Genomic DNA, 70,442 nt, shown 5'->3' on the forward strand with positions numbered 1-70,442 from the left:
GCCTTCTCCTCTGCAGGCTGAATACCCCCAGCTCCTTCAGCCTGGCCTCGTAGCAGAGGTGCTCCAGCCTGTATCAGGTGTTACCAGACTGTGTGTCCTTTAGTTAAGCTTACAAAGATGCAGACTTAACATTTCTAGAAAGCAAAAAATCAGTGACATTCCTAGGGAGATGGAAGAAGCACTTTGCCCTCTTTGTATGGAGACAATGGATGGGGGAGGATTCTCTTTTTAAAGAGCTTAATGCTTAATACATTTTTGTTTGATGAAACCACTTCTTCCATTTTTCACCCACTAGGTTTCATAAAAAGCAGTGCAGGTTTTATATTCCAAGCAGTAAGCTGTAACTTGAACATTAACCTTGATGTACACCTTGTCAGAAGATGTCTCTGAGGTCTCTAGGTCTGCTTGCAGAAGTGAAGATCCCTGTTCTGCTGGGGAATTGCAGAGAGGAAGGAACACACAGAGACAAAAGTCACATGGAACTGAAGAACTTGAGAGAATGGAGACTTGAGTTAAACCTAAAAGCTGTTCCCAGCAGTAAGACCCTCAACCCAACACCCCCAATGGGCTTGGTCTGTCAGCATGCAGCATGCCTTCTGAGGAGGTCAGATCTACCACACTGCCAAGTCCCACCTTCAGCAGCCTTCAGTGTAGTTGTGCTGCAGCAGCCCAAAGCTTCCTTCGGGACACAGACAGTGTTGGCCCCTGGAGCATCCTTGAGGTGGCAGAGCAGAACTGTGGGGGTGTAGCTGGGAGCTGCTGGTGACAAACTTTGGAACTTTATGCACTATCAAGAGCTAGTGACGAGCTGGAGGCAAATATCAATTCTCCTTTCCCCCCTCATTTAGAGGTAATGAAGTCTATCCTCAAGCTAACACTACAAGAGACAGGGTCAAATCGCTTCAGGGCAGGACACCTTACATTTCTTACTAGTCCCAAACAAACAAATAAATATAATTATTAATAGTAGCTATTATTGTTATTATTATTATTATCATCATCATCACCAACAGCAAGGACAATAAAAACAGATTTGGTGTCAAACACCTTGCAGTGTTTCTACATCTTCCTGCACAATTGGCCAAAGAAAACCATGTTTTTCCCCAAGCAGTTCTGTGATTCCTTTCTCAGCTGAAAACCAAGATACTCAATATTGACAGCACATAAGATTTGGCTCCTCTAGGACCAACCATTTGCCTTCTTGAAGAGCAGTCATTGACTTACAGACCCCATTGAGCGATTTCCATGAGTGATTATGGTTTAACCACTGTGCCACTGGTTCCTTCTGCCTCAGATGCCCTCTCACTTCCTGCTTTTTGTGTTTGCTAGCTGTAAGAATGAGAGGGTTTGGGATCCTTTAGAAGCTTTCTTAGCATTTCTGTTCTGATCTCAGGCCTCAACAACTGGATCCCCACAAGCCCCTGAGCAACAAGTCCTTCGCTAGCTGCTGTAAGACACCCAGCTGTGATTGCTGTGTTGCAGAGGTTCACAAGGCCCTTCCTCCTTTGCACCAGCAATTCCTCTTTCTGTTCAGGGATGTTCAGTGGAGCTCTTCTCTTTGTAAGCACCACAGTGCTCTGTAGCTTGCCCCGATAAAAAGTCGTGGCTAACGCTGGGACTCAGCTTCCCAAGGTGTTCTTCGCCTCTGCCGTACTCGACTGGCTCAGAATGGCAGAAACCCCCATGGCTTAGACACACAGACACCCCTCCAGCTAGCCAAAGATGCTGTTTCTGCAAGGCCTAATTGCATTGCTTTTCGTTTGAAAATGAACTTCAGTCATCTTCTGCATTTCCATGACAATGAAATTATTCAGCTGACCTTACTGCTGTACCTGCTTGGTAAACAAAATCAAAATCTTTTGGCTGTCAGTCACTAGAAATGGAAACCACTTATGCCTGAGCCCAGGCTCACAGTGCCTGCTCCTGAGTTGTGAGGTGCTTTGGGAAAAGGAGATGACTTTGAATGAATTCAAATTAATTCTCTCCACAGCCTCTTTAGGGAGGGGGGGGAAGAATGTTTGCCATGCATTTGTGAGCATTCCCAGGTCTTTGTCTTGCTGGGCCAGATTTGCATTAAGCTGGGTTCGGTGTCTGAAGGAGACTCAAGGGCACCTACACACTGTTTATTCTGTTGTGGGGGGTTTTATGCAAAGTTTTCTTGCTCACTTTCCCCTTAAAACTGATTCACAGCTGAGGGTTTAGTTTTTTCCCTAAACACAGAAATCTTCTGTGTCCTCTTCAGCAGCCTGTAACACGGTGCAAGGCTGAGCAGCATTGTGCCTTCACACTCTGGAGCTGCAATAAAGATGTCCCAGGGAGCTCTGGTAAGGCTTCTGTCTAGAAATTTCGATTAAAAAGCTGCCTCACACTGCTTCTCAAAGCTCTCCTCTGAACACTGCTCTCGAAACTTAGAGGAGTGAGCTGCCTATAGTGTGGTCGATGGTAGGCTGAACATGAGCCTGCAGTGTGCCCAGGCAGCCAAGAGGGCCAATGGCATCCTGGCCTGCATCAGGAACAGTGTGGCCAGCAGGAGCAGGGAGGTCATTCTGCCCCTGTACACTGCACTGGTTAGGCCACACCTTGAGTCCTGTGTCCAGTTCTGGGCCCCTCAGTTTAGGAAGGAGGTTGACTTGCTGGAACGAGTCCAGAGAAGGGCAACAAAGTTGGTGAGGGGTTTGGAACACAGCCCTGTGAGGAGAGGCTGAGGGAGCTGGGGTTGCTTAGCCTGCAGAAGAGGAGACTCAGGGGTGACCTTATTGCTGTCTACAGCTACCTGAAGGGAGGTTGTAGACAGGCAGAGGTTGGTGTCTTCTCCCAGGCAACCTGCACCAGAACAAGAGGACACAGTCTCAGGCTGCACCAGGAGAGGTTTAGGCTGGATGTTAGGAAGAAGTTCTACACAGAGAGAGTGATTGCCCATTGGAATGGGCTGCCCAGGGAGGTGGTGGAGTCACCATCATTGGAGGTGTTCAGGAGGAGACTTGATGGGGTGCTTGGTGCCATGGGTTAGTTGATTAGGTGGTGTTGGATTGGTTGATGGGTTGGACACGATGATCTTGAAGGTCTCTTCCAACCTGGTCTATTCTATTCTATTCTATTCTAATCTAATCTAATCTAATCTAATCTAATCTACTTTTCTGAAGCTGTTTTCTTTGCAGTTCATCTCCTTACTGAGCTCACAGGAGCTGGTAGAGTCCTGAAGGGTACTGATGTAGCAGACAAAGTTGTTCCATGAGCAGTGCTGATTGCAGATGCTCACTGCAGTCCTGGGGAGTGCTAAAGAACTGGTTATGATGTGAGCTGGAGCTTCTCCACATTGAATCCCACCAAACTCATCACACCTCACATTGCTCATGGAGTTAGTTGTTAGTGGGGGTTTTGTGCAGGCTTCCATTCATGCATGTGAGAAAGAACATGTTACAGGGAACTCTGGCCTGGTCCCTGCCTGCAGAAACTAAAAGTAAAATAAATTACCATTTGGCAAAAAACACAATAATATTAAGGGATTGCTGAGGGGATGGAGAGCAGAGGCACAAACAGTTTTGCTGTCTTTTCCTCTCCTGTCCCTTCTGCTTGCAAGTTCTCTCTCTCTCCCATGCCCTTGCCAGGGGATCTCTGTTTTGACTCCTGTGTGAGGTAATGGGAAGGAGGGAGGGAGTGGGGGAGGAGGTGAATGGTCCCCTGGGTCCATCCAGGGAGGGTCTGATGAGTTTCTGTGTTGTTTGTTGTGCATCTGTTGTGCAGCTGTTGTACCTGTTGTACATATCCATTGCATTGCATCTCTCTAGATGGCAGTTTGCTTGTAGATAGAGCTCCATTGGCTCCCAACCCAAACTGAGCTGGTCTGGCAATTTTATTTTGGGGGTAGTTTCTCCAAATTAGTTGGGAGGTAATTTCAACCACTCCACAGAACAGGAGGTACAATCTAGAGAAGGTAAAGGGGAAAGGGGAACAACCCAAAGCTTCCTTTGCTGTTGTTGAGCAGTGCCAGGGTAGTTTATTAGCTCAGTGCTGATCAAGCCAGAGAGAACATGCAACAACTTCTGCTGAAGGGCTGAGGCACTCTTCTCAAAAGAAGGACTCCTGGTCCCCAGCCTCTGTCTCAGCACAGGGTGTTTTATTCACTGTGTAAAACAGAGGACTAGCCCTGAAAGCACCCAGTCTCCTCTCCAGATAAACACAGGAACAGGAAAAGTGCAGTTGTGTTTCCCGTGAGCTCTCTCGAAGGACTGGGATGGCTCTAACGGAGTTTCTAAAGCAGTCTGCAGAGGAGCTGTGCTTCCACTTTGGAAAGCTTGGGTGGGCTTTGTTTGGTTTGGGGGGTTTGTATTGTTTTGGTTTGGTTTTGTTTAGCTGAACACTGGAACAAATGTTCTGTGATTTCAGTGTCAAAGAGGAAGGTTTGGGGGGCAGAAGTAACATCCATGAGATCTGCTTGTTTTATCACAGGGTTCCTAGGAGTCCTCTAAGACCTGTGCTGGACCAGTTTTCTGCTTGCATGCATCTATCTTATCAGTTTGCCATCATGCCCTGAAGTTCTTGGGAATAAATTCCTCACCAGTATAAACCAGCTTAGGGCAATAGAGTTGCAGCAGGAACAGCTTTGGTCTCTTGCCAATAACCTGTTCACTTGTGTCAAGCAGAATCTGAGCCTCTTACCAACTGTTAACTGACCCAATTACTTCACTTCTGCCCAGGCAGGATATTTGGGTTGTCTCAGGAAAGACAAATTAGTACTCAATGCATGCAGGATCTCTAATGCCAGTCACAGAACCACAGGATGATATGGCTTGGAAGGGACCTCTGGAGATCATCCAGGCCAAGCCCTGTGGTCAGTAACGATTCACCAAGAGCAGGTTGCACAGGATGGTGTCCAGGTAGGTTTTGAATGACTTCAGAGAGGAAGACTCCACAACCTCTCTGGGCAGCCAGCTCCAGGGCTGTACCACCCTCAAAGCAAAGTTGTTCCTCCTCATGGTTAGATGGAAGTTCCTGTGTTCAAGTTTGTGCCTGTTGCCTCATGTCCTGTCCCTGGGCACCACTCAAGAAAAGCCTGGTCCCATCCTCCTGACACCTACCCTTTAAGTATTGATCAGCATTCATAAGACCTCCCCTAATAATCTGATGATTATGTTCCTGAGTGAACTGGTGCTCTGCCAGAGGTTTCTTCTTCTTGGATCAGGGCAATCCCAAGCACCAATACAGGCTGGGCAGGGACTGGCTGAAAGCAGCCCTGGAGAAAAGGCCTTGGGAGTGCTGGGGGAGGAGAAGCTCAGCAGGAGCCAGCAGGGAGCACTTGCAGCCCAGAGAGCCAAGCAGAGCCTGGGCTGCAGCAAGAGAAGTGTGGCCAGCAGGGCCAGGGAGGGGATTCTGCCCCTCTGCTCCACTCTGCTGAGACCACAGCTGCAGCTCTGGGGCCAGTTCTGGAGCCTCTGTGCCGGGAAGGATCTGAAGGGGCTGGAAGGTGTCCAAAGAAGGACCACAAGGAGGAGTAGAGGGCTGGAGCTGCTCTGCTCTGGAGACAGCCTGAGAGAGTTGGGGTTGTGCAGGCTGCAGAGGAGAAGGCTCCCAGGAGACCTTCTGGTGGCCTTCCAGGATCTGCAGGGGGCTCCAAGAAAGCTGGGGAGGGACTTTTGAGGGTGTCAGGGAGGGATAGGGCTGGGGGGGATGGAGCAAAACTAGAAGTGGGGAGATTGAGATTGGCTGTGAGAAAGAAGTTGTTGCCCATGAGGGTGGTGAGAGCCTGGCACAGGCTGCCCAGGGAGGTGGTGGCAGCCTCCTGCCTGGAGGTGTTTGCAGCCAGGCTGGAGGTGGCTGTGAGCAACCTGCTGCAGTGTGAGGTGTCCCTGGCCATGGCAGGGGGTTGGAACTGGCTGATCCTTGAGGTCTCTTCCAACCCTGACAATTCTCTGATTCTATGATACAGGGATTAAGGGCTCCAAACTCTAACTAAAAATAAATATTTTTTACCAAAGCAGTGAAAAAAAAAAAATCCATGAAAATGTAGGGGGAAAAACCCCAAACACAAACTTTATTTTTCCCAAGGTGGTCCCTTGGCTGCAAGCTCAACTGCCTGCAGGAATACAGCCAGGGAGCTAACTAGGACCAGCTAACTACTTTTTCAAGTTCTCTGTGATTTAGTTGGAAATGGAGCTGCTCAAAATGAAGAAATCAAGGTCTCTTTTTAAATGACTCAGTTTGTAACAGTGCCTCATTTCCTGCCTTGTGTTGCTGTGCCGTTCTTTGCAGTCCAGCCTCTACTCCTGGGCTTGCCACCTGTCAGAAATGAAGCAGCTCTTAATTCCTGCAAACCAAAGCAGGACACAGCAGAGCCCACGCTGTTCCAGCTCTTGATTTAATAGAGTTCTTGGTTGTATTTACGGTCTCTCACTGTCCCCAGCTGAAGAGCCTTCCCCGTTTCTCCTCCTATGAGTTCAATATCACCGCTTGAGCTGAGAGCCCAGTTGTTGATATCCTTTGTACACTAATGACAATACACTCGACTGGGAAAGCTGCTGCTTGACCCTCTGGGAGACCTTGCTGTGCTGTGCCCTGCTTTTAGGCTCTCAAGCCGCACAGGAAATGTTGACTGGGTGATTGATGATTTGCGTTTGTGGCGCTGTGAATGCAGGAGAGCACTTAAGGAAATGGTTGTATTGATGGCAGGGTGATTGCAGACGTGCTTCACTGAAACACATGGCCCCGTGCTTTGCTGGGCTGAGCACCTTCCTGGAACGGGTAAATGAAGATGTAAAGCTTGGAGAACAAACACCCATCAAATAAATCCCCCAGGTCACCCAGACCATTGATACCTCCGTAATCCACGTGGAACCACTGCTTCCCAGCAGGCACTCACAAGCCTAGCAACGCGGAGAGAGGTTAGCCTCGCACTGCCGGGGGTCCTTGCGCACGCCCGGCCGGGGGTGATGGTACCGCGCAGTAAAGGGGGCGAGAGCTGCGGTTCAGCCCCAGAGGCGCGGAGAGTGGCGGCACGGACCCGTGCAGAGGTGGCTGGTTGCAGGAGGGCTCCGGCGCCCGCTGAGACACCAGCTCACTGCTGAATTCTAAACACAACCAGTTTATCACCAAAGAAAGGCAACACAGCGCTGGGCGCCGAGCACCGTAACAACACGAGCTGACCTTATACACACGTCAAACATACATGTTCATACATATTCATACCTTTCCCCAGTCCCTTCCCTACCCTCCTCCATCGGGGCTGGGACAAAACCTGCGCTTTTGACCTGGCCAGTCTTCAGCCACGTCGGCGCCTCACCTTTCTCTCCCAACACGCAAGGATCCCCACACAGTAAAGACCAGGGCCAACCAATCAGCCCAAAGATCGAACCTCACAGTCCCCAGCAATTCCCCTTGTGAAAGCCAGATATCAAAACCAATTTCTCGCAGCTCCGTGGGTAGGATTGATCTTCCTTCTCATGAGTGCCGACTAAGGGCAAAGGAGCGATTCCCTTGGTGCTCCCAGCAGACACAGCTCAATCCTGACTTCACAGGCTGAGGTGAGGAAGCTGCAGAAATCTGTGGCTCAACAAATACAAGTGGCACTTCTCAGCCCTTTCTATAACTTGTAAATACCTTAATGGTATGAACGGAAGGCTTTCCTTTGGGAAATAAAGATGAAATGTCAAGCTTCTGTCAGCCTGCTGTGAGACAAAACCCCACATACATACAAAGGCTTCTTATTAAGGTTATGATTGAAGCCTCTTCCCTACAAGCTCTTCCCCAGGTCCATCTTCCATCTTTTTCTTCTGCTTCTGGTGTATTTTGTTACTATCCTGTAGTGCTGTTTAAATGAATGCTAAATAGAATACTTCTAGATTCATTCCTAGAAAATTCTGATGGCCACAAATTCAATTATCTCCTGCAACTATTTGCATAGCTCTTTCCCTTAGCTGGGGACGTTTAATGACTTCTTGTCGTGCTTACAGCAGAAGTGATAGACAAGGAATGTGAAGGTTCAGTTAGCAAAGATATGGAAGAGAAACTGTTTAGTTAAGCACCATGAATAAGCTGGCTGGCATTTATGGCTGCTCCTCTCTCATTTCCAGAGTCTGATACATCCTATCGAAGCAAAGTATTATTAATTAACCAGCGATTCCTTGGCTGCAATAAGCACAGCCACTCTGTTTAGTCCAAAGAGTCCCTGCAATCTGCCCTGCAATCACATCCCTGCCATTGGCAGAGGGCTTAGCAAACAGCGATGAGCTGATAACAGCCAAGGATAAAGCACTGGGGTTGATGGTGAGCTTCACAACCAGGAGCAGCAGATGAAGGAATCAGAGAGGCTCTAAGGTATGTCATCCTTTCTATTGCATCCATGCTTCTGCTCACCTTTACTCCACTGCTGAGAGCCCATCACACAGCAGAACTTACCTTTAGAAGTAATAAAGCCTTATTTCCAAGTTCTAGGCCTTGGAGGAGGCTATCAGAAAGCTGAAGCTGAAATGCAACATTTCAGTTGAAGGTGGCAGGGAGAGGGTGGGGAGGGCTTGATAAGAACTTTAATAAAATTGTAGTTTTCAGGGCAATGACTTTTTAGGGTCCCTAGTCAACTTATTTAAGCAATATTAAAGGAACCTTAAGAAAGGAGCTGATGGAGTGGATGCAGAGTAGGCAACAAAGATGATCAGAGGGCTGGAGAACCTCCCCTATGGGGACAGGCTGAGAGAGTTGGGGCTGTTCAGCCTGGAGAGGAGAAGGCTCCAGGGAAACCTCAGAGCAGCCTTCCAGCGCCTGAAGAGGCTACAGGAGAGCTGGGGAGGGACTTTTTGCAAGGGCTTCTGGTGACAGGATGAGAAGGAATGGTTTGAAGCTGGAGGAGGGGAGATTTAGACTGGAGATTAGGAAGAAATTCTTGACAGTGAGGGTGGTGAGACACTGGAACAGGTTGCCCAGGGCAGTTGTGGATGTCCCCTCCCTGGAGATGTTCAAGGCCAGGTTGGATGAGGCCCTGAACAGCCTGGTCTGCTGGAAGCTGTCCCTGCCTGTGTCAGGGGAATTGGGTCTACATGGTCTTTAAGGTCCCTTCCAATGCAAGCCATCCTATGACGCTGTGAATCATTGCCTCATCACAAAGAACAGGCCCTAAGAATGGACAATATTCCCTGGAGGAGTAAAGATCAGTGTCATATTAAAATGGCTACAGATGTTGTTGTGAATGGAGAAGATAGGGCTAGAACCAAGTTATTTACAAAAGGCTCTTTATTAACCATACTGTGAAGCACTTAGTTAGCCAAGCAGCCCCTTTCCTCTTCTGGGGGCTCTTAATGGGACAGTACTGCTCTTACTCGTCATTCATTGTCATGGCTGTGGCACTTGCATGAACGGAGGTGCAGGTAAGGTGATGGGTTATACTTGGAAGAAATGAGAGGCAAGAATATAAAACAGATTTAAAATGCTATTACAGACACACACAAAGTTGGTTTGAAAGCATTTCTGATCCTTTTGGGTCATCACCAAAAGCTGTAGAACAGTTTTGCCAAACCACTACAACGCAGAGGTGCTCCCACAATTTCTTGCTTTAACTGAAGTGAGCAAATTTCTCTGTATTTAAGGCTGCTTTGTAAGGTTCAATGTTCCTAAGCAAAGCCAGCATGTGTTAGCTGCTGCCAGTGCCTATTGATCCGGGTGCTGGAGATTAGCTCTAATTAGTTTTATTGCTGGTGTGCAGTTCAGCATTGATGGCAACGTGTTGTCCCCTGCTCGTGGCTGGGCAGCTGGCTCTGCCCCAGCACAGCCCCTTGGCACAGCCTGCCTTGTGCCACTCTGACTCCCAGCACACCAAGGCTGGGGAAAAAATGACTTTTACCAAGCATTTGAAGGCACTGACTCCACTGACACAAGCTCCCTCATTGTGGTTGTGGTCTTAAAAGCTAGCAGCATAGCATGGGCTGGTACACAGGATGGGTTCTGACTGGAGCACCTCTGCTGTGAGGACAGGCTGAGGAGCCTGGGGTTGTTCTGTCAGCTTGGAGAAGACTCCAGGGGCACCTCAGAGCTGTTTTCCAATATCTGGAGGGATTCTGCAGGAAGGCTGCAGAGAGACTTTTGCTGAGGGGGTCTGGAGCCAGGCCAAGGGGGAATGGTTGGAAGCTGAGGCAGAGCAGGGTCAGAGTGGAGCTGAGGCAGAAGTTGTTGCTTGGGAGGGTGGTGAGAGTGTGGCCCAGGCTGGCCAGGGAGGCTGTGGCTGCCTCCTTGCTGGGGGTGTTGAAGGCCAGGCTGGCTGAGGCCTTGAGCAGCTGAGTGGAGCTGAGAGGTGTCCCTGGGCATGGTGGGGAGCTTGGAGCTGATGAGCTCTGAGCTCCCTTCCAACCTGAGCCATTCTGGGATTTACAAACAAGTAATTTGCTGTCACCTCTGTCTTGCCTTTACACATCACATGACCACACTATCAGAGCTTATTAGATGCTTTTGTCAAGAATGTTTGTATCAAATGAACATCTTCCTTTATATTGGTTAAGTGGACTGAAGTTTGTGATGGTGCTGAGATCTTCCATACCAGATGTTAGCATCTGCTCACTCACAGAAGCCAATGGGAGTTTGGGACAGATGATCCTCAAGGTCACTTCAATCCTTGTGTCCTGTGATTGTCTGACTCTGTGATAAACCAGGATACAGCTGGTGTTTGTTCTGAAGAAGGAAAGAAAACTTAAAAAGATACAAATGAAAAAGAAGGGGGAAAAGGAGATTTTGGGTTGGTTTTGCTTTCTTATTTTCTTTTGTCCCTCCAGAGCTTCAGTACCATGAGAAAATCCATCACTAATCTCAGGAGAAAGTTCTTTTTTATCTGTAAATATGGTTTGCAAGGAACAAAATACATTCCTCAGCAACTGCCTGCTGGTGCAATAATGCAACAACCTGCACCATGTGAATCTCCCTAAGCAGGAAATTTCATGCACAGTCATTGAGGAGTCATTATTTAAACCCTGGGTCCGGGGAACATGGCCTGAAGCCTGAATAAGTTACAGATTTTGGTGACTGAATTAGCAATGTAATTTGTGGAGTTTTCACAGCAGTTACTTGTGTTTTCCTTTGACCAATGGTGTTTCTCCTGGTCTAGATGGCCAAAAGAAAGTTCAGTGGGCTAGAAATCACCCTGATCGCCATCCTCTGCCTGGTGACGGTCATAGCCTGCATCCTCATCGGCTTCTTGGCATCAGGACAATCCGGAGTCAAACCTAGAGGTAAGGACTCCCCAGCACTGCTGTGGGACCAGAGCAAAAACCCTGAGTGGGAACTGCTCACCTCTGCTTGCTTGGAAGTATTCCGAGTGCCACAGAGCTAGCTGTTGGCACCACCTGTCTGATTCAGACTTGTCAGGAGCATGGATGTTCAGGTGAGAAGTGCCCTAAGAAAGCAAACCCAGTGCCGTAAAGCCCTGCCCCTCCACGTGACTGTGGTGTTCTTATCAGTACCCAAATGAATCGTGCCCAAGCCTTCCTGCAGATAAGATGAGTGCAGTTACCAATGATGAGCGTAGCAAACAGCATGACTCAGAGTTTATTGTTGTGAAAAAGACTTTTATCACAGAAGCCTTTCTCCCAAGGCTGGACTTTCAATAGGCACAGAGCTGGCACGATGGCAATGGGTTTGAGTACGAAGAACACACAACTGAAAAAAAAGAAGGAAATGATCAGAGATCAGAGAGACTGTGTAGGAGCAGCCCCCTGGTGTGGAACCTTAACAGCATGCACTGATCCTGCTCCTGCACTGGCATGTTGCAAACCACTTGTCTAGCAGCGGTGCTGTGCATGGCACCCTGCTTTGAACACAGTTCTACTCTGTGTGAGTAATTCCTTTTACACCTGAGCACTGAAGCAACGAGCTGGGAGCTTGGCAGTACAACAAAGATAGTCAATAAGACACAACAAACATTTTGGTGTTTTACTAGAAGTGCCCAAGCAGGAAATATTTGCATCAGCCTCAAGATGAGCAGGAGCCTGCCTGAGCGAAAAGGGACAGTGCCTGCGTTGCAGGTAATGCAAACAGGCAAGCTTCTGTGTGTCTCTGTGCTGGTTTGAGCCTTAACTGGAGTTTAAAAGCTCTAATGAGAACAGATTAAGATTCCTCCCCCGCCTAACCCCTTGCCCTTTCCCTAGTAAGAAAAGGGGGGGAAAAAGTCAAAATAGGAGTAGGGAAAAGGGGAGGAGGTGACTTTATGAAAGAAGTTGTCTGGAATCAGTTTGTAAGTAGGAGAAATAAATTTTTTAACAAAATATATATACAGCAATACCAGGGAGGGTTCACAAGGGTGAGGGATAAGGGTAAATAGGAAAATACACAAACCCAAGCCGGGATGGCCTTGCTCTTCCCTGGATGTAAGTGGATTCAGTCCTTTAGAAAGTGTGGACGCAGCCTGGAGAGCCGGGCCCAAGCACATGGTCAGTGCAGCAAGCAGCAGCAGCAAGCAGCAGCAAGCAGCAGCAAGCAGCAGCAGCAAGCAGCAGCAGCAGCAAGCAGCAGCAAGCAGCAGCAGCAAGCAGCAGCAGCAGCAAGCAGCAGCAAGCAGCAGCAGCAAGCAGCAGCAGCAGCAAGCAGCAGCTGCTGTTCTTTCGAGCAGAGCAGGTGAAGCAGGAGAAGAGGGCAAGAACAGTAAATGTCCTCCTTTTGATAGGCTTGCTGGACAGGAAGGGGGAGTGCAATAGACCACTTTTGACCCAGGGGACCCCTCCTCCTGGGCGGGTGAAAACAAGTCTTCCTCAGCCCACCTAGATCAAGTTTCTTTTGTCCTCCTGCCCCCATCCAGGATGGGTGTAACCTAGCACAGTCTCTCAGCACGGGACAGGGTTGCTCCATGTCACAGCTCTCATTCTAAACATACAGTGTTCCAGAATACCTGTAATGGAAGTTATCCATTGCTGGGAGAAACTGAAACCCACCACCAGGCAGCCTTTTGTCAGCTGAAGTTGCCAAGAGGTCGCCTCAAATTTGGCGTGACAAACATAATATCTAATGGAGCATTCTAGTGGAGCTGCAATTCCAGCTCCTGTGGGAGAGCAGAATTTCAGGGGGAGCAGCAGCACAATACCACTGCAGAGAAATGAAAGTCCTTCCAATTTGCATTTGAGATGCATTTTCATAAGAGGCACTGCACAGTGAGTTGCAGGGCTTACTGAAAACCAGATCAATACCTTCAGAAATAAAACTATCAGTGTCACCCATCTCTTCATAAGCTTTCAAGGGAAGCTCTCCTACCTTGATCTCAAATAGCTGTCTGCGGTTTTTCAAAGGTGAAATCAGCTTAAAGTTCACACTCATGGTTAGAGTTTCCTGATGGTGAGAAGCAGGCAGCAGAAGCAGCTACTGAGGTAAGAGGTAGCCAAGTTATTCCTACTGCTTGGAAACCCTGCTGATCACCTGTTCATTTCCTCCCCTAACAGTGTTTACACCACGATGCCCAGCAGTTGCAGTAGCACAGAGGATTGACTGCATCCCAGATCAAATAGCTACAAAGGTCTGGAAATATTCTAGAACTAATTAGCTCACAGAGCCTCTTGCTTCATTACAGAAAATGAACTGCTCTCTGCTAAATCTGTTGTGATCTTAACCTCTTTTCATCTCTGATTGCCTGAACACTTTCCAGGGAAGCAAACCCATATGTAACTCATTTCAACCCACTGACAGGCAGGGAGCTGGGGCTGTGCAGCCTGCAGAGGAGAAGGCTCCAGGGGGACCTCAGGACCTGAAGGCATCCTGCAGGAAGGCTGCAGAGAGACTTTTGCTGAAGGGGTCCAGAGACAGGCCAAGGGGGAATGGTTTGAAGCTGAGGCAGAGCAGCAGTGCCTATAGAGCAGGGTTAGAGTGGAGCTGAGGCAGAAGTTGTTGCTTGGGAGGGTGGTGAGAGTGTGGCCCAGGCTGCCCAGGGAGGCTGTGGCTGCCTCCTTGCTGGGGGTGTTGAAGGCCAGGCTGGCTGAGGCCTTGAGCAGCTGAGTGGAGCTGAGAGGTGTCCCTGTCCATGGCAGGGAGCTTGGAGCAGATGAGCTCTGGGGTTCCTTTCAAACTGAACCATCCTAGGATTGTATGATTCCAGCCATTGTAGCACTTTGCTGTCAAAGGTTAAAGATCACTGCCAAGGTACTCTCCAGAAGGTTTGTCCTGGGATAGGTGGAAACAACATTAGTCAGACATCCAGCAGCTAAAAAAAACACACTCTTGACTTTTATCAACTTTGAGCAGTTTTTTTTTGTCTAACAGTCAAGTAGCAGGGTGTAAGGTAGGTCAGCAATAGCAGGTGGGCAAGACCTTTGTAAGAGACATGGACACAGTTTCCCTTCAGAGCCAATCTGAATCTCAGAATCTGCCTTTATTGGTTGTGATGTCTATTATCTGGGAGAGTTTAGAAATCACTTTTTGACTTAAGAAGCTGTGAGTTAAAATTCACAGTGAAAAGGGTCACAGAATCACAGAAGGTTAGGGGTTTGAAGGGACCTCCAGAGATCATCCAGTCCAACCCCCCTGCCAGAGCATCATCTCCCAGGGCTGGAGAACACATCCAGATGTGGGCTGGAAAATCTCTGGAGAAAGAGACTCCACAACCTCTCTGGGCAGCCTGCTCCAGGGCTCTCCCACCCTCACCACACAGAAGTGTCTCCTCATGTTCAGGTGGCACCTCCTGGGTTCCAGCTTGCTCCTGGTGTTTCTTGTCCTGTCACTGGGCACCACCCAAAAGAGCCTGGCCCCTTCACCCTGACCCCCAGCCCACAGATACTGGTAGATATTGATCAGCCCTCTCAGCCTTCTCCTCTCCAGCTGCAGGTCTCTCAGTATTTCTTCACAGCAAAGATGTTCAAGTCCCTTAATCATCCTCATAGCTCTTTGTTGGACTCTCTCCAGCAGGTCCCTGTAAATCATCTTCATTTTTCAGTGCTCTCACATGCAGAACATTTGTGTATTTGTTGGTCTCAGAAGGCTGTTGTTGTTTATTGTCACTGTTAGTTGTCATCTCTACGATGGATGCTCTCAATTTCCAAGGGAAGCTGAGGGCTGCCTGCCATCTTTCTGTGGTTTAGGGGGGCAGGTTAGGAGGGAAAATAATTAATATATTCTGATGTGTGGTGTTTATGTCATCCACAGAGGTACCAAAAATTATTAGCTGTCTGCCTCAGTCTCTGAGGAAATTCCCAGTCCAATTCCAGAACTAACAGCCGGTAAAGCTTCTGTCCTGCCACAGGGTTGGTTCTGATATGCAGTTCAACAAAGTGCTGCTGGTTAGCAGGTTAGGGGAGGCTCACATTGCAGCCTGCTCTTTCACTTCCTTCACCCCTCCAGGAGCAAGCACACCATGGTAGGAGCAGGCATGCAAATGACTTTAATTGCTGCCTTTGAAGCAGTCACCCCACATTACTGTGCACTCATCATGCGGTTTTGCTCTGGCTGCAACTGTAAGCCCTGCTGCAAGTCTGTCTTTGATTTTAGCATCACTGATGGCAGAATGAATTCAGTCAGATTATTTGGATTAAAGTAGGGTGTGGTGGGTTGAGGCTACGCCTTTAAAATTTAGTTACAGATTTTGAGACTCACTGGGGAAATGCCTGCTACCAGATTGGCTGTACCAACACCATTCCTTCTCTTTTCTGGTCTCTTCTCTGCTTGCTTGCTCGGGAGAGATCAACCTGCTTGTGGGCTGGCCTGGGCTGAGCTGTTCAGTTGAGTCTAACTCACTGCTTTCTCTCTGCTCCTTTTCTCTCCTGGGACAGGGGGTAGGGGGATTGGGGGTAGGGGCAGCGGCACAGCTTCCCTGGCCTCTGCCCAGGGGGGTTGTGTGGTTTGCTCGTTGCAAATACCTGCATAAGGTTGTGACTCCTGGGTGTTTTGTACACATTCACTGCCTTCCACCGGGGAGTGTAGCTCTTGCTTGTAAATGCAGCTTCATTTGCTCCTGACTGAGCTGCTCTGGCAAAGGTAATGCTGGGGGGAAGCTTCAACCCATAGGGCCAGATGCAAGGTTGAATATGCCCTGGAACTGGATATGAAAGAAATGATTCCTGGATCTGTTCTGCCCTTAGTGGAGACAAGAGATAAATGTCTCCTCACCCTGTGGGCTGATGGCAGCTGCTGGGTGCACAGCCGACACAAGCCAGAGCCCCAGCCAAGCGTGTCCATTCACTCCTGTCTGGATTTTCTCCTGGGAGGATTTTGGTCCTCCTTCCTTAGGTTATTGTAGCACAGCACCAGCAGAGCTGTCACACTACAGGTAGCTGCTTCCAATAACAGAACTCTTCCGTAGTGGCTCAGAACTGCCAGCAGTCGGGAAAATGACGATTTGCCTAAGCTTGTATAGCAGGTTAGTGTCTGTCTGGATTTCTGCCTTCACTGAAGATGTCCTGGGTGAAGCCAGAAAATGAGTGGGATTGCAGAGGATGGAAGTCTGGGAAGCAAATAGACAGTTATTAACTGCTCTCAGGGGTGAGACAGGCAGACGTGCTGAAGGGAAGCAGATAGTTATTAACTAGTCCCTGCTGGGGGAAGCTGCCACAAATTCTGATTAGACAAGGAGAAGGCATCAGTGAGAAAGGAACTACCATGAGCAGAGCTTGAGTAGTCCTTTGCTGTAGTGATACCTCTGAAGGCTCGAGGGAAGGCTGTGTTGCTGTCTTTGTTTTGCTTCACGTGGTTTGGTTTTTAAACCAAATATCCTGCTGGCAGGTATTTGTTTGCATGGTTTAGCTCAGCAGCACCTACAGAAAGCTGCTGTGTTTGTCCTGGGTGCTCAGGAGCCATCCCAGGCCATATCCCAGTGTAAACTCTTTCCTCATAGCCAGAGTTACTTCTAAGTGAGTTTGGACTTTCTCTGTGGCTTTATTGGTCGTTGGTATCTACGATGCTGAGTTTATAGCTCAGAGGCTATGATCATCTTGCACCTTTATTTATCCTAAGTGATAGCTTTTACAACAGCTTCTCTGGTGGCTGTGCATGAACTCTGCTCCTTTCCCTGTGTCAGGCATAAATGACCTTGCACTTTAGTATTGAATTCCTTATGCAGCAGGCCCAACAGGCCACCAAAACACACTAGAAAAAGATCTAGCTAAAAGGATGTCAGTGGACTGTGAAATACCTGCTAAACACAGTCAACAAGTGTTCATGAGAAGTTGCTGGGGAAAAAGAAAAGCAAGTTTATGAAGCTGGGGAAGCAGCTGCCTGAGCTGCCAGGCTGTGGGAACATCTGCTGCTCAAGCTCTGCTGCCTTGCAGGGGATACTCACTGGCCTAGGAAGGGATAAGAGGAAGGAGATTCTGTTCTCAGGTGTTTGGGATATTCCCCTTTGGGTAAAGGAAGGGAGTAAGGGAGCAAAGCTGTGGCCTGGACAATCTTGGATGGACTTGGTGCTTCTGATTTACTCTGCATTAGCTTGTACAGTGGGAAATAAGGAGGTGGGAAGGTGGAAAGTGAGCATGGGATTTTCCACAGATTTGGGGATCCATGTGGGAGGGAATAAGTCACTGTCTCTCCCTTCCAACCATGTTTTTTCTTGGATCCTGCTAAAGTGACAGCAGACTTCTTTGGATGTGGCAGAGGCCACACTCATCTGTGTGGTGAAGCTGGGTTTTACCTGGGGTGGTTCTGCAGAGATTTCAGCGCTCTGTGCATTCACTGCCAAATAAAGGCACTAAGACTTCCCAAGCCAGTGGCTCTGTGAGTTCCCTTTGTGCTTTGTTTCAGCACTCCCATGATTTCTGGGATGTATCTGGCTTTACCTTTGCCCTGGAAAAGCATTTGCTCTGCAACGACCAAGTTGGGCTCTATTAGCCCCCCAAAAATGTCTCTAGGGACAGCAGCAAGAGAGATTTAGGTCAATGTCCACCTGTGTGAATAAGTATGGCACAAACCAAACCCATCTGAGCACAGTCAGGTGAAGGCAGACACCACTTCTGCCAGTGTTCAGGTGGAGAGAAAGATCTTGAAGGTCTGCCCATTGGATTTGGACACCTGAGATCACCTCTGGATGCTGCCCTTTGCCCTAAGTGAAACTTGCATTAGTGCTGCCCTTTGCACTAAGCTGGAGTTGTAATGTGAGAACATGTGTGGAAACTTAGTGGTGTGGTACCCAAAGCTTATCTGCAGAGATAAAGCTCAGGCAGCACGTGTGGAAGTTATCTCTAAGAGCCAAGCAAAGGTACTGTAGCTTATGAGCCTACTCCAAGGCTAGTGTGAAGGCTGGTGCCACTCCTCTGGGATGTGCTTCAAACCACAGGGTTAAAAAGTTACTGCATCCCAACTCGAGGGCCTGCAGAAGCAATCTGAAGATGCCTGATACTGGGAAACAACATTAAAGTGTACTCAAGGTGATCAATGATGCATGCACAGATGTTTAACCAGATGTTGACCAGCTGTTAAGCCAGCTATAACTTTCAGTCCCTCTGCAGTGTGTGGCTTTTGGTCAGACTACACCTCACCTGTCACAGGTCCATTGCTCAAATAATTCTGTTTAAATGTGCATTTTGCTGTGGATCTTGTGGGTTTAGGAGAGATTTGCTATCTAATGAGCAAACTTCTGGTCTGAATGCAGAAAATACCTTTTCTACTTCATGTGCATGAGGAGGAACCTCTTTACCAAAGTAAAGGGTGATAGAGCCCTGGAGCAGGCTGCACAGAGAGCTGGTGCAATCCCCATTTCTGGAGTCATCCTAAACCCACCTGGATGCTGTCCTGTGCAACCTGCTCTGGCAGGGGGGCTGGACTGGGTGATCTCCAGAGGTCCCTTCCACTCTCCATCATTCTGTGATTCTGTGTCTCTGTATCCTGTGCCACTGAATTTGCTCAGCAGCTCTGGGCCTGCCTGCAGAGGCTATGAAGAGTTCTGATGGTGGGGGTCACTCTGTGTGCATTTGCATTGCTGCAGCAGAGAGGATTTGTGTAACCCCAGCTCATTTGTGCTGCTCCTGTCATTGACTCAGAGAACCTGCACCCAGCGTGGCTGCTGCTGGAGCCCCCAGAGCGATGTCAACGTGCCCTGGTGTTATTTCCCATCCAACTCTGGGTACAAAGTGGATGGGGAAGAGAGATCCACTGAGGCAGGTAAGCTGCAGGCTGAGCTCCACAGCTGCTGCAGGTGCTGGTGTCTGAACACAGTAACCACCTGTGGTTTCTCCAAAGGGTTTGAGAACACACTAACAAGGCTGCCATCACCTTCCCTCTTTGGAAAGGACATTGAGACCGTCCTCCTGACAGCTGAGTACCAGACAGCCAACCGCTTCCACTTCAAGGTCAGGCCTTTAGCCCATGTCTCCTAAGGCCCCCTTCTGTGGGGGATTTGGGGCTGGCTGGTGCAGTGCAATGAGCTCAGGAGGGATGGATTAAACCCCATTGTGACTCCCACTGAAGTGCTGGACTCCTCTTTGCTTTGTCCTCCCTGCTGTTGCAATGCCCCGGGTTGATGAGCTGAGCCTTTAGAGCAGAGTGTGATTGCTGCCTGAACAAATGGCTGAGACCTCAGCTTTTCAATCTGCACTTTACCCTCACCATAGGAACGTCTGGGGGCTTAGGGGGAAAGTTTATTTAGTTGGTTTTTATTTATGGCCTGGACATATATGTTTAGTCTGAACAAGAGGAGGGTGAGGTGAGACATCTCTGCAGCTACCTGAAAGGAGGTTGGAGCTAGGTGGGCATTAGTCCATAGTATCAAGAACAAGAGGACATGGCCTGAAATTGTGCCAGGGAAGGTTTAGGTTGGAGGTCAGGAAAAATGTCTTTCCTGTGAGAGCAATGAGGTATTGGAACAGGCTGCCCAGGGAGGTGGTGGAGTCACCATCCCTGGGGGTGCTCAAAAGTGCATAGACCTGGCACTTGGGGACATGGTTTAGTGGCTATGGTGGTGCTGGGTCAATGGTTGGACTCTCAGAGGTCGTTCCCAACAGAAATGGTTCTCTGGTCTCTCAGTAATTTGGACAGACCTTCCAGGGGCTTTGTGTTTTCCATGCCATGAATGGGAGATACTGATGTGTTTGGGCTTGAGCAAGGTTTCTTCTGTGAGACATTCCTCGTGGGCTCCTGCTGGAGCAGGGAAACACAGGGCTGAGACTTATGAGGGAAATGGCTGGAAAGGAGTGATACAAGTTGGAAGTGAAGAACAATGGAGGCAGAAGAGGAGACTGGGATGGGGTAGGATTATGCTAAGTCAGAAGTGTGTGTTAATGCTGGAAAATCTAAAATGTCCATCTAGACTCTGATCTAAAATTCTGAAATGTTTGGGTCAAACACAAGGATTTAGAAGTTGACCACTTCTGCTGTTTAAACCCATGCAGATCACTGATCCTAACGCACAAAGATTTGAGGTCCCTCACGAACATGTGAAATCTTTCACTGGATCCAAGGCCTCCAATTTAAACTACAGAGTAGAGGTGAAGCCAAATCCCTTTGGCATCGTGGTGACCAGAGCAAGCAACAACAGAGTGCTGTAAGTAACCTTGGTGCTCTTCCTGAACGACAGGGATGTCACTGCTGGGCCACACAAGCAGAGAGAGCAGCTCTGCTACTAGGACAGGTGGAGGGAGCTGGGGGTGCTCAGCCTGGAGAAGAGAAGGCTCCAGGAAGACCTAATAGAAATCTGACAGTACCTGAAGGGCCTACAAGAGGGATGGAGAGAGGCTGTTTGCAAAGGCCTGCAGGGACAGGACCAGGGGCAATGGCTTCAAACTAGAGCAGAGTAGATTGAGATTGGATGTGAGGAACAAGTTCTGCAGCAGTAGGTTGGTGGAATGCTGGAACAGGTTGCCCAGGGAGGTGGTTGAGATCCCATCCCTGGAGATATTCAAGATGAGGCTAGACAGGGCTCTGGGCAACCTGATTTAGTTGGGGATGTCCCTGCTGACTGAGGGGGGGTTGGACTGGATGAGCTTTGGAGCTCCCTTCTGACCCAGCCCTTCTGTGATTCTGTGATTCTATGATTATGCTTTCAAATAGAAGGGGAACATTCATTCCTCATGGCATCTTTTATTTGTCAGAGACTGCTAAAGCCCTGAATCACCAAAACCAGGTTGCCCTTTAGACCCACGATGCATGAGAACAGCTGGTGGAAGCCACTGATAATCTTCTTAGGTCTTGATGCAAGTCTAATGTTTGATGGACTTGTACCTTGAATGCTTTCATCCCTCTCAGGTTCTCAAAATAATAAATAAAGCAGACCTCTAAAACTAATGGCATGGCTTGAAGGCCCACTAGGAGGAGGGAGTGTCAGGATGAACACACTTATTAAGTCAGTGCAAAGATGATTGCCCATCAGTGTGCTGGGCCAGCTGGATTGTCAGCACTTCAACAGGACTCCATTAGTGATTATTTTTGTGCTTTTAGTAGCTTTTTCTTGCTCAGAATCCTCTAGAATGATTGATTTGCAATTCTGCAGAGCACAAAGGGTGGGCTTGGTTTTCAGAGGTGCATGACTGATTCCAGAGGTATATGGAGGGGGAATAGCAAAGCCACTCCAGCAGAAGCCTGTTGGAAGAGCTTGGCTCTCTTTTCCTTAGGCTCCTGTTGAATTTGGTAGGAGTGGTTTCATTTTCTGTCTCTAAAGACAGAAAATGCAGTGCCTGTGGACTCTGAGTGTCATACAGAAAGCTGTGGTTGTCATGGGGTAAGGGCAGCCCCTCAGGGACAGATCCTGTCTGCCTTGGTTTATAGCAGATGAGTGTGCTGTCTTCACTTGAGCCCCACAAAAGGCTTAGAGATCTGATTTCAGGTTCACCTTTTGCAAGAAGGGCTGCATAGTTCCATTGGAAATGCAGACTCTCCTCCCCAGAAAAACTCAGTTTGGGTACAGTTTGTGAGCAGATGGGCAAGAGAGTCTCCTTGGAATCATTAAAACTGGACAGAAATAAAACAGTCAAGAATTTACCTTTGAAGCCACCCTCAAGTGTTAGTATTTTTAGCTTTAAGAAAAGAAGGAAAAGTAACTGAGCATATTAAAATTGTAGCAAGGTCAAACCCCTCTGGTTGTGTTGCTGCTTGTGCAGCATCAGCAGTCACCAATGCCCTGTGTCTTTGTTTGCCACCCTGGCACTTGGATCTGCACCCTTCTCTGCTCAGTTTATTGGAGAGCTGTCACAAAGCCACTGTCTGCCTCTCCCTGTGGGGACTGGTCCAGCAGGGCTCAAGAGTGAGTCCTGTTCAGTTTCCCTGGCAAGCAGAAGCTGCAATGGCTTTGCAGGCTGATGGAGTTGGGTTATTTTTGCCTTGCTGTCCACCCACAGAAGTTTCCCATCTGCCCCATTCCTGTGAGTGGCCACAGAGAGTGGATTCAGGATTCAGCACAACAGATGCAGGGTGGGAAGCTTTGGTGGAAGAGGGGACTGCAAATGTAGCCCTGACAATAGAAGGGTTTTTGTAGGACACATGGATGCTGCTCATCTCATCCTCAGTGCAAGGGCTGCTGTGTCCCAGCCCTGCAGCCTCCCACCTTCAGCTCTCTGGGTGGAGCCCTGACCCTGCTGCCCAGCTCCAGCCAGAGGGGGTAAGAGCAGTCATTGCAAACATCCTTGGTCACATTCCTGCTTTTCCTTTTCACATGGTTTCATCAGGTTTGACACTACCATAGGGCCTCTGCAGTACTCTGACCAGTTCCTACAGCTGTCGATCAAACTGCCAAGCAGCAACATCTATGGCGTGGGGGAGCACGTCCACAAGCAGTACCGGCACGACGTCAACTGGAAGACCTGGCCCATGTTCAGCAGGGACATTGGCCCCTCTGGAGTAAGGACTGCCTTTGCTACACTTCCTTGTTGCAGAGGACTTCTCTAATCCCAGCCTGTGATGCAGCAGGCACATTAATAATCTCCACTGAAAGTTCCCCCAGGGGCTCGTCAGGCACTGCATGTGCCTGCTGAAAGCTGATGAACCTCCCCTGAGGAGTCACTTTGAGCAAATATTTTGATTTTTGTGTGGCTGTGCAGTTGAGAAACTGTTGCTAAACATTAATAGCTGAGAGCCTCCAGCTTCTCCTGCTCACACCACCACCAAGCTGCCCTGCTGCCCTGCTGCATGCAGCACTTGGTGCAGAAGACACTACGCTTCTGCAGCTCGCATCCTTCTGGTTCAGCAAGTGATGGAGAAGTCCTCCTGAGCAGCTGTCTCCCTGCAGACTTAACCCTGTCTGGCAGTGGTTATTTGTTTCTACAGCTTGTGTCACTCCCTCTTTATGAAACAGTTTCTGTGGCACCCAATTTTGGTAATTGTGAGACTGCTTGTCCCTATGACCTCAGCCTCCCCAAAGCAGCAATGCATTGCTTTGCCTGTGAGACGTCACATCAGTGTTTGGCTGCAACAGGAGCTCTGCTAACAGAAATCAGAGGGTGAGACCATTCCATGCCATTAATGAATCATTTGGCATTTGTATTCCTTACCTTGGGCCACCTTCTCACTATCTTCTCTAGTTTAAAGATAATGCTTGCCTGAATAGCTCTGTTGAGTGTAGACTCATTCGATTAAACTAGTCAAGACTAAAGCAGAACCAAACTAAGCTAGTTTCAAGTTGCTCAGGTTCTGTTTCTGGTTAATTTGTGCTGAGTTCTGGTTAATTTGTTCCGAGTTTTTCTTTTGCCAGGGGAGAAGCACAATGATTACAGCAATTATCAACATCTTCAAGGCTTTTGTTGCTAACAAAAACGGAATAAAAGCATTAGGAAGGACACAAAAAAGCAGCAAGGCACTCTGCTGTTCCCACAGATTAGACATTGCAATGATCCCCTTGCAGGATTCATAGACATGTAGATCAGATGTAAGATCTAAGCGATGCTGAGAGGTGATGAAAGCACCCTTCAGGCTCTGCCGTTCACTTGGTGTGCTTCAGGAACAGCGCTGCAGTAAATGCAGTCTTGCCTGGAGATCCATCACATCTGCTTGATTCTGTGACCTGTAACTTTGCAGTTAGTGGAAAAGGTTCTCATCAAGAAGTAGAATGCCAGGAAAGGGAAACCAGCGGGGGAAGTTGTCAGGATTTCTGGTTTTGTGGTTTGCTCTACTTTGTGAACTTTGAAGGTCCACCTGTGATGTGTTTTGAAGTATCCCAGGGCAGTTCCTCTTATCAGAGTTTACTACTGCTTTTTGTTTTGTATCGTTCAAGGCAATGCATAATTTATATGGAGTTCAAACTTTCTTCCTGTGTTTGGAAGACAGCACTGGAGCCTCCTTTGGTGTTTTCCTAATGAACAGCAATGCCATGGGTAAGAAAAGCTTTCTCTCTAGCTCTGGGCATTGCAGTTAAATCTTTCTAAATGATGTGTTGGCCTGGGGTTAAAAATACAGTGTTTTGCATGCACAACACAAGCAGTAAGCAGCACACAGGGAACACAGATTGCCCAGGGAGGTGGTTGAGGCCCCTTCCCTGGAGATATCCAAGGTGAGGTTGGAAGGGCTCTGGGCAACCTGATCTAGTTGGGATGTCCCTGCTGACTGCAGGGGGTTGGACTGGATGAGCTTTGGAGCTCCCTTCCAGCCTGGACTTTTCTATGATTCTATAATATGAAGGTTGTGCTGGCAGCCTGATGGTCAGAACCTCATCCAAAGCCTGTGCAGATGTGCAGGACACAGTCTCACAGCATCACAGTATCACTAAGGTTGGAAGAGACCTCGAGGATCATCGACCCCAACTTGTCACCACAGACCTCATGACTAGACCATGGCACTGGGACCAAAGCCTCAATTTGCAGTGAATAACACCTGCAAGTAAATGCCCTTTAGTCTCTTTAGATGAGCATGCAGATGAGTCTGCTGTACAGAGCTCCTCACAGCTCTGGAGGCTGGGAAGCTGTGCTGAAAGGTGAAGATGAAAGGTTGAGCCACTGGGTTTGCTCCTGTTGCCTTCTCTGTAGAGCGTAAAGGAATGGAAATAGGGCCATGCCAAAGAGTTACCTGAATGCATTTCCCTTTCATTGCAAGTGCAGCTAATGGCTTTGAGTTCCTTGGCTGTTTGTACTGTGTGGATGGTTCCAAAATTAATTTTCTAATAATCAATTCTGTTTGGCAGAGTTTGTGGTGCAGCCTGCTCCAGCAGTGACCTACAGAACCATTGGTGGGATCCTTGACTTCTACATCTTCTTGGGGAACACGCCAGAGGAAGTGGTGCAGGAGTACCTACAGGTGCCTTTACCTAGAGGAGTTATGCACTGATCAAAAAGAATGTGCTTGGGTTTTTTGTGGTAGGCTGTTCTTTCCACCTTTACCTATGGCTGTGTGTCTGCACCACCTTATCTATGAACTGCAGATATTTAATATATTTGACTATCTATAACTGTTAGTGCATCCTGGACCTGACTGCTGCCATAACTGACAACTAGCTGCAGTTAAGATGAGCTGTAGCTGTGCTTAGCTGACCTCTTACAGGCAGCTGAAACTTTAGCTCTACTTTTGCTGGAGATTCTGGAGCAGCAGCCATGCAGCAGCTGCTAAATTCACCAGTCTCTGTGTCTTCATTGATTTACACAGTGGTCAGTGGAGCTAGAGAAGGAATGACTTAAGCTTTCTTGGTGGGGGTCCCTCTTGCTCTAAGGACAAACTCCTGTGATGTGCTGTTAGGATAGAGTACAAAATATGCTTGCAGGTATGTCATGGGTTTGTGTTCAAGAGGCATCATAGGTGTCTTTTGCTCTCCCTCAGATCTGCTCAGGTTTCAGCAGCACTTTAAAAATTGGGCATTGCCCAGAAATATTTACATATCTTAGCTTTACAAAAGCCTAGAAAGCTATTGCCTTTGGGTATATTTATTTATCTTAGATTTAAAAGAAGCTGAGAAAACCATTGCCTTTGGGAGTGGGCTGCTCCTTCCACACACTCAAGCTTCCTCTGCACTATTGATTTGAGAGTGTGGGCAGGGAGATGGGGGCTGAGGTGACACATGCAGTGTCCACTGATGGTGTGTGGTGCTTCTGCTCTCCACCTGCAGTTCGTGGGGCTGCCATATTTCCCTTCCTACTGGAACCTGGGTTTCCAGCTCAGCCGCTGGAACTACGGCTCCCTGGATGAGGTGAAGACAGTCGTGGAGAGGAACAGGGCGACTGGGCTCCCCTATGTAAGTATGGACCTTGAGGGGGGCAGCATCCTGTCAGAGGAGAAATGACCCAGAGACTCTGACCGTGGTGTTCTGCATCTGCTTCCTCTGACGCCAGTTTAAATGAGTAGATTTTAATATGCAGGCTTGTGGCAGCATAGGGGGTTGTGCATTTTGATGGCAGACCCATGATCAGAATGTGAGCTGTGGGGGGCTCGGTGACAGGAGGTTTTCATTGGACTGTAAACCTTTTCTCGGTTGCACTTTCCAGATCCACTTCCTCTGTTACCTAATCCATGACATTATGCTTTTAATTGTCCTGTAGACAATTATGGAACCATATATTAGTCTTAATTAACAGCAGTTTCAGATTACATTAGCCTGGTGGCTTAAATGGAATAAAAATGCCCGAATATTAAGTTAAGATTCGAGGAAGGGATGTTTGGATTCAGCTCTTGAAGTCACACAACTGCAATGAAACAAGCACAGGGCCAGGGGCTATCTGAGAGGATGCCAATGTGCACACTCATTGAGATGCTGCTGCTGCGAAATGAGGCTCTTTGGAGGCACAAAAGATGTGTCAGTACCATTAATTAGGGCTGAAAGTATGAGATGAGATGCACTTGCTTTGCGAGTGCTCCTGACAGCACACTCTCTGCCAGGCTGCACGGAGATCCCAGCAGCGCATTCACCGTGGGACGGAGGGGAGCTGGCAGAAGGTGTGCTGGGCTGAGATCCAAAGCCTTTCCCTGGCACTCCTCGTCACAGGGCTGGACTCCCTTCTCTTTCAGGATACTCAGGTCACTGATATCGACTACATGGAGGGAAAGAAAGACTTCACCTATGACAAAGTGAAGTTCCGCGATCTCCCCAGCTTTGCATCGTACCTGCATGCCGCCGGGCAGAAGTACATCATCATCCTGGTCAGCACAGCTCTTTCTTCCCCTTGTAACTGTTTCTCACTACGCTTTGCTTATTCTGTGCAACTGTTGCATACACTGCCCAGCCTTCTAGCAGGCATTGATGGAGTGTATGTGAGCTGCTCTTGTTTGCTCATTGGCATTTCTTATGTTTTAGGACCCTGCTATCAGCACACAAAATCTGGTGGATGGTAGTCCCTATGGAAGCTACGTCAGGGGAGAGAGCAAGAAAGTCTGGGTTAATGAATCAGATGGAGAAACCACACTAGTTGGGGAGGTAATCTTTGGGTTATGAGCCTGAACTTGCTCTGGTGGCACTCTGAGGGCAGGGGGCTCCTCCTGAACTCCCATTCTCTAAGCTGCTTCCTTCAGTAAAATTAGCTGCCGGTGAGAACTCAGGTTTGAAGGTCTCACCTAGGATATGATCCTTCTCTGGCTTGTCCTGTAGACAATTATGGAAACATGTATTACTCTTAATTAGCAGCCAAGGACAATTAATTAACAGCCAAAGGTCTCTACCTTCCTTGATTATTTATTTTTTACAATTTTTTTCCATTGAATAAAAAAGGCAGGCCAGGGTGGTTTGATGAGCCAAGAGGAAATTCACCACCCCCTTCCCAGTTATTTTCCCAGTAGTGACTTAAGAGCAAGCTCCCACATTATCTTTTTAACTTAGATTTCCAACATCTATTGACACAGTTTTGTGATGTGGGGGCAGATTCAGGCTGGAGGTGAGGAGGAAGTTCTTCCCCATGAGAGTGGTGAAGCCCTGGAATGGGTTGTCCAGGGAGGTGGTTGGGGCCCTGTCCCTGGAGGTGTTTAAGCCCAGGCTGGATGAGGCTCTGGCCAGGCTGATCTAGTGTGGGGTGTCCCTGCCCATGGCAGTGGGGTCGGAACTAGATGATCCTTGTGGTTCCTTCCAACCCTGACTGATACTATGGTACTATGTTTGTTGCTGCTTGTGTGGTACAAAGGGAACTGAAAACTCCACACTGAAGAAACTTGTGCTCTTTCTGCCTCCCTTCTGCGTCCAAGCTTTGTCACCAGCAGTTTGCTGTTCACAAGCCTTCATCGTATTAACACTGCCTTTGGTGGCTGACTGCGAGGGTCCTAGTGGACAGCAGGCTGAGTGTGAGTCAGCAGATTGCCACCACTGCAGCAAAGGCACACCAGACCCTGGGCTTCACCCACAGGCCATTGCTTAGCAGAGGCAGAGTTGGGATCATCCCACTCGGCTCAGCCCTTGTCAGGCTTCAGCTGGAGTACTGTGTCCAGCTCTGGTCCCTGCAATTCAGAAGAGATGCAGACAGATGGGAGAGGATCCAAAGGAGGGCCACAAAGATGATGAAGGGCCTGGAGAAGCTGCTCTCCTAGGCAGGGCTGAAGAAGTTCAGTATTTCTGGAGAAGAAAAGCCTGAGGGGAGAGGTCACTGTGATATCCCAGTCCCTATAGGGAAGCTAAAAAGAGGACAGAGGCTCTCTCTTCACAAGGAGTCCTGTGGCGAATTCAAAGGGCTATGGATACAAGTTGCACTGGAAATGTCTTAAGATTAGAACAATCATTGGAACAAGCTCCCAGGGCCATGGTAGAGCCCCCATCAGTGGAGATTTTCAAGATGCGATTAGACAGAGCCTAGATGACCTCATCTAGATTCCATTCCCCATGGAAGGTGGGACCAGAGGATCCTCCAACCTGGGCTATTCTCTGATTCTATGAATCTGTTCTATCTTTTGGTATCATTAAAGCTTAGATGGTTATTTGCCTTGTACACTGCAGGTGTGGCCAGGGGAAGCTGTGTTCCCAGACTTCAGCAACCCAGACTGCGAGAGCTGGTGGGTGGAAGAGTGCAAACTGTTTTACGATGTCGTGCCGTACGATGGGATCTGGATTGTAAGCCACTCACAACTTTCATTGCTATTGTTCCTTACAGAACCAGTCAAGGACAGGTGTTGATTGGATGTGCAAGGGATGGCTGCTGACCCGCTGGGATCAGCACAGGTTGTGTGTTTTGACAGTGTGCCTTTGCCGGTTCTGTTTTTCTCTCCACACCTGCTCCATCCCAAAGACCCTGCATTGAGAGCTACATGGGGCTGGCCATAAGCACAGCCAGTGTGCCTCTGAGCACCTCTTGCAATTGCTCTCTGTGTGGGGGTGAGATGGAAGTGAGATACAGATGCTCATCTGCACATAGAAGTCTGTCCATCACTGAGACCTATGCTAATTGCTGCAGGAATGAGCTGTGGCAGTGTCTGCACTACAGTGTTCTTGCTCAGTTGTATGATAGTGATTGTAAGGCATTACTCCTTAAAGGCTGAGAGGACAGAACACAAAGCTTTGTCAGGAAAGTGTGCTTTAGGAAACCTCATGACATTCAGCATCTTACCTTTGCAGGACATGAACGAAGTGTCCAATTTCTTTCAAGGCTCAAACAAAGGCTGTGCAGAGAATGAAAAGAACTATCCTCCTTACACTCCCAGTAAGTCCATCTGTGTTAACCAGACAGCAAAACAGTCAGAGAGATGGTGAATCACTGTGCCATTGGCTGCAAGGGTGCAAAGCTTAGTTAGTGTGGTTCTCACGGGTGGGGGATTGAAGGTTGCTATTGACAGAAGATATCAGTGCACTCTGCCCCCCACCCGAGGCCTGCTTTGTGTAACTGCCCTTTTGCTCTAATTCTTGCTGAATATTGCCATTGCCTTAATTATGTCTGACAAAATAAGTAGCTTCTTCCACTCTCAGTAGATTTTGAGTTGCATGCAGAGTTGAAATGGTGGTCACAGTTTGTGTTAAGGGGAAGGTTCAGGTAACCATTGCCAGTGTGGTGTCAGATTCTGAACCCAACATTCCCAGTGTGGTTCTCAGTTGTTCCTGTGAAGCTCAAGAGCAGAAAAGGTAACAGAGCAATGATGAACCAAAAGTAGCCACAAGAGGCATTTTGGGTTTTGTAGTAGCAATCACAGCATCACACAATGGTAGGGGGTGGAAGGGACTCCTAGAAATCAAGCCCAACTCCCTGCCAGAGCAGGGCACCCAGAGCAGGACACACAGGAGCACAGCCAGCTGGGGTTGGAAAGGCTCCAGAGCAGACTCCACAACCTCTCTGGGCAGCCTGCTCCAGGCTCCAGCACCCTCACAGGGACAAAGGTTTCCATTCTCTTCTCCTGGCACCTCCTCTGCTCCAGCTTGGCCCCAGTGCCCCTTGTGCTGTCCTTGGCCATCCCTGAGCAGAGCCTGGCTCCATCCTGGCCTTAGTGCAAGGATTAAAGAGGAAAAAAGGCTTGAGTGCCCTGAATGTGCATGAAGTGATTGGAAATACCCCTGATCAAAATGTCCTTTAAAAGCACTATTTGCATTCCTTTACTGTAGATATTCTGGACAGACTCCTGTATTCCAAGACACTTTGTATGGATGCAGTGCAGAAGTGGGGGCAACAGTATGATGTCCACAGTCTTTATGGCCATTCCATGGCCATGTCAACAAAGAAGTAAGTAATGTATCCTGAAATCTTTACAGCAAGCTCTCAGGACAGCACATGCCCTGAATTTTCCAAAACAGCAAATCACAGAATCACAGAGTAGTCTGGGCTGGAAGGGACCTCTAGTCCAAGCCCCTCTGCAGTCAGCAGGGACATCCTCTACTAGATCAGGGTGCTCAGAGCCTTGTTGAGCCTCACTTTGAATATCTCTAGGGCTGAGGCCCCAGCCAGCTGCCTGGGAAACCTGTTCCAGTATTCCAGCAGCCTGAAGGTGCAGAACTTGTTCCTCACATCCAATCTAAATCTGCTGTGCTCCTGTTTGAAGCCTTTGCCTTGGGTCCTGTCCCTGCAGGCCTTTGTAAACAGCCTCTTTCACATGTAAGAACCCAGTTCCTGGCCAATGCCGCAGTTCATTTAAGCCAGTGCAGTAAAGGCAAAATCCACTAACTGTAAGGTTACCTCCACGCCGATTGTCAGAGCTGCATGGGAAGGTTTGCATGAAATGATTTGAGCTTCACTAAAATACACTTGGGCACCTGGAGAAGAATCCACATCCCTGGGCAGAAGAATCAGTGCAAACTAGGCAGTGTAAATCTGCCTCCTGTGAAACTGTTGATGTCTGAGTTGTCTGCATTCCTTCCCATCATTCCAGTCTCATTTCCTTTGCAGAGCCATTGAAGCTGTGTTTCCTGGGAAAAGAAGCTTCCTTCTTTCGAGGTCTACTTTTGTTGGATCAGGAAATTACACAGGACACTGGCTGGGAGACAATGCAGCAACCTGGGATCACTTAAGATGGACCATACCTGGAATGCTGGAATTTAACCTCTTCGGATTCCCTTATGTATGGCATTCAAAACACCTGGATAAACAGCAACTCCAGCTCTGGGATAACAGCTCAGCTAATCAAATGCCCTCTAGATAACCATCCTACAGTTTCAGCTCCAAATTAATTCTGCTTAGCAATTTAGTTTGAACATTTCTTTCCAGTTACTGGGTTTTGGGTTAGGTCACCAGTTTGGAGAGCCATGGCTGTGGGTGTAGCCTGAGAGATAATTGTGGCTAACAAATTATCTTATCTACACCTCCACCTGGGTTGGGGCAATCGCAAGCACAGATATGGTCTGGGTGACAAGTAGTTCCAGACCACTGCTAAGGAGAAGGCCTTGAGGGGGTCACTTGGTGAAAAACTCCCCAGGAGCCAGCACTGGTCCCTGGCAGCCCAGAGCCAGCTGTGTGCTGAGCTGCAGCCAGAGCAGGGAGAGCAGCAGCACAGGGAGGGGATTCTGCCCCTCTGCTCTGCTCAGACCCCACCTGCAGCACTGTCTCCAGCTCTGGGGCCCCCAGCACAAGAGGGACCTGGAGCTGCTGGAGAGGGTCCAGAGGAGGCCATAAGGATGATCAGACCCTGGAGAACCTTCCCTGTGAGGACAGGCTTGGAGAGTTGGGGCTGTTCAGCCTGGAGAGGAGAAGGCTCCAGGGAGACCTCAGAGCAGCCTTCCAGTACCTGAAGGGCTCCAGGAGAGCTGGGGAGGGACTTTGGACAAGGGCTGGGAATGCCAGGACAAGGGACAATGGCTTTGAGCTGGGAGAAGGGAGATTGAGACTGGAGATGAGGAAGAAATTCTTTTGAGTGAGGGTGGGGAGAGCCTGGCACAAGTTGCCCAGGGAGGCTGTGGAGGTGCCTTCCCTGGAGGTGTTCAAGGCCAGGCTGGATGAGGCCTTGAGCAAGCTGGGCTGGTGGGAGGTGTTCCTGGGCATGGCAGGGGGTTGGCACTGGATGATCTTGAAGGTTCCTTCCAACCCAAACCATTCTGTAATTGTCTGACTATCACAAGCTACCTGTTACTTCCAGTAAGTTTTAAGCACTGGTGACCAATGTAAAACACTTTGCTCTTTTCCTTCTCATTTCCAATGCAGTGGAGACATCCATTTGTGAGGGAAATAGCCACACTCTTTCCCATGCTTTAAATTTGTTTACTGTTAAGCTTTGTCCTCATTTAAGCATATGAACATCAAACAGGAGGGTGAGGGTTTGGAAGAAACAGAGCTATGAGCCCATTCCGTGTCAGATGGGACAGGGCTCTGAGCAGACTGCCCTAGTTGCAGGTGTCCCTGCTCACTGCAGGAGGGTTGGACTAGATGACCTGTGAAGGTTCCTTCCAACCTAAACCATTCCCTGATGGTCTGAACTTGAAAGAAGAAAGGTGCAGATGTGTTGAGTAGCTTGATTGGTCTGGCCAGCAGCCAAGGCTGAATGCAAGCATCTCTGCAAAGGGGAAGCCTGCAGGTGCTGGAGGTGCACCTTTCTGCACAGCCAGCACACCCTGTTTGCATCTGCAGATTGGAGCAGACATTTGTGGTTTCTTTGACAACACCACGGAAGAGCTCTGCAGGCGCTGGATGCAAGTGGGAGCCTTTTACCCCTTTTCCAGGAACCACAATGCTGAAGGATATGTAGTAAGTTGTGCTTTCTCTTTCAAACCACTCTGGTGTTTCACTGCACAGCCCCTTGCAAAGCAGCACTACTGCCACTTATGAATACTTAGCTGACCAGTTTGAAGACAGCAGAACCTCTTTATGAAACCTTAGACCTGAGAGCTTTGCCTTCAAAGGGGCTAATTGCCATTAGGCTTATTCGGCAGCATTTTGAACAGCACTGGTGCCCAGCACCAAGGACAAGCTCCACTGCTGTGTGCCCCACCAGGCTGACTCTTAGGAGCCGTTTAGCACGCACCTGACTGCACACCAGGGTGAAACCTGAGCTAAGCCTGAGGTGCCCTCCTTGTGGATGGGTAAGGAGGGGCATGCAGCAGAAAACACAGGGAGCACAGAGGAGCAGGACCTCAGGTCACACCGCTGAAAAGGCAAACACCAAGCAGATGTGCACCATTGAGATTCATGCCCTCTGAAGCAGCAGCCACTTCTCACATGTTTTGCAGAGTCTTTTCTGCCTGATGAAGTGGGGCTAGAAGGAAGGGGCCTTCAAGAAAGCTGGGAAGGGATTTTTTACAAGGGCTTGTAGTGATAGGGTGAGAGGCAATGGATCGAAGCTTGAGGAAGGGAGGTCTAGACTAGGAAGAAATTCTTTTCATTGAGGGTGATGAGACACTGGAACAGGTTGTCCAGGGAGGTTGTGGATTCCCCTTCCCTGAAGCTGTTCAAGGCCAGGCTGGATGAGGCCTTGAACAACCTGGGCTGGCAGGAGGTGTCTCTGAACTTCCCCATGGCAGGGGGGAGGAACTGGATGGTCTTTCAGGTCGCTTCCAACCTGAACCATTCTGTGAACCTATGAAAATGCTATTAATAATGTGGCATTTGCTTTCAGTCTCAGGACCCAGCTGTGTTTGGAGCCAATTCCCTCTTGGTGAACACCTCCAAGCATTACTTGAACATTCGCTACACCCTGCTGCCCTACCTGTACACGCTGCTCTACAAAGCCCATACTCGAGGGGTCACCGTGGTGCGGCCAGTTCTGCATGAGTGAGTGCACCCTTCAGCCTTGGGCATCGCTGCCTGAGGGGTGAAAAGCCCACCCAGTGTTGTCAGGGACTTGCTAAGCACCAATGTGGACTGGAGTATATAGAGACACTTCCCAAGTCACGGAATACCATCATCAGAAACCAGCTGTTATTTCTGCAGATATTATTGTCAGTCACTCTTAGAAGTTGCTATGAGATGCTATTGTCAGCTAATCAAATTATTCTCCACCACCACACATACATTAAAATGCTTCTTTTCTTCCCTGGAAGCTCTTGAATGAGCTGTGTGAAGGACACAGCCCCCTGCACTTTGTCACATGTAAACACTACCTAAACTAATCCAATGTGACCTTCTTATCTTCAGACCGACTCAGATCAAGAGGAACTGTAAAAGAGTAGTTTTGCCTCACCACTCTTCAGTCACAGTTGTAGGCAGTCAGTACCCTATCTGGACTGCTGCTGCTGCTGCTCTAGTTCATTAAACCCAGTTAATGCTGTGTCTTCCTCTGCCTTCTCCACCTGCCCAGGTTCTACTCTGATGACAACACGTGGGGTATTGACAGGCAGTTCCTGTGGGGTCCCGGGCTGCTCATTTCCCCTGTGCTTGACCCGGTAGGTTTGGCTGTTTTGCTGTTGTTTGGGTCAGGTTGAGCCATCAGTCTGAGCTCTTTTTTCTGGCATAAAATCCCCAGGTTCCACTGTTCCTGTCACACCTCCATTGCTCTGATTACAAACCATTTCCAGTCCTACCCTTTCTCTCTTCAGTCTGTGACAGTTCTGTTAGGCAGCTCAGAGCATGGAGCTGCTCTGCTGTGTGTGTGCCTCCTGCTGAAATCACACTGCCTCTCCTCTTGTGATGAGTAAGTTGAGCTGCAACAGAAGCCTCTGACATCTCCCTTAGGAGCCTCTGGTCCTCTTCTAGTCTGAACTCTTCTGTCTTGACCAGACCTGCAAGAACTGTTAGTAAAATGATGGCAGAGGCCTTGCTTGTTAGCTTTAACACAGCTCTGTCTCCAGTGCAAACACAGGGTTTGGCTAAATCCTTAGCATACATTTATCTTGACATGGCTACATCACATCACTTACAGCTCTGGAAATATTCCTAACAAGCCTGGGGTTTGCTTTCCTTTTTCCTTTGTTTCCTTTTCCTTTTCCCTTTTTCCTTTGTTTCCTTTTCCTTTTCCTTTTTCCCTTTTTCCTTTCTTTCCTTTTCCCTTTTCCTTTTTCCCTTTTCCTTGCTCCTTTTTCCTCTTTCATTTTTCCTTGTATCTTTTCCCCTTTCCCCTGTTCATTTTTCCCTTTCCCTTTTTCCATTTCCCCTTTTGCCTTTCCCTTTTTCCATTTTCCCTTTCCCTTTCTCTTTTTCCCTTCCCTTCCCCTTTCTCTTTTTCCCTTCCCTTCCCTTCCCTTCCCTTCCCTTCCCTTCCCTTCCCTTCCCTTCCCTTCCCTTCCCTTCCCTTCCCTTCCCTTCCCTTCCCTTCCCTTCCCTTCCCTTCCCTTCCGTTCCCTTCCCCTTTCTCTTTTTCCCTTCCCTTCCCTTCCCTTCCCTTCCCTTCCCTTCCCTTCCCTTCCCTTCCCTTCCCTTCCCTTCCCTTCCCTTCCCTTCCCTTCCCTTCCCTTCCCTTCCCTTCCCTTCCCTTCCCTTCCCTTCCCTTCCCTTCCCTTCCCTTCCCTTCCCTTCCCTTCCCTTCCCTTCCCTTCCCTTCCCTTCCCTTCCCTTCCCCTTTCTCTTTTTCCCTTCCCTTCCCTTCCCTTCCCTTCCCTTCCCTTCCCTTCCCTTCCCTTCCCTTCCCTTCCCTTCCCTTCCCTTCCCTTCCCTTCCCTTCCCTTCCCTTCCCTTCCCTTCCCTTCCCTTCCCTTCCCTTCCCTCCCCCTCCCCCTCCCCCTCCCCCTCCCCCTCCCCCTCCCCCTCCCCCTCCCCCCTCCCCCTCCCCCTCCCCCTCCCCCCTCCCCCCTCCCCCTCCCCCCTCCCCCTCCCCCTCCCTTCCCTCCCCCTCCCTTCCCTCCCCCTCCCCCCTCCCTTCCCTCCCCCTCCCCCCTCCCCCTCCCCCTCCCCTCTTTTCTCTTCTCACTTCTCCTGGAGACAGGTGATGCACTTTTCTGCTGGTAGCTTTGTAGAAGTTGTATTTGAATTGCTCTCTTTCTGGACAACATCATAAACCTCACTAGAGATAGCAGTGAGGTGGAGAAGTATCATTGCTTTTCCCAGTGTGAAGCTGAGTTTTAACTGGACACTGCAGTGCCTTCAGCTCTGAAAGCTGTTTCTTTGCTCTCCTTGCAGGGTGTGGACACGATCCAAGCCTATTTCCCTGATGCAGTGTGGTATGAGTATGAGACGGTGAGAAAGCATTGAGGAATGTTGTTTCATTTACAAAGGATATGGCAAACGTGAACACAAATGTTAATAACCTTCCACCAATGTGTAAAACTGCCAAAAGCATCTTAAATAGGTTCCATGTCTGGTTAGAGTAGGTATTTACAAGGGATGTGCAGGCTTTGGGCAGTGATAAGCGTCTGCACAAGTCCCTGCAAAGCAGGAGGAATATCACAGAAAGAGAGAGCCCCGGGAGCCAGATGGCGTCGGCCACACGGGGCAGGCTCGACCAGAACAGCCAAGCCAGTAGGGCACTGAAGGCAGCACACAGTGACCTAATGGGAAGGGGTTGTGCCAGGCTGTGGCCATAAAGGCAGCAGCATAGGCCTGGTCAGGCGGGAGCAGTGGCCAGCACACGTGTCCTTACCCCAGAAGCAGGGTTCTTTACCAGACACACCTGGTCCTGTCCCCTTAGTTCCTTTCCCCACATTACCCTGGCTGTCTGCAGGAAGGAGGGGGAATAGGGGGACCATGTCTAGACACCTCAGGGTCTGTCTGGGTTTGTGCTGGGGCTTGTTTGGCCCCACCATGACAGTTAGTGCAGGGGGTGCTATGGGCAGTCTCCAAGTGGCTGTGTGATGAAATCAGGTTGTCAGCCCAGCTTGGGTGACCTAAAGACAAGCCTGCAGGAGGGAAATGGTGAGGCTAAGGGTGAAGGGTGGTGGGGTAAGTGCATGAATCAGCACCTCAAGGAAGGACACAGAGATATGGAATACAGCACAGGAGATGAGTGGAAACCTGAGCAAAGGCTGTGACTGAATAGAATACAATACACCGTTACAATCTGGACTGCAAGCCCCAGGATACTTTGCCCTAGCCAGCACTTGCATTTTGTAGCTGGCATGACAGCAGCACAGGACTGAATACCAGCAGCAGATTCAACTCAACCCATGACACATAACTGTATGCACAAGAGCCTGCAATTATCATTTGCTAGTCTGGTTTCTGCAAAGCAGCTGGACTTGGTGACCTTAGAGGTCTTTTCCTACCTTAATCATTCTAGGATTCTAAGTTTCCAGCTGCTGTGATAATCCTTTTGCTGGGTGAAAAAAGGTCATTGTGGGTAAAAAAAGGAACATTGTTCACATCAGATTCCTGTATTCACATCAGACTCCCATCAGGGCTTGCTCTCTGTATTGACTGAGCTAAACCAGAACAGTGAGAGCTGTTGATTTGTGACATTAGATGACACTGATGTGCAGCTGATTGAGCTTTATGTGCCCGCTGGCACAGAGATACTTACATAACTTAAGCATTCTCTAAAAGGAAGCATCAAGATGAAACCCAGGACTTGAAAGCTTTCAAAGCAGAGAGTGATGCAAGTTAACTTGATCTGTTTTCCATCCTGCCAAACAGGGGGCAAAAATCTCAGTGAGAAGAGAATGGACCAGCCTGTTCCTGCCAGCAGACAAGATGGGACTCCACCTGAGGGGAGGCTATGTTTACCCGACTCAGCAGCCAGCTCAAACAACAGATGCAAGGTGTGCTTCAAACCTCATGGCTTCCACGGCTTTATTTTCAAGACTGAGCTGAGGACTGTCATGTTACCAAGCAGTAGCAGCCCGTTGTATTTCCCCTCTACTCAGCACTGGCAAGGCCACACCTCAAGCCCTGGGGTCAGTTTTGGGCCCCTCACTCCGAGAAGGACATTCACAGATTCATAAAATACACTGAGGGGCTAGAGTGAGGCCAGAGAAGGGCAACAAAGCTGCTGAAGGGTCTCCAGAACAGCTGTGGTGAGCAGTAGCTGATAAAACTGGGGTTGTTTAGTCTGGAGAAGAGGAGGCTGAGGGGAGACCTCATTGCTCTCTACAACTCCCTTGAAAGGAGGCTGGAGAGAGGTGGGAGATGATCTGTTCTCTGTACCAACAAATCATAAGACCAGAGGAAATGGCCTCAAGTTGCCCCAGGGGAAGCTTAGATTGGGTATTAGAAGAAACTTCTTCACTGAAAGGGTTCTCAAGCACTGGCACAGGCTGCCCAAGGAGGTGGGTGAATGCCCCTCCCTGGAGGTGTTTCAGAGAGGCAGGGATGTGGTGCTGAGGGACGTGGTTTAGCACCAGCCTTGGTAGAGTTAGAGACAGGGTGGATCCAAAGATCCAGCCCAAATGATCCTGTTTAGCATTTTCTCCTTGAAGCAGGGCCCTAGCTGTGAGCCACAGCTCAGTTCCACAGCTGGCTCCAGCGCAAGCTCAGCCATCCAGGGCACGTTTATTTGCACAGCATTTTGTGCCCTTGCCATGCCTTTTACTCTGGTTATGGGAAAAGGAAAGGCAGCCAAGGCCTAACCTGAGGCAATCTCCAAGTACTGCAACCCTGCTGAGTGTCACAAGCCCAGCAGGGACATGAAGGGGGCAGGCACTGCTGAGGTGTCTGTTGTGCATGTAAGACACAAGTCTCTCTTTCCACAGCCGCAGGAATCCAATGGGACTCATTATTGCCATGGATGACAACAATGCAGCTTCTGGGGACTTATTCTGGGATGACGGAGAATCTACAGGTGGGCGTTATGGCTCAGGCTGGAAGGGAGCTCAGAGCTCCTCTGCTCCAAGCTCCCCACCATGCCCAGGGACACCTCTCAGCTCCACTCAGCTGCTCAAGGCCTCAGCCAGCCTGGCCTTCAACACCCCCAGCAAGGAGGCAGCCACAGCCTCCCTGGCCAGCCTGGGCCACACTCTCACCACCCTCCCAAGCAACAACTTCTGCCTCAGCTCCACTCTAACCCTGCTCTGCCTCAGCTTCCAACCATTCCCCCTTGGCCTGGCTCCAGACCCCCTCAGCAAAAGTCTCTCTGCAGCCTTCCTGCAGGATGCCTTCAGGTCCTGGCAGGCAGCTCTGAGGTGCCCCTGGAGCCTTCTCCTCTGCAGGCTGCACAGCCCCAGCTCCCTCAGCCTGGCCTCACATCAAAAGCTAAATCTGCTTTTCTACCTTAGCCTCCACATCATCCATCCAGCCTGTCAAAATCCCTTTTGTTATTTTAACTCCACTCATCATATCTTCAGCAAAACTTCCAAGCCTTCATTTTTCAAAGTTTGTGGAAGTTAGGGCTGCTGTTAAGAACTAAAGCTGTGATGCAGCTGATTATTGCTGCCATAAATATGAAGGCCTTGGGTGGCTGCTGGCTGTATGGGTGACAGCTCTATGTCCTGCTTTGTCAGGGCTTAAAATAACGAAGCTCTTATTGTGCTCACTGCTCTTGAGAAACAAACCAATAAAACATCTTCTGATTTTATTCCCTGCCCCAAACTTGCAGGTTGCAGCTTCTCAGAGAAACTCTTTGCAATTTGCTGCAATGGCAGTGATTTTCTTTTCATCCAGAGGAGAAAAGCTGCCAAATTGACTCAGGTTTTGTCTTGCCTTTTCCCGGCGCTGTGTTCCTTCCTCCCTCATGCTTCTGTGGGCAGCAGAGCCTTGATGTTGTTGCCATTTTTGCACAAAAAGAGCTTCTTTAGGGTATAGTGACAGATTAACTTTAAGCCATACATCTACATTTAAGATGAGAAGAAATAAGTCTAAAAAAAGAAATGTATATTTTAGCAAAACTGCTTTCAGGGAATTTGGGAAAGTGGAAAAAAAAATCAATCTCCTGGGAGTCTGGCCTGAGGAAAGCAGAAAAAGAGAGATTTCAGTTCCCCAGAGAATCATGAGTAAATATTTGAGCTGCTCAGTGCAGCCTGTAACTGGAGTAATGCTGACAATTAGAACTTGTTGGTCTGCAGCAGTGACACAGCTTTGCTGTGATGCCTGTCCTTCCTGCACTGCAAGGGTGACTTCTCTCTTTGCCTTTCAGGTACAGTGGAGAGGGAAGCCTACCTCTACTATGAGTTTACAGTCTCTGGTGTAAGTATTTTATTGGAAATGCTCTTACTTTTAATTTTGCTTTTATCAATAGTGCCTGCAAAGGGCAATTCTTTTCTCCTCCATGTTCTCCTGTAAGCTTTACTGAGAAGCAAAGTGTTTGACAAACTCCAAATGGATTCATGTTCAAATTACTGTAATTTAACTGGGATGGAAATGTGCTATTTGCCTTCTCCTCCTTAATATAAACATCTGAAGAGCTCCTGTTTCCTTTCACATACCAAAGGCAGCAGCAGTGTTTGTTGAATGGGAGAACCATAAAGCATCAAAGGCAGTTAAGAGAGTCAGAAGGGAGCTGAATACAGTGCTTGTAATCCTCAGCATATTGGAAATTGGAAAATTAATCTTTGCAAACTGTAAAAATGCAGCTGGGTGTTCCAGAGAGGGAGGGGAACACCTTCCTCTTGTCTGCAGCCAGGGCATCTGCTTCGACTTTGAGTTTGACATCACTGTTCTCACACTGAAACTGCCTTGGAAGGGTTAATTTCTGTCAGGGTGCAGTGCAGAGAGTGTTCCTGTTCAGTACAGAATCACACAATCATGGAGTGGCTCAGGTTGGAAGGGAGCTCAGAGCTCATCTGCTCCAAGCTCCCCACCATGCCCAGGGACACCTCTCAGCTCCACTCAGCTGCTCAAGGCCTCAGCCAGCCTGGCCTCCAACATGCCCAGCAAGGAGGCAGCCACACTGAGCAGAGACACAATATGAGAGGGATTCCAACCAATATGATATTTCTGATAATAAAAATATCTACTAAAGTTGTTTTTCCTCTTTTCCTGGTGGAGGAGCAGGGAAGCAGTGAGAGAGATTGCACAGGAACATGGGAGTGGAAGCAAAGGAATATAAAGGGGAAGCACATGCATTAGTTATTGCCTTTAATCATGTCTAATCACATAATCATTTGTAGATAAAAATCCTCAACTCCTTTTGAGGTTTGAAACTTGTAGCCAAATTACCAGAGGTAATGATGGGGATATAAAAATGAAGGTGCATTTATATGTAGGGAGCAATGAGGAGGGCTGCAGAGGGACGTTTCCTGGTCTGGAGCCAGGCCAAGGGGGAATGGTTGGAAGCTGAGGCAGAGCAGGGTTAGAGTGGAGCTGAGGCAGAAGTTGTTGCTTGGGAGGGTGGTGAGAGTGGGGCCCAGGCTGGCCAGGGAGGCTGTGGCTGCCTCCTTGCTGGGGGTGTTGAAGGCCAGGCTGGCTGAGGCCTTGAGCAGCTGAGTGGAGCTGAGAGGTGTCCCTGGGCATGGTGGGGAGCTTGGAGCAGATGAGCTCTGAGCTCCCTTCCAACCTGAGCCGCTCTATGATTCTGTGATTCTCTCCTGAACAGAAACCTGAGCCATTCTGTGATTCTATGATGACAGTCATGGTTCAGCTCCACTGTTAGAACTCTTAATCTAGTAATAAGCAATGAACTGGGTAGGAACTGGAATTTGTATCTCAGGGAAAGTGAATATGGATGTTCATGTGTTGGCACCTGATGAGATCAGAGTCAAGCAGAGATTATCTGCCCTGTCACAGACACAGGGCAGCCTTTTCTTATTGCCAAAGGAAGCACAAAAGCAAACCAACAAACATGCAGCTAAAGCACAGCTATGAGGCATATTGTATACACAGCAGAAAAACATCATTGTGAGAACAGCAAGCAAGGCAATCTTGGATATGATAGGGAAAAAGAATTGGCTTACTTCATGCTGCATTATGGCAAGAAAGTGGTTAAACCAGTAGGAATTTTGGCAGGCTTTTGTTATAACAATGCCATCACTATTATTTTTCAGACTGCTCTCCAAATAACTGCCAAAACCAATGGCTATTCTGACCCAAACAACTTGAAGTTCGAAGAGATCAAGATACTGGGAGCACAGCAGGAGATCACAGCAGTTACTGTCACCCAGAACAATGTTGTGGAGAATCACCAAGTTAGCATCAGCTATGACTCCGTGCAGAAGGTACAACAGCAGCAGGAACATGGGAAGGAATCACCTTTCAGTCTGCATCACTTTCATTCTGTGCATTGCAAAGAACAGTGCTTGGGACTGAGAAGTGTCCCAGTGCCAACTGCATGCAGGTCAACAAGTCAGAGCAAGGTCCTGCAGCTGGGTCAGGCCAGGAGACAGCCTTGTGCTGGGCTGCAGCCAGAGGATTGTGGGCAGGAGAGCAAGAGAGGGGATTCTGCCCCTGGACCCTGCTCTGCTCGGACCTCACCTCCAATCCTGCCTCCAGTTTTGGTGTCCCTAGCAGCAGAAGGACACAGAGCTGTGGAGTGAATCCTGAGGGGGCCACAAAGATGCTCCAAGGGCTGAAGCAGCTCTGCTGGGAGCACAGGCTGAGGGAGCTGGGGCTGTGCAGCCTGCAGAGGAGAAGGCTCCAGGGGCACCTCAGAGCTGCCTGCCAGGACCTGAAGGCATCCTGCAGGAAGGCTGCAGAGAGACTTCTGCTGAGGGGCTCTGGAGCCAGGCCAAGGGGGAATGGTTGGAAGCTGAGGCAGAGCAGGGTTAGAGTGGAGCTGAGGCAGAAGTTGTTGCTTGGGAGGGTGGTGGGAGTGTGGCCCAGGCTGGCCAGGGAGGCTGTGGCTGCCTCCTTGCTGGGGGTGTTGAAGGTCAGGCTGGCTGAGGCTTTGAGCAGCTGAGTGGAGCTGAGAGGTGTCCCTGGGCATGGTGGGGAGCTTGGAGCAGATGAGCTCTCAGCTCCTTTCCAACCTGAGTATTGGGGGGGAAATCCCAACCCATTACAGCCATTTTGTGATGATTGTATGAAACTACAGCAGAAGTACAGCTGCACTCACCCTGCCTGCATGGGACCTGCATCCCAGATTTGCTTTCAGACCCACAGTACAGGTGTTAGCTGTACAGATATTCCTGTTGCCACCTTCAGTTTCTGTGGGGAGCAGTAGCTTTGTGATTGTGTTTGATATGGAAGGAAGGCAACTGATATTTTGCATGAGTATTAATGCCTTGATTTTTAAAACAAAATCAAGCACCATGGTTAAACTTTTATCAGCTTCTCTAGAGCCTTAATTGTTCCTTTCTTTACCTACAAGTGCATCAGTTGTGTGTGTGTGCTAAAGGGAGACTAAACCAAATGCAACAGGACAGGGCTCTTTTGTGAGCTGTCACACAGCACAATGGTGCTGAGGACAGGGATCTCTGCTGACTGATGAATGTCATCTGGGCTTTAATAACTCTTTTTTCTTTCATATTTACAGGTTGCCCACCTAAGAGGATTTCAGCTTGAACTGGGAAAGTCTTACACAGTGCAATGGACTCAGCGGGCGAGTGTGCCCAGACCCTAGATGACTGCCAGAGGCTCTCTCTGCCCCCTCTGCATTCCCCAATGGAAGAGAAAGGGAATAAGGGAGAGAGACTGATGGATTGGAAAAAAACAAAACAAAACACACAACAAGCCCCAAACCAACCCAAAACTGAACCAAGTTTAATGAAAATGAGAATAAAATTAAATGGAGACACAAAGACACAAACCAGTATGGGACCCAACCCCTGATGGCAAGGATGGCATCCCTGATGCTGGGGGCAGGCATTAGGCAAGTCTCAGACTGGATGCAGTGGTAAATGGGAAGCAAATGGAGAAGCTGGATTCTGGAGCTGAATTCAGGAACTCATGTGTCAAAGGCAGAATGGACAGAGCCCTGCTGGGATGCTGGTCACTGAAGAGGAGGAAGAACTTGACCCTGGGGATGCCTCAGCTTGCTGCTGAAGATGGGCTGCAATGCCTTGGGGGGCACTTGAGGCTCTCCTGTGCTGTCTGCTCCTCCCTACAGCTGCCCCCTCTGCCTTCCTTCACCTGGGAGGTGTGTGCAGAGGAGCAAGTCTTAGGGAGAGCCTTTGTGCCCCTGAGGCCTTGGCAGGAGCTCTGCCCCTCAGCTTCTCCCTGCTAGCAGCAGCCCCTGGCTGTGCCAAGCTGCCCTGAGCTTCAGCCAGTGCCTGAGTGAGCAGAGCCTGAGCTGGGCACTCACAGTCCTGAGCAGAATCAGTGCTGGTGCAGCTCAGAGCAGGACAAATTTTTATCTCGGTTCTGATCCAACAGAAGGAAAATGTGAACAGTGTGGATGTGTCCTGGCCCTTAGCAAAAGTATTTCTCTAAACCAGTGAGCCAGAAGTGTTTTCAGAGTCTCAGATGTTTCTACAGTTGTTACAGGGGAAAAGCAGCCCGGGGGAGGTGTCAGAGGTGAGGGCAATGAGGGCACAGACATCAGCTGGCCTGGACTGGCAGATTTTACTGGCTTCCCTAAAATCTAGGTAGCTGGCACCTGTGTGAGCTGGCACCTGTGTGAGCTCTTCCAAAGTGTAGCATGAATTGAGGAGAAGGGTAGCAGGTCTTGAAAGATTGATAGGAATTGTATTAGTTTTGTAACACCAGAACAGCATCTGCAGCTACCCCTTCTGCTTCTCCTGCACCGTGGCCTGCAAGGCTTATCCCCTGCTTCTAACCCTCAGAGTCTCTGAGGCACATTGGAAGTCAAAGCAATTCCTCTGGATTTCAGTTTGAGAAGAAATCCTGCACTGCCCTAGAAACTGTGTCTGGGCTGAGAGCTGGTTGTAGCCATGCTGAGGAGGGGTTTCCAGATCACAGTCTCTGGTGTGCAGTTCTTCACCACAGGTTTTCATTTCCCCCTGTCCTTAACTTAGGACAGTGGCATCTCCTGGCAGGGTTGAACTTCAGAGGGTCCCTTCCACTCCATGCTCCTCCAAAACTAAACTTTACAGCTTGGACATATGTCCTAGGCAGGAAGACCACAACTCTTCACCAGCTGCTCCTGAAGCAGCTGAAGAGACTGCTGGACTGTCCTGACTTTGTTGCACTGCTGGGAATGTTTTTGGTAACTTTGGACCTTTGGAAATGACTTTTCCTGTGGAGCCAAACCCTGGTCCTGCTATGGGCTGGGTGTGCTCAAGTCAAAAGGCACTTTGGGTTTCCATTAGCAGAGAAGAGATGTGGGCAGGCACAGGTTCAGCTGAAGAGCTGGGCAGGGCTGGTGGTGTTCTGCAGAGGTGGAGGCTGCTGCAGTCACCTGCATCAGCTGATGGAACCTCCCTGCAGCCAGCCTGAGTGTCCCTGTGCCGCCGTCACAGGAGCCTGGCAGTGGGTTTGAGCTTGCTGTCAGGAGCCCTTAGCTAAGTAAGTGGAATTCTCAGGGGGTGTTCTAGGGATAATTGGTGTGAATACCCAATCACTTATCTTGCCTTCAGCTTGCATCTTTTCTTCTTTGTCATTAACCTAGGATTTTGTACTCAGTTTTAGAATGCAATGATGTGAATCAAATGTCTGGCCTCAAGGCACAGGTGTGGTGTCAAGCCAGAAATGAAGACAGTTTGATAACGCAGAAATAAAGTTATTTGGGAATGTAGAGTTTATTTTTAGCTTAATCATTCTACTTCTTTTCACTGTGCTCTATTATTTAGAATAGAATTTATGGGCTGGCCAGGGAGACTGTGGCTGCCTCCTTGCTGGGGGTGTTGAAGGCCAGGCTGGCTGAGGCCTTGAGCAGCTGAGTGGAGCTGAGAGGTGTCCCTGGGCATGGTGGGGAGCTTGGAGCAGGAGAGCTCTGAGCTCCCTTCCAACCTGAGCCACTCTATGATTCTGTGATTCTCTCCTGAACAGAAACCTGAGCCATTCTGTGATTCTATGATGACAGTCATGGTTCAGCTCCACTGTTAGAACTCTTAATCTAGTAATAAGCAATGAACTGGGTAGGAACTGGAATTTGTATCTCAGGGAAAGTGAATATGGATGTTCATGTGTTGGCACCTGATGAGATCAGAGTCAAGCAGAGATTATCTGCCCTGTCACAGACACAGGGCAGCCAAAGGGAGAACAAAAGGCAGCTGAAACACAAGTATGAAGCATATTGTAGACATGGTTGGGGCAGATGATCTCTGAGGTCCCTTCCCACCTAAGCCACCCCAGGACTTATTTCTGTGCATTTCCTAATGCTGAAAGAAATGTGAGGGTCACACATCAAAAACTGACTCCTGGCAGTGCCCAGAGCACTGAAAACTTGAAAAGGGCATCTCTCCAAGTTGGATAATTGATGTACCAGAAAGATATTGACCACACACACATAGCCCCTTACATTATAAACATAGACTTGAAATTCATATAAATAATCAGACAGAACCAGTCCTGATCCACAAGAAATCCTGAAGGTCTGAGGTTTTATTGTGGTGGGGTTTAGTTTTGGTTGTGAGGTTGGTTTGGGTTCAGGTGCTTGGATTTTTGTTGCTGAGGTTTTTTGCTTGGTTGTGTTTTGTTTTGTTTTTCCCAAACCAAAGACTGTGACAGAATTGGAGCCTCTTAATTGAAATAAAATACCAAATATTTTCAGCAACTTTCCCTCAGATTCCTATCACCATAGGTAAGACCTCAAACAACTCTTTCATTGAAATGAATTCATTTTTACTTCTCACCTTTATGGTTATCAAAGTGCAAGGCTCCAGTAGCACTAAACCTCAAGAGCTCCCCAGCAAGCTTGGGCAAGGAAAAACTCTATGAAGTGTCAGTTCAGGTAAAAACCTTTGGCATCCAAAGGTGGGAGCAGCCCCATAAGCCAGAGTCATTTTGTTTCTCTTGGTTTTGTTGAGCTCTTTTCATGCCAACCTATTCTCTCGTGCCCTGTGTTCTCCATGCCTTAAGGCTGGCTTTTGTGTCCTTGCCATGCAGTGACTCTGCCTGCCAGAGGCTGCTCCAGCAGGGTTGTGTTCACCACTGCATGGTGCAGGAGCACTGACTGGGGATGGATGGGGAAGGTTCCCTGAGAAATATCCTTTTAGTTTTCTTCCATGGCACTTCAGAGAGGTTTAGACTGGCTGCTAGGGGCAATGGCTTGACTGCAAGGGTGGTCAGGTGCTGGAACAGGCTGCCCAGGGAGGGGGTGGAGTCAACATCCCTGGAGGTGTTCAGAAAACATGTAGACAGGGCACTGTGGGCCATGGTTTGATGGCCATGGTGGGGTTGGGGTGATGGTCAGGCTGGATGAGCATAAGTGACTTTTCCCAAAGGATTCAATGGTCAATAGTGGGACGTGGTGAAGGTCCTCCACAACATGCTGAAGCACAGAGCATAGAACATTCCCAAGGCCATTTCTTGTGCAGCTCCCAAGGCTCTGGGAGGCACGACGAGAGAATCATGACATTGCAGAATGCTTTAGGTTGGTCTTGGTTATATCCTCTGCTTAAACAAAAGCAGTGGTAGTGAGGAGGGCAAGCAGTGGCTTTTAAGATGCAAAGTGGGTGCACAAAGCTTTGCTTTTAGCAATTGGTTTCTCAGCTCCAAGGCTGCTATCTGAAGAGCACCCCAGCCTGCCTTAGATAAGGCCTGATCTAAAGATAAGGCATCTGTGCTCTTGCATTTCCAATGCAACAAGCAAGCAAGGGTCTGGATTTCTTCCTAGCTCTTCATGACCTTCGAGCCCTTGGTAACAACTTTGCTCTTGCCATAAAGAAAGCAAACATCAGAGCTGCTTGAATGCTTGACTGGGTGGATGCTCTGCTGGGCAGCTGTGGCAGGGCTGCCAGTCAAGGCAGGAGTGGAACTGCTGACAGGACAGGAAGGGATGCCTGATGCCTCTGCTGCCAGCCAGGCCTCGGGGGGTTTGGGCACTGTGAGGAGAGCACAATTTCAGACTAGACAACATCAGCATTTTTCTGTGTATCAAGTCTGAGCTGAAACACAGTGGAAGCTTTTCCTCTCTTCTGAGAGGTCCCACAGCAGGAAGGAGCATGGCAAATTGCACAGCTGAGACACTTGGAGTTTACAGAAAAATGGGAGTTGGAGAGAGAAAAGTACAATAACTAATCTGCATCCTGAATGTATTCTCTGGTACTAAACACAGCAGTGCTTGTGCAGCCCCAGACATGCTGTAGCAGCAATTTATCCCAGGGCTAAAGCCTGCGAGCAGGAAGATTGCTTGCCCTCAAAACTCACAACAGCCTGTAAGCTAAACCTGAACATGAGTTTTCCATCTAGCTTAATGCCAATGTAGTTCTCCATCCCTTAGACAGAGAGCATCTGGATATTGACTTCATCTGATATTGTTTCCTTATGAGGCTTTTGCACAGACTTGAAAGCCAGAACCCTCTCTGGTGGTACAGGATCTGTGTGGAGGTGGAGCTGGGCTTTGTGACCTGAGCAATTGCTTTTGATGGGCACAGCTGTGGCTCCATCTCAGAGCAGAGCTGCACCTTGAGTCAGCAAAGCACTGGAGCTGTGCTGTAGGCATGCCCTGCACTGCTGGTGCATGTCAAACCCTAACTCTCTTTCCCAGAGCATTGCTGAGTTGCTGTGTTATGAAGTGCTTGAGAAAAGATTGAGGTCACTTGAGTTACACTCCTCTTTTTGATTTAAGGTGCCCAACCCATGGATGTTTCACTGCAGGAAGGTTACACACCCAGTGTCCTCTGCTGTGATTCCTGGAGAGGAACTCATTGAAGAATGAATCCTTTGTGTCTTCTTCACTCTGCTGTGCCGGCAGCAGCAGGGTGTGCTGACACTGGTGCTGAGGTGGAAACCTTCTCCCTCCCTTTCACAATCATAAAATCACAGAATGCTTTGGTTTGGAAGGGACCTTAAAGATCATCCAGTTCCAAGCCCCTGCCACGGGCAGGGACACCTCCTACCAGTCCAGCTTGCTCAAGGCCTCATCCAGCCTTTGGACACTTCCAGGCTTGGAGCCTCCACACCTCTTCTCCACAAGCTGTTTCAGTGCTTCACCACTCCCATGGGGAAGAATTTCTTCCTAATATCTACTCTACATCCAGCTTCTTCCAGGTTGGAACCATCACCACTCTTCCTGTCACTCCACGCCTGTGCCAGAAGTCCCTCTCCAGCCCACCTGTAGTCTTAAACACTGGAAGGCTGCTCCAAGGTCTCACTGGTGCCTTCTCTCCTCCAAGCTGCACAGCTCTCCTGGCCTGACTTCACAGGAGAGGTTCTCCAGCCCTCTGCTCATCTTCATGGCCTCCTCTCAACCCACTTTAACAGTTCCATGACCTTCTTGTGTTTGGGCTCCAGAGCTGGACACGATACTCCAAGTGGAGTCTTGTGACCTTTGTAACTGGTGGTGAGTTGTAAACCCTCCCTCTCCCTTTCACAATCATAACATCACAGAATGGGTTGGGTTTGAAGGGACCTTAGAGATCATCCAACTCCAACCTCTCTGCCATATGCAGGGACACCTCCTGGCAGACCAGGTTACTCATGGCCTCATCCAACCTGGCCTTGAAAACCTCCAGGCTCAGAGCCCCACATCTCTAAGCAACTGGTTCCAGAGCCTCCCCACCCTCATGGGGAAGAATTTCTTCCTAAGAAAGCTCCACATTCTTCAGTCAGCATCAGTTCTTAGCAATGTAACATCTACTTACCTGACCCAAACATCCTCACTTCCTGTCTAGTGAGATGACCAGAGTCAGGGTGAATTAAAAAGGTGAAATAAAATCTTTAAGGGGAAGTCCTTCCAGTGAGTTTTTAACCCTCTAATGCTATACCTCAAGACTTTATAAAGACTGCTGGAATAGAAAAAGCAGCAGGTTTAGCTGCATGGTCTTGCACAGAAAATAAGAGATTGGGTAATAGGAAGAGCAGTCATCAAAAATCACTTCATTAGGTCTAAAGACCTAAAGAGCTCTCTGCAGGCAGATTGGACATGGTGACCTTAAAGGTCCCTGCTAACCCAAAGCATTGAGTGTTGTGATTCTAATCACAAGCTGCTGTTTCACCTGACTGGCCCCTCTGGTTCAGCTGCTGTCACCTCTGGTCAAACCAGCCTTTAATAGACCCAGAACCTCAGGGTTTCCTGGAGAGCAGGAGCAATTTAGTAGAAGATTTTCCTGTGCTATCATGTAAAGGCTTTAGGGGACAACTGCAACTTGGACCTTTGGAATATATCAACCTGCACATCTGAGATGGATACAGCCCTGCTTGGCAAAGAGCTGCTTCTGCAGCTTTGGACAGGGCAGATGACCTGAAAATGTACCATTTGGATTTGCATCATGACACACAAGCACCACTGTGGTGCCCAGGAGATGTGGTCACTGCTGGCCGTGGCTGTGCTGCATGGGTGGTCATTATGGTTATATTGTGCTTACTTTATGGCTAGATGGAGAGAGGGGATTCTGCCATTTTGCTCTGGTGAGACCTCACCTGCAGTGCTGTGTCCAGCTCTGGAGCCCTCAACAAAGGAAGGACATGGAGCTGATGGAGAGAGGCCAGAGGAGGCCACAAAAATGATCCTGGGGTTGGAGCAGCTCAGCTACAAGGACAAGCTGAGGGAGCTGGGGGTGTTCAGCCACTAGGCTGCCTTGCAGTGCCTGAAGGGGTCCTGCAGGAAGGCTGCAGAGGGAGTTTTCCTCAGGGTGTCTAGAGACAGGCTAAGGGGGAATGAGCCAGGGTAGGGTTAGAGTGGAGCTGAGGCAGAAGTTGTTGCTTGGGAGGGTGGTGAGAGTGTGGCCCAGGCTGGCCAGGGAGGCTGTGGCTGCCTCCTTGCTGGGGGTGTTGAAGGCCAGGCTGGCTGAGGCCTTGAGCAGCTGAGTGGAGCTGAGAGGTGTCCCTGGGCATGGTGGGGAGCTTGGAGCAGATGAGCTCTGAGGTCCTTTCCAACCTGAACCATTCTGTGATTCTGTGGTCACAGCCTCCTCTAAATTTGCTGGTATGTGCTCAGGAAGATGAGCAGGGGAGAGCAATTGAGTGACAAACAATACTCTTACCAATTCTAACACTGCAGACACAAGAAATGACTAGCTGAGGAAATCAGTGGCTCTGGATCAACTCCTGAGAGATCAGTTCTGTCTTCTGCCCCTGGCACAAGTCCCATCATGGATCCAGCTTCATTTGCCAGATCAAAACTGGCCTTTGAATCCATGGTTGCAGCTCAAATATGCAGCCTGGAGATTAAATCAAGGTCAAGTTAGAGGTGTAGCTGTGTAGTGAGGAGCTGTAACCAAACACAGCCTTTGCCATTCCACTCCCTCTCTTCTTGGCATGCAAAGAACTTGGGAATGCTAGCAAGGAGCAGCAACTGCACTGGAAAGCACTGGTGGTGCTTGCACAGAGCCCCCCAGCTTGGGCCAACGCAGCGCTGCAAGGAGCACAGCTGCGGTAGCCCTGTCCGACACAGGGAGCATGCCCAGGGAGTGCCCTGCCAGGGGCTGCCCTCTCAGCTGCCAGCAGATCTCAGCTGCTCTAAGGGACATAGAGGACTGGTTCACCAACCAATGGCTAATGCTGCAGGTGTTTATCGCTGCACCAGAGAAGGTGCTCTACAAGCCTGAGCTGTGCTCCAGCTCCCCAAATTAGCTTGAACCAAGGCCACTGCTCAGCCACTTCCAGGCCCACTGGAGACCAGGTCCATATCTCCAGCAGGAAAAGAGAGAAAATGAGCCTTGCAGTGGCAGGTAGCAGCACCTCCAAAGCATGTTCTATCCAGTTACTAATAATTCATCAGCCCACAGGCATCCTCTTTGCCCTTGTGCACTGAGCCCAGGCAGCTGAGCCAGAGGAGAACCTGCTCTGCTGGCACCTGCCCTGCATGGGTTGCCAGGCCAAGGTGGGGTTTAGGGTGAATCCCCTCCCCACCTCTGCCTGCTGCTAAGAAACTGCCTTTGATTTTAAAGGGTGAGACAGCAAAAAAACTGCAGAAGTGGGTTTGAATTTCACTCTTTTTGCTTCCTGCCCTCAAACAGCAGGTCTGGCAGACCTCTGCCTGCTCCTGCAGCATCTAGGAGTTCATCTTTGTGTTCCAAACAGGGTTGTGCTGCTGTAGCAATGTGCAGTGCTCAGATCTCAGTACCCTCCTCATGCTCGGAAAGCAGAAGGATCCAAGACTCCCTTTAGCACCAGGTGAAGCACAAGGCTAGAAGTAGCTGGGAGCTTTCTTCCTAGCAGCCACAATGTGGTGAGCACTCTCAGGGTGACAGCTCTTGCCCAGTGAGCAGCTGGAAGACACCTGCACAGGAGCTCCCTGTGATAACCAGAAGGTGACTGACCTGAAACCGATTCTGACTCTGCAAAACAATAATGAAAGGCCAGGGTTTCCATGGTGCTTTTGGGTCAGAACTCAGGGCTCCAGGTTGCAGAGTGAATCTCAGCAGTATCACACCTGCTGCTGGGAAAAATGTCTTTACTGAAGGCATTGGAACAGGCAGCCCAGTCCTGGAGGTGCTGGAGTCACCATTCCCGTAAGTGTTCAAAGGCACCCAGGGCCATGGCTTAATGGGCATGGTGGAGCTGGTTGCTGGTTGGACTGGATGATCTTAAAGATCTTTTCCATCCCAAATGATTCCATGAGGCTTTGAGCAACCTGGTCAAGTGGGAGGTATCCCTTTCCATGGCAAGGAGGTTGGAACTGGATGATTTTAAGGTTCCTTCCAACCCAAGCTGGAAGATGGCAGCAGGTACAGGTTTCAGCCCTGGCTGTGTTAGAGCATGTGCCACAGTGGATTTTACACAGAGTTCTGTTCTCACAGAGCAAAAAGTACTCAGGAGGCTCACATCTTTTGCCTTTTTGATTGTCCTTCCTCCTGTCTCCTGCTGTGGCTAAAGGATCACAGAATCAGTGAGGCTGGAAGAGACCTCCCAAGATCATCAAGTCCAACTGATCACCAAACCTGAACTAATCAACTAGACCATGGCACTAAGTGCCACCAGCTGGTCAATGCAAGATCTCTTCCCTTAGGTTAGGTCTCACTCCCACAGCATTCTCCTTCAGAACCTCCTGGTAACAGACTTAGCTCTGTGCCCACTGCCCTGGAGGAAAAACTGCCTGATGGCCAGGCCCAGAGAGTGGGGGGGAATGGATTTAAGTCTGGCTGGCACCCAGGCACCAGTGGTGTTCCCCAGGGCTCAGCACTGGGACCTGTGCTCTTTAATGCCTTTGTCAATGACCTGGCTGAGGGCACTGAGGCAGCCTCAGTAACTCTGCAGATGGCACCAGGCTGGGTGGCTGTGCCCATCTGCTAGAGGCTAGGGAGGCTTTGCAGCAGGACCTGGACAGCTGACCCCCATGGGCCAAGGCTGATTGGGTGAAGGTCAACAAGGCCAAGGGCCAGGTCCTGCCCCTGGCTCACAACAACCCCATGGGGAGCTCCAGACCTGGGGAGGTGTGGTTGGAAAGCTGCAGCTGGGAGAGGGACCTGGGGCTGTTGGTTGACACTCACTGCCCAGGAGCCAGCAGTGCCCAGGGGGCCAAGAAAGCCAAAGGCCTCCTGGCTTGGGTCAGAAGCAGGGTGGGCAGCAGGGCCAGCAGGTGACCATCCCCCTGTGCTCAGCACTGGGGAGGCCACAGCTGCAGTGCTGTGCTCAGCTCTGGGCCCTCCCTGCAGGAAGGACATTGAGGGGCTGGAGCCTGTGCAGAGCAGGGCAGCCAGGCTGCAGAAGGGCCTGGAGCCCCTGGGCTAGAGGAGGGGCTGAGGGAGCTGGGGGTGTTGAGGCTGGAGAAGAGGAGGCTGAGGGAGACCTCCTTGCTCTCTGCAGCTCCCTGCAGGGAGGTTGGAGTGAGGAGGGGACAGCCTCTGCTCCTTGGTGGCAAGGGGCAGGAGCAGAGGAAATGGTTGCAGGCTGCAGCAGGGCAGGTTCAGGCTGGGTGCTAGGAAATATTTCTTGCCAGAGAGGGCTCTCAGCCATGGGAATGTTCTGCCCAGGGCAGTGCTGCAGTCCCCATCCCTGGGGGTGTTCCAGCAGTGTGGAGCTGGTGCTTAGGGCCATGGTGTGGTGCTGAGCCTGCAGTGCTGGGTGGAGGGGTGCACTGGGTGAGCTTGGAGGTCTCTTCCATCCAGATGTTTTCTGTGGTTCTATGGCTCTGTGATTCTGTGATCTTCTCCCATGAAGCCACTGCCTTGAGTCTAAAGCAGTGCTGAGAACTTCCCACTGACAGCAGCTCCTCTGCTACCAGGTGTGGAAATTGGAAAGACAGCTCCCATTTGCCTGCAGCATGGCTCCAGAGGACTTCCAGTGGTGTACTTAGTGACTCTGAAGGGCTTCTGTCTGGCACAGTGTGTGTGAGGGGGGTGCAGTATCTCTGTCGGGCAGGAGCTGATAGCATTGTGCTAAGGAGACATTGATGGCCCTGAGATGCCTGCTCCATGCTGGAATGAGTAAACAATGCACACTTGGCTGTGCTCCTCATGGAGCTGCCACACACACACAGCTAATAGGGTTTTTCCTTGGAGCCTGGGAACAGCAGCTGGATGGCAACATCTGGCAGCACATTGGGAGCATGGGCTGGCTTGCAAAAAGTGAGTGGTTAGTGCCCCACTGTTGGGGATGGCCTGGGGAGGTGTCTTCCCCCTGGCACACACAGCTCATTTTTACCTCCCCTTTGGGTTGAGTAGAACCATACAAACACAGACTCATGGAACTGTTTCAGCTGGAAGAGGTCTCTGCATCACTGAGGCCAACCATCAGCCTTAGACCACCATGGCCATTGAGGCAGATCTTTCATCACCTTTTGTCTCCCAGGGGTGTGCAAACCAGCATGGTCTATAAAAGCTTCTCCCAACTGCAGTGATGGGCACCAAGAGCAGCCCTTGGATTCTGTTTTGGTACTGATGGAACTTTTGTGTTACCTTCAGCAAAACCTGGAAATTCTGGGAAGCAGCTCCCCCAGTGAGGAAGGGTTTGTACATTCCTCGTGGCATCTGCTGAGCATACTAAGCTCCTGTTATTCTGGGGATGAACAGGCTGCCCAGAGAGGTTGTGGAGTCTCCTTCTCTGGAAACTTCCCAACCCCCCCTGGCTGTGTTCCTGTGTGCCCTGCCCTGGGTGCCCCTGCTCTGGCAAGGGGGTGAACTCAGTGTCTCTGGAGGTCCCTTCCAACCCCTAACATTCTGTGGTTCTGGGAAGTCAAGCTTGATGGTGTTTCACTGCTAGTACAGGTATGTAGGTACTGCAATATTCAGGTTCTCTAGAGCTACCTGAAGGGAGGTTCATCTCCTAAGTAACAAGTGGTAGGGGTGAGAGGAAATGGCCTCAAGTTGTCCCAGGGGAGGTTTAGGCTGGACAATGGAAGAAACTGAAAGGGTTCTCAAAGCCAGGCACAGGCTGCCTAGGGAGGTGGCTGAATCCCCACCCCTGGAGGGCTGTCAAAGAGTCAGAGATGTGGTGCTGAGGGCCATGGCTTAGCCCCAGCCTTGGCAGAGTTAGAGAATGGTTGGACTAGGTGGTCTGAAAGGGCTTTTCCAGCCCAAATGATTCTATAACTCTATGAAGTTTTGCACAGTGATGAATTGAAACTGAAGCATTAAACAAGAACCCAGTGGGATAAAAACACTTGAAATTATCCTGTGGAAAGGTTAAGTGTTTAAAGAGGTAGCTAGTCAGTGCTGCACATAACTGTGTGCCTCAGTGCCTGCACTTGCACTCTGTGCAGATTTTAAATGATTAATCTTTTCATTCCCATTCTGTACAGTAAGAGTGGGGTTTTGTACTTATTCTAGGGTTGTCCTGCAGTCCAGAGCCATTGGAGCTGCCTGTTTCATGCAGATGAGGCATTATGCACATCATGATAATTACAGAACAAGCAATTCAGAAAGGCTCCCTGGCCAGGGGGTCCCTTGTCATCATCTCAGGAGGCCTTTCAGGCAGATACAGAGCACCATTTACTCCCACTGAGACAAAGGCCATCCTCAGGGTCAGGCCACACTGATATATTCCCAGATATTTTTAACAACTGAAGCAATTTTCATTGAGCCCTCAGCACAGGAAAGGCAAATAAAAGTGACATTCAGGCAGGAGGGCCAAAAAGTATTTGCTTAAAAACATTGCTTGCCATAAATTGCTCCTTAAATGTAGTACAGGGATGGAGGAGAGCAAAGGTCTAGATATGTCCCTCCAGGTCACAGAATGTTAGGAGCTGGAGGGGATCTCCAGAGATCATCCAGCCCAACCCCCCCATGCCAGAGCAGAGGCACCCAGAGCAGGGCACCCAGGAACACAGCCAGCTGGGGTTGGAAAGTCCCCAGAGAAGGAGACTCCACAACCTCTCTGGGCAGCCTGCTCCAGGGCTCTGTCACCTTCACCATGATACAGAAGTGTCTCCTCATGTGTTCCAGTTTGCTCCTGTTGTTCCTTGGGCACCACTCAAAAGATCCTGGCACCTTCATCTTTGACACCTACTCCTCAGCTATTGATAGACATTGATCAGATCCCTCTCAGCCTTCTCTTCTCCAGACTAAACAGCCCCAAGGCTCTTAGGCTTTCTTCACAGCAGAGATGTTCAAGTCCCCCAGTCATCACCATGGTCTCTGCTGGACTCTCTCCAGCAGATCCCTGTCTCTCTTGAACTGGGGAGTTCAAAACTGGACCCAGTATTCCCAGTGTGATCTCACCAGGGCAGAGGTCTGTGGCTTTCCTTGCTGGCATAGGAAGATCTGAGCTGGAGGATCTGCTGTGTAACATAGAAAACATTCCCCTTGTGTGTCGATCTGGATATGCAAACTGCTCATCAGGATGCAGCCACTGGGACTGGAATTCCAAGGAGGTGGCACAGGCTGCCCAGGGAAGTGTAGAGTCTCCATCCCTTGAAGGGTTTTAAAGAGGTGCAGATGTGGTGCTGAGGGACATGGTTTATTGGTGGGTTAAGGGTTGGCAGTGCTGGCTTAATGGTTGGACTTGATGATCTTAAAGACCTCTTCCAACCAAAACAGTTCTGTGGTTTGGAGCTAGATGATCCTTGAGGTCCCTTCCAACCCTGACCATTCTGTGATTCTGTGGCTCTGTGAATTACATGAGCTGTGTGCAGGAGGTGATGCAACAGCTGCTAATTCCCTGTGCTTGGGGATTGCTCCTGTCCAAGGTTCAATTCACTCTGAAACTGCTGGATAAAAAAGTCACCTCCTGTCAGTGCTGGGTACTGGAATCAAAGCCCAGGCAGGAGCAGCCCAGGGTGATGTCATGAATCCAGAAGAGCTGCTGCTGAAAAACTGCATGGCTGGTGGCTGGTGTCTCATGAATATGGAAGTGATGGAGAGTCACACACTGTGACCTGCAACTGTGATGGCTGACATGGAGCCAGCTAATGGACGTCTGAGAGCTGCCCTCTCTCAAGCCCAGCCATTTGGTTTGCTCCTTTTGGGCTTGCTTCCCTGAGACATTTAACTCCCTCAGTTACTGTTTGCAACAGGCAGCACTGCACAACATTTACTCTCTCAGAGATGTGATTTATGTGCTCTGTTATGAGGCTTGCTGCTCCTCTGCAAGGACTGCCCCGCTCAGTAGGTGGTGTGAAGGAGCAGCTGCACCATCTCTTGTCTCCTCTGTGGTCTCCTCTGTGATCTACACGACTCCTCGTGGCACCCCAACCCCTCGGTCCTATCCTTTGTTCTGTCTGGATTAGAACAGGCAGAGGAAAAGCTCTGGAGGCTGTGGCAGTTTTAGGCTGTGCCTAGAAAATTTTCCACAGGTCTTGAACAGAAAGTAGTAGAATGTAAAAAAATCACCACTGGGTGTAAGAAGGAAAAGAATGACAAGGTCTAAGTGATCCATTGGACAGATAGCAAACATAAAGTTAGATCTGTAAACTAACTCTCTGCTTTTGACTCCTTCACTCCAGCAGATTCCAGCTCTGGCTTCTGCTGGCTTGGCTGACCTTGGCTGCACTGCTTTGCTGTGGCTGAGCATTAACAAACAGCTCTCTGCTTTCTCTCCTTTCTTCTCTCGTTCTGTGTACAGGGGGAGGGAAGGGAGCAGGGAGGGGGATGCTGTTGGTAGCCCCCTGCTTTGGCCAGGGGGTTCCTGTGCTATTTATACATTGTAAATCTGTGTAAATCTTGCATATTTGGTACACATTCATTGCATTCCATCCTTTGATTGAAGTCTTGCTTGTAAATACAGCTTCATTTGCTTCCTAATGGCTCAGTTGGTAGCACATAAGACCCTTAATGGGAAGGTTGTGAGTTCAAGCCTGCAGTGGGCAGTAGTGTCCTCCCTACTCTAGTCATGAGGTCTGTGGTGACAGGTTGGACTCGATGATCTTTGAGGTCTCTTCCAACCTTAGTGATACTGATACTGATACTGATACTAACTGAGCTGCTCTGGCAATTTTATGTTGGGGGGTGTGTGTAATTTTTCTCTGTCCTGGTCTGCTGGTGGGTTTGCTGTTTGCCTGGGACACTTCATTCAGAAGGCTGGGATTAATGTGCTGCACTCCCTCCCTGGCTCACTTGCTGGGGATGAGTGATGCTGGGGAGGAACCTGGCCAGCTTTAGCTGACCCAGACTTTGCCAAAGGGTAAAGCTAATCTGAGTCAGGGAAGGGAAAGTTTTTTCTCCTGTGTTAATACCAGTAAACAATATCTCCTTGGATAGTAATAACATAACATTTGCAAATCCCAGGAAAACCAATGGCACTCCTGGGAATGATTCTCTCCCAGCTCACTGTGAGTTGGGAAACTGGTTTTGACCCTACACTCAAGGGCTTTCCTGCAACCTGTGGGCAACTCTGACCAGAGATCCTTGGCTGGCATGCAATGGGAGATCTTCCCCTTCTGTACTCTCCTACTCCTGCTTACTCCTCCTTCCAGCTCCCAGTTGACCCCCACAGCCTCAACTCACCAGCCCTTGTCCCCACAGCTCCATGGCCCTCCAGTTTCCCCCCGCTCTGTGGAGAGTGGGAGAGTGGAACACCAGGTTGGCAGATGCCTTGCGTTAGGACTCGTTGGGCAGCCCTGTCGGGTTGGCAGGAGCCCTGGCCAAAGGCTAAAGTCCAAGATGAAGTCTAAAGCTTGGACCAAAGCTGGCTAAAGCCAAATGCAAAGGTGAAACCAGAGCTAAATGTTTTCTTCAGCAGGGTATCAGTGCAAGGTTCTTCTGAAGAGTCAGAATCAGCCATTTGCCTTCATGTTAAATAAGGCATGGGAAGCCAAGAGATCTCCCTGCACTGCAGATAGTGACCCAGGATTCATCTGTTGCTCCCCAATACTCCCACAATTGCTTTGCTGTGCAGCAGGCAGTGATGCTCAGGAAGGATGTTTGGTTATTTTTCATAGCAGGCAGCTCTTGCTTCCTCTAAAAGTTCCCATCTGATGCCTTTGCTGCAATCCCTCTCACAACTGAGCTAATCTCTCCCTCAGCTGCTCCTTTTCTCATTTTCCCTGCCAGCCCATGCCTTCTGTTCAGCACTTTGTGTTGCTATCAGGTTGCACAAGAAAAGCTTTTATGGCTTCTACCTATTCCATCTCCACCTTTGGAGAGTGAAATATTTTCATGGCCCCTCTACACACTGCAGATTTAAATGGATCTAACCAGCTCTGCCCTCTTCCTTTTATAACCAGAAACACTCTGAAAGGGGAATTGAGCTGTCCCATCCCTCAGCCCCAGCCTCAGCTCTCACTCTCTTCCCAAAGCATTTCAAGCAATTAAAGGAAAAAGAAAGTTTGCCTGACTTTGAGAACTTCCCCACACCACAAAAGCCTTCTCCAAGAGTTTTAATTGAAGCCAAACCTCTATTTAGGTTACCAAGTGCTGCCTTTCCCTCGAACAGACTCATTCCTTTCCTTGTAGCTAACCTTTGTTCAGCTGCCTGCCTTTCAGCTCTTGGATAACTGCCCCCTGCCCTTCCCTCCTCGTTGTCCTTGCCCCATGTCCCTTGTGACTCTCGTGGCACCTCACCCTGCAGCCCAGGCCTCTCTGCTTGCAGGGGAATGCCTTTTCACAGAGATGCTTTCTCTCCCTTTGGGCTTTGCTGTGATTTTATATTTTGAGTGCAACCCCCCAGAGCTCTGGGAGGTAATACTGAAGGGGCTTGGTACAGTTTTACATTGAAGTCAATATGGCAAAAACCCCTGAATCTAGTGTTGCTGCTCCACATTCTGTCTGAAAAGTCAGCTTGACACCATTTCAAGGGGGAGAGACTGACCCCCACCTGGCTTCAGCCTCCTTGCAGGGAGCTGTAGAGAGCAGTGAGGTCTCCCTCAGCTGCTTCCTCTCCAGGCTGAACTCCCTCAGCTGCCTTTCCCCAGCCCTCTTCTCCAGACCCTTCCCCAGCTTTGTTGCCCTTCCCTGGACCTGCTCCAGCTCCTCAGTGTCCTTCTGGGAGTGAGGGGCTCAGAACTGAACCCAGGATTTAAGGTGTGGACTCATCAGTGCCTATGCAGGGGGACAATCCCTGCCTCAGTCGTGCTGATCACATCACTTCTGTGCCAGGCCAGGATATTGGTGGCCTTCTTGGTCTCCTGGGCATGCTCTATTGAGTGGAAAGTTCACAAGAAGACTGAACCACGAAGGCAGGATGGTGGAAGGGCAGATCTTAGGGTGAGGTTATTTGCCCTCCAGGAAAGCTGTGGTGCTTCCTCACTGTCAGGGTGCTGAGGATGCTCAGCTTCTTGCAGGCTCTCTTCATCTTAGTATGTTCTGCATGGCAGCACCTAGTGAATAAAGCAAGAAGAAATGGTTTTAATCAAATAATCTGAAATGAAATTAGTTCTGCAGCTAAAGGACATTACTGTCATGATGAAAGTACTGCTGAGAGGGTGAGTGAAGCGAGGCTTGGGGGAGTTTGGGACCACAAAGTTCAATTAAATCCTTTTTTTTTTAACAGTGGTTCTGTTGTGCATCAAAAAGTCCAGGGCCTGTCCATGTGCCTGTGTTGGGTTTGGCTGAGCTGGAGTTAATTCTCCCCACAGCATGCTTCCAGTGCTGCGTTTGGCAGTGCTGCAGCTGGGCGTTGGTAACGCACCAGGGTTTGGCTACTGCTGAACCCAGCACCCAGGCTGTGCTTTTCCAGCATTTCCCTGCTCCAAGAGTACCCTGAGGGGTGGGCAAGGTCCTGGGAGGGGACACAGCCGAGCCAGCTGACCACAGACCAAGGTGTCTGCTCCACACCAGACAATGTCAGCTGAGAGATAAAAGCTAAGTGAAAGAAAGCAGTGTGGGCACATTGGTTGGTGGCATCTGCCCTCCGGAGCAGCTGCTATGTGTGTGGGAGTCCTGCCTCCTGGGAGTGACCAAAACAGCTCTTGCTGATGGGCAGGAGGGAACAATAACTTGGTTTGCTTTTGCCTTGGCTTTGGCTTTGCACTGCTAAATTGCTTCTATCTGTAATGCTGTAAACCAGAGCACAGCAGGTCAAACCGACCCAGCAGGGAAACCTGGCTGCTTCTATTTGCCCAACACAGAAGCGAGGGAGAAGGAACACACAAAAACTAGGGACAGAGACAAACAAAATGAGATAGGAATAGAGTTTGCTGAGCAAAATCAGACAAACATGGTACAAAATGCACAGTTCCCTCAGCCTGTGGGCAGGGAAAGCACAGCACAGAGCAGCAGAAGCAAGTGAGACAAAAGGCCAGGTCTGGAAACTGCTCCCCCAACCCTCCTTGTCCCACTGCCATCCCAGAGGAAAAGAACACCCAAGAAACCAGAACCCAGAAGCAGCAACCAGAGCAGGAAGCCTCCCATGCTGCAATCTGAACTTGCAGCCCCATCACACTTTGCTCCCTCCATCACTTCCATCCTTGCAGCTGGTGTGGCTGCAGCAGGGGGTGGATGAGAGCAGCAGGTTCAGCGCAGCCCATGACAACATCTTGTTAATGGCCTTTGGTTATATTTTCCCCTCTCCACTGTCCAGCTAAGAAGGGGAGTGACAGAGTGGCTTTGGTGGGCACTTGGTCCCCAGCCAGGGCCAAACCACCACAGTGCCTTATTTGATCTCTGTGCTCAGACAAGAGGTTACAGTGTGCTTGAACTATTGGCATGGGCTGAGTTGACCCTGCTGCTGTCATTCACCCCATTCTCTGTGCTGCTTCTGCAAACAGGCTGAGCTCAGGTAATCCTGCATTGCATTAGTAGATAATTAGATTATTAGCTAAGGTAATTATGCATTGTGATGATGATATCTCAGGTTATATTAAACTCTTATCTCTTTGTCTCCCCCCTGAGTTGTGAGTGTTACTTTTCCTCTCTCAAAGTGCAGGGGGAGCAGGCAGCTTAGCCCTCGTGCCAAACCCTTACAAACATGAAGTGAGGATGCTGCCATGGCTCAAGGGCTGGGTGCCCTCTCGGGCAGAAAACTCCACCTGAATGTGCAAAGGCTGCAAGAACCACAGCAGGGTGTGAGAGACCTTCACCTGCAGCTAGAGAGATTGCCATAGGGAAAGGATTTCACCTAAGCCAGGGATTTTCATATGTGCACTCTTGCCAACATGCTGTAGCCAGGCTTTTGCCAAGCACAAGGGAGGTGCCAAGGTGGAGCAGGCTGTGAGGCCTTGTGTGTGGTGTGGAGCAGGGAGCTTGAAGAACACCTTGGGCTGGCTTCTTCATTCCTCAAGAGGAGAAAAAGGTTGTTTCAGGAGTTTTCTGTCAGTGGTGAGAGTGCTCCTGGAAGAGGACATCAAAGCACATTGACAGTGAAGATCTCCTCTATGTTTGCACCACAACCCTCTGCTGGCACCACCATGGTATGGGGAGGTTGATGGACCTGACCATGGGGTGGCTCATCTACTTCAGCTGCATTTGAGAGGCGTCTCAGAAGCTGGAGGTACCAAAGTGCGCCCTGAGAGCAATCTGCTCTGGGAGGTGACTGCAGAGTACAACCTACAGTCCTGTCTGATGTGAGGTGGCCAAACCAGTACAGACATGGATAATCCTGGTGTGGGTGCCCTAGCCACAGAGAGCAACCCCTCTGGGGAAAAGGACACTAAGGAAGTGACCTCCTTGCTGTTGCTAAAGCTGTGCAGGGTGATGCCCAGAGGCTGGAGCCAGGCGCTGCTGGGGGATGCCCAATGCCAGCACAAGGGGCAGTGGTGGAAGCTGAGGCAGAGGAAGTGCCATGGGAACAGGAGGAAGAATTTTTTCCCTGTGAGGGAGACAGAGCCCTGGCACAGACTGCCCAGGGGGGTTGTGGAGTCTCCTTCTCTGGAGATGTTAAAAGCCCAACTAGATGTGTTCCAGTGTGATCTGGTATAGGTGCTCCTGCTCTGGCAGAGGGGTTGGACTGGATGAGCTTTTGAGGTCCCTTCCAGCCCCTAACATTCTGTGATAAACTGTAGCACAGAGACATTCAACAGATTAGAATAATTTATAGCATTGGATATTATCTCCAGGAGAGAAAACAAACATCTGCCTGGTTCAGAGTAATGAGACAATGGAAGTCTCAGCACATTTTATTTTGCTTTGATGGCTCCATTAAGAGCCTAATTTGCAAATAATGTAAAATATCATGCATATAGAGAGAGGGAGAGAAAGAGAAGCACACACGTGTCCCATGCTGATAGTGAAACAAATCAGTGTTATTATTCCTCACAAGGATGCAGCCAGAGGAGTGTGGGCAGCAGGGCAAGAGAGGAGATTCTGTCCCTTTACTGTGTTCTGCTGAGACCACACCTCCAATACTGTGTCCAGTACTGGTCCAGTTCTCCTGCCCTGCTGTCCACACCCCTCAGGCTGCAGCCCAGCACACAGCTGCCAGCTGGGCTGCATGAGGGCACTGCTGGCTCCTGAGGAGCTGCTCAGCCACCAACATCCCCAAGGCTCACTCTTTATAGAGCTACTCTCAGCTGCCTCTGTACCCAGCCTGGGATTGGCCTGACCCAGATGCAATGAAAACTTTAGTTTCTACCCTGCTGTAACAGCACAAAACACAGGAAAACCTGGCAGATGAGGAGGGTCAGTGCAGCCTCCTGGGCACCCTGCATGCCCATGGCTCACAGGATGGATGTGGCTGGGACAGAAATGGCCTCAAGAAATGAGGAGCACCCTGAGAGCTGCAAACAGGGTGGTTGTGGTTTGGGGTTTTTTGCCTTTTTGTCGTTGTTGTTGGTTGGCAGGTTTGTTTGTTTGTTTGTTTGTTTGTTTGTTTGTTTGTTTCAGAAAAGGAAAGAATTCCAAGTCAGAGAGAGGGGGAAAAAACCCCCCCAAAAATCCAACCCAAAGCCAGCATGGTTGTTGAAACCGAAGGATTCCAACTTCCCAGCTGCCTTTTTTGCTGTCAGTTTCAGAAGTTCCCAAGGCCTAACAAGCTCACTTCAAAAGCCTTTGGTTTCACCGTGCACCAGACAGTGAAGCAACATCTTTGCAGTGTCCAGAGGCACAGCCAGCTTCCAGGAGTGACACAGGGCACAGCGGCAGAGACCCGGCCCGGGGGGAGGGCGGCCGGAGGGCGACGCTTTCTCTGCAGCTCACTGACAGCTCGGGAACAGCCCCACGAAAGGAAACTCCTGATGGCTTTACTCCAGTGCCTACAGGCTGTCAGCAAGTGCAGCCTGGTTAGTACCTTGAGTCCCGTGTCCAGTTCTGGGCTCCTCCATTTAAGAAGGACATTGAAACACTTGAACATGTCCAGAGAAGGGCAACAAAGCTGGGGAGGGGTCTGGAGCACAGCCCTGTGAGGAGAGGCTGAGGGAGCTGGGGTTGCTTAGCCTGGAGAAGAGGAGGCTCAGGGGAGACCACCTTGCTCTTTCCAACTCCCTGAAGGGAGGTTGTAGCCAGGTGGGGGTTGGGCTCTTCTCCCAGGCAACCAGCACCAGAACAAGAGGACACAGTCTCAAGCTGTGCCAGGGGAGGTTTAGGCTGGATGTGAGGAGAAAATTCTTCCCAGAGAGAGTTGTTAGGCATTGGGATGTGTTGCCCAGGGAGGTAGTGGAGTCCCCATCCCTGGAGGTGTTCAAGAGGGGATTGGATGTGGCACTTGGTGCCATGGTTTAGTTAGTCAGGAGGTGTTGGGTGACAGGTTGGACTTGATGATCTCTGAGGTCTTTTGCAACCTGATTGATTCCATGATTCTGTGATTCAAAATCAGGACTCAGTCTGATCTCGGGCAGGCTGCGGAGCTGAGCCGCGGAGCTGAGCCGCGGAGCAGCAGGGATCCGTGAGGGCTTGCAGCACAGTGTGTGTGCAGAAACAAAGATGCAGCGTTTGAATGCCTCTTAGACAGCACAGAGAGCCCCTGAGCAGCTGAGGTATTTTTAGTGCTCTGAGGCTTCTTTCTTATTGAACAGCTTAGCAGGGCTGCACGCATTACAGTTGGAAAGAACCTTCAGCTGGGAAGCTGGGAGAGGCAGGGGCGGCGCTGAGCCACTCGAGTGGCTCCGGATTCAGAGCATAAATGGTGCCTGGAGAGCCAGCATTTGCTACCAAGCATTGCAGACCCCACCAAGTTCCACCAAACTGTTTCCCCATCTGACTGTCCTGGAAATGTGGAGCTGGGAATGATCCCCCAAACTGGCATCTGTCAGCAGGAGGAAACAGAGTGCCTCTCACTTGAAGAGTTTGTGTCAAATGTAAGCCTACCCCAAACCACTATTTGTGCAGTTTGGGTGTCACAGGCCCCTGCCAACACACTTGTTGTTAGCACTTCTACCACAGCTTTGAAAATCCTCCCACTGCACCCATTTATAAAGATGAAATTAAGGAGTTAGGGAAAACTGAAAAAGATTTAGTGTGTGACACCTCTGGAACTGATTCCTGGGACAGATAAGGTGCTACTGCAAGGCAGAAATGGAAGGAAGGAAAAGAACAGGATGAGAACCCTTTAAAAGTGCAGAGAAGAAGACAGGACAATTTAACTTTGAGCATGGGCTTGCTGACCAACAGTCAAAGCTGCAGATTTTAGGGCATTCAGCATCAGGAGGAATTCACTCCCAAAGTCAGTGTCATGAGCAGCCTGGTTCTCAGAGCCCTGCTGCAGCAGGTACAGATGCAGGAAAAGGAGTGAGGGGGAAAACTCTCACTCTCAATACAGGATGGGGGATAAGGTGTTAGAAAGCAGCCCTGAGGAAAAGGTCCTGGGGGTGCTGGTGGGGGAGAAGCTGGACAGGAGCAGGCAGTGTGAGCTTGCAGCACAGGAGGCCAAGGGCAGCCTGGGCTGCATCCAAAGCAGCATTGCCAGAGATCCAGAGAGGTGATTCTGTCACTCTCCTCTGCTCTGCTGAGACCTCACCTGCAGTGCTGTGTGCAGCTCTGGAGCCCTCAGCACAGGAAGGACCTGGAGCTGATGGAGAGGCTCCAGAGGAGGGACACAAAAATGCTCAGGGGGTTGGAGCAGCTCTGCTGTGAGCACAGGCTGAGGGAGCTGGGGGTGTTCAGCCTGGAGAAGAGAAGGCTCCAGGGAGACCTCAGAGCAGCTGCCAGGACCTGAAGGGGGCTACAGGAAGGCTGCAGAGACTGTTTGCAAAGGCCTGCAGGGACAGGACCAGGGCAAATGGTTTCAAAGTAGAGCAGAGCAGATTGAGATTGGATGTGAGGAACAAGTTCTGCACCAGGAGGCAGCTGGAACACTGCAACAGGTTGCCCAGGGAGGTGGTTGAGGCCCCATCCCTGGAGGGGGAGGCTGGACAGGGCTGTGAGCAACCTGATCTCATTGGGGATGTCCCTGCTGAGTGCAGGGGTTGGACTGGATGAGCTTTGGAGCTCCCTTCCAGCCTGGACCATTCTGTGGTTCTATGATTTTGCAAAAAGCCTCCCTGTGAAAATGGTTTCCTGCTCCACTCTGCTGCCTCCTGCCCTCCTAGAAAGCTCAGCTGCATCAGTGACACTGCCTTGAGAGCCCAGCTGTACACCCAAGGATGTTGCCACTAATGCTTCAAGAAGCAAACAGCAAAATTCCTTTTTATTATGATTTGTCTTCAATTGTCTCCAAACAAACAAAAGCCCTGGGGTTTTGTTGGGTTGGCTGTAGTGCCTGTGATGTCCTCAGTCTCCTGCTGCTGAACTGCAGATTTACAGGAGCTGCTGTTTTTAACCAGACATTTGTCTGATTTGCAGAAATAACAGGCAAAGCCTGAAGTGCTCACTGCTGGTTTCTAATACTCAGTGATACTATCCCTGGAATGTCAACAAATGCATCTTAGCCAGAGCTTTTCCTTGGTACTAAACTGACAGTGAAGAGCACCTGCTTGGTTTAGGATCAGGGAATGGGCTTGTTTGAAAGAGCCCTCTAAGATCACTGAGTCCAACCATTCTCTAACTCTACCAAGGCTGGTGCTAAGTCATGGCCCTCAGCACCACATCTCTGCAGCTTTCAAACCCCTCTAGGCATGGGGATTCAACCAGCTCCCAGGTGAACACCTCCCATTTCCTTCAGCACCAACCTTCACCAGGATACTGCAGCATCTGACACATCTTAGGAGAACCTTCCCTTGACCTTCATGCATGTGTGCTCACTGAAGCAGAAACTGCTGCCTGAAACTGGAAACACCTTTGATCAGAGAGGCATCCATGCCAGAGAACCATTTCCCATATGCTTTTCAGTTGCTTTACCACAGTAGGTCTTTCCCTGTGGAGGCTGACATCCCAAATGAGGCTCTGCCAACCACAGAACCATAGAATGGCTCAGGTTGGAAGGGACCTGTAAAGGTCATCTAGGCCATGCCCCTGCCGGGAGCAGGAGGGTGGTGAATAAGTTAACTGATGAGCAGAGACTAAAGACAAGTTTGGATGAGCTTGTCTTAGCAGAAACCAGTGTCATGGGCCTGGAGGAGATGGAGGGATCATGGAGAGCCTGTGTCCACAGGTAAGTAGAGCTGCATCAGAGTCTTCCTTAGCAGAAGGCAGCACTGAGCAAGCCACTGATTTAATGCCTCTAGGAATGTTTTTATATCAAGCCAGCCTTCTCTTCTGCATTTATACTTACTAGGAAGTGACTGATAAGAATGAAGCAGAGCAAGCAATGAGAGAAGCTAACAGCAAATGCCATGGCACTTGGCTCAGCTGATAGCCTGGTGACAAAACCATCCACAACCAAATGATTGTCTCAGTGCAGGGCAGAGGTGAAGCTTTCTAGAGGAGTGAATGAACCAGGTGTGTTTGATGGTGACAAGGTGGTTTAGCTTCCCTAGGTGGATGTGGCACATCCCTCTCTCTCCATCAGCCTTTTTCCAAACAACTCCCTTTTCTCTCTTCTTTTAGTTTAATGGTGTTTTCCACTGGCAAAGGAGGAGGAAAAACATCATTCCACCAGTGTCCCTGAGCACGGGCTAAGCAGCTGCCTGAAGTAACATCCTCCAGCCCTTTCTCACTCTTCCTTTCCAAATAACTTTTACTGAGCTAACAAATAACTGCAAACAGCAGTGACCACTAAAAACAGGGACAGAAGCCACACATCAGCTTACCAAGCAACCCCAAGCCTCAACAGCTTCCACATGCTACTGCAGAACAGCTTCAGATCTCTTGTGTACACAAGTGGGGACCTGCACTTAGCCCCTACAGCAAAAGCCATCCAGCAGCCTGGCTGTCCCCAGGCACTTGTAATATGTGCAGGTAAAGACTGACAAAACATCAGTGGCAGAGGCTGAAGATCTTTCACCTATCCCCAGTAACTGTAGCAGAAAGGAGGCTCACTGACTCGAGCAGTGGAGCTCTTCTCCTGGGCTATTTGTGAGGGCAAGCTGACAGCCAAGTAATCTGAGTGGGCTGGGGACCTGGTGAGTAAATGAAGTCATAGAAACTTAAATTCAACCCCACCAAAGAGCTCAAGCTTCCAGTTTGAAGCAGCAGGACAAGAGGAAACAGAGAGCTATGTGAGCGGAGGGATCCAGCCCAGGGTACTCCTGGAACTGGCAGCTGTGCTCACCGAGCTGCTCACCGTTATTTGTCACCAGTCCTGGATAACCAGGGAGGTCCCAGCTGGCTGCAGGCAGCAAATCTGACACCCAGCTACAAGAAGGGCTGGAAGGATGATCCAGGGAACTACAGTCCTGGCAGTCTGACCTCAGTGCCAGGAAAGCAGGGCATCCTGAGTGCCATCACACACCACTTACAAGACAGCCAGGTCAGTGCCAGACAACCCCATGGGGAGCTCCAGACCTGGGGAGGTGTGGTTGGAAAGCTGCAGCTGGGAGAGGGACCTGGGGCTGTTGGTTGGCACTCACTGCCCAGGAGCCAGCAGTGCCCAGGGGGACAAGAAAGCCAAAGGCCTCCTGGCTTGGGTCAGAAGCAGGGTGGGCAGTAGGGCCAGGGGGTGACCATCCCCCTGTGCTCAGCACTGGGGAGGCCACAGCTGCAGTGCTGTGCTCAGCTCTGGGCCCTCCCTGCAGGAAGGACATTGAGGGGCTGGAGCCTGTGCAGAGCAGGGCAGCCAGGCTGCAGAAGGGCCTGGAGCCCCTGGGCTAGAGGAGGGGCTGAGGGAGCTGGGGGTGTTGAGGCTGGAGAAGAGGAGGCTGAGGGAGACCTCCTTGCTCTCTGCAGCTCCCTGAAGGGAGGTTGGAGTGAGGAGGGGACAGCCTCTGCTCCTTGGTGGCAAGGGGCAGGAGCAGAGGAAATGGTTGCAGGCTGCAGCAGGGCAGGTTCAGGCTGGGTGCTAGGAACTATTTCTTGCCAGAGAGGGCTCTCAGCCACTGGAATGTTCTACCCAGGGCAGTGCTGCAGTCCCCATCCCTGGGGGTGTTCCAGCAGTGTGGAGCTGGTGCTGAGGGCCATGGTGTGGTGCTGAGCCTGCAGTGCTGGGTGGAGGGTTGGACTGGCTGAGCTTGGAGGTCTCTTCCATCCAGATGTTTTCTGTGATTCTTTCAGTAGAGATCCACCTGCAGGAAGGGTCGGTTGGGTGAACAAGAGATCTGTGCAGGCTGTGTGTGCTGACTCACTGCTTTTGGTAGCAATCAATCCTGCTGCTTCTCCCCTAAACAGGGTGATTTCTTTTTCCCAGTCCTGTGAAATCAGCAATGATCTGACAGAGAGCTCTTTAATCACTCCACTACTACAGCTGCCAGGGTTTCTGTCTTCTGTAAGTGACACAAAGCCTGAACAATAGTTTGTTATTTTTTAACCCTCTTTTAGCACATTCTCTATGCCATCAAGAAACAGCCTTAGGTTTTATACCCTACACTAGAAATTTGGGCTGAAATGACTACAGATCAGATTAAAAGAAACTGAAGATTAAAGGCAGTCTCTTGAGGGATATTCTTGAGCAGAAGAGAAAAGACATCAAGAGGTAACCCTCAGGGGAAACTAAATCTGCAAAACAATCACCTTTCTCAAAGAAATGTGACATTTTATCCACACTGCACTGCTCTATGTACAGGAACTGTCACCAGATTGCTTCTTGTGGATGATCCAGGGGCTGAAGCCTCTCTGCTATGAGGCCAGCTGGAGTTGTTCAGCCTGGAGAAGAGAAGATTCCAGGGGGGTCTTACAGCTGCCTTCCAGTGCCTGAAGGGATCCTGCAGGAAGGCTGCAGAGAGACTTTTGCTGAGGGGGTCTGGAGCCAGGCCAAGGGGGAATGGTTGGAAGCTGAGGCAGAGCAGGGTTAGAGTGGAGCTGAGGCAGAAGTTGTTGCTTGGGAGGGTGGTGAGAGTGTGGCCCAGGCTGGCCAGGGAGGCTGTGGCTGCCTCCTTGCTGGGGGTGTTGAAGGCCAGGCTGGCTGAGGCCTTGAGCAGCTGAGTGGAGCTGAGAGGTGTCCCTGGGCATGGTG

General features: G+C 49.8%; 1 protein-coding gene across 1 annotated transcript; it reads left to right on the forward strand.

Moving 5' to 3' along the window:
- The first annotated feature begins 11,077 nt into the window (after nucleotides 1–11,077).
- On the forward strand, nucleotides 11,078–46,842 carry SI (sucrase-isomaltase). The gene is given in 27 exon segments (XM_054175532.1): nucleotides 11,078–11,201; nucleotides 13,398–13,471; nucleotides 18,912–19,032; nucleotides 19,111–19,220; nucleotides 20,259–20,410; nucleotides 22,527–22,698; nucleotides 24,068–24,167; nucleotides 24,971–25,083; nucleotides 25,886–26,011; nucleotides 26,782–26,913; nucleotides 27,068–27,187; nucleotides 28,688–28,801; nucleotides 29,303–29,387; nucleotides 30,278–30,395; nucleotides 31,056–31,227; nucleotides 32,727–32,843; nucleotides 33,712–33,866; nucleotides 34,393–34,477; nucleotides 36,147–36,203; nucleotides 37,596–37,720; nucleotides 38,651–38,739; nucleotides 40,030–40,079; nucleotides 41,876–42,046; nucleotides 43,303–43,368; nucleotides 46,523–46,544; nucleotides 46,547–46,643; nucleotides 46,776–46,842. Coding segments are annotated over 27 exon segments (2,934 nt in total).
- The last annotated feature ends 23,600 nt before the right edge of the window (nucleotides 46,843–70,442 follow it).

This window comes from Dryobates pubescens, chromosome 32 (assembly GCF_014839835.1).
Source record: "Dryobates pubescens isolate bDryPub1 chromosome 32, bDryPub1.pri, whole genome shotgun sequence".
Lineage (NCBI taxonomy): Eukaryota > Metazoa > Chordata > Aves > Piciformes > Picidae > Dryobates > Dryobates pubescens.